The sequence below is a fragment of the Gastrolobium bilobum genome, unplaced genomic scaffold (assembly GCF_033153095.1).
Source record: "Gastrolobium bilobum isolate Gb01-03AN ecotype WA unplaced genomic scaffold, APGP_CSIRO_Gbil_v1 utg3993, whole genome shotgun sequence".
Taxonomy (NCBI): domain Eukaryota; kingdom Viridiplantae; phylum Streptophyta; class Magnoliopsida; order Fabales; family Fabaceae; genus Gastrolobium; species Gastrolobium bilobum.
This window is the reverse complement of record NW_026896196.1, coordinates 1-72,089: the sequence shown is the minus strand read 5'-3', so window position 1 is coordinate 72,089 and position 72,089 is coordinate 1. Positions and strand designations below refer to the sequence as shown.

The window sequence follows — 72,089 nt, the reverse complement described above, 5'->3', positions numbered from 1 at the left end:
CGTGGGTGGATCTATAAGGGTATAGCTCGCACTAAACAGACCCACAAAAGAGACTCTATGAGGAAATCACACAGAGAGTATCATTAGAGTAGTCTCTTTATATTTGGGTATGTATTTTCTTAGACAATAAGTTATTACCTAGACTGTGTTCTAGAAGACATGCTTTGACTGTATACCTCGTCTTCCTGAAACATGGAGACTCATAGGTATACTGTTGGGCTTCCCTGAAAGAGCACAGGGCTAGAGTGATAAGCTGAAGGAATTCGTCCAATCTCTATGAGAGATTAGGTTATCTGTAAATCGGAGAAATCGGGATGACATTTACAGGGACTCGGAAATCTATGCATAGTAAAAGAGATCATGAGATGATCTGCCTTTAGAGTCAGTAAATTGAACCCTATTTCGAATAAAGCTTACCCTAAACCGCAAGGGTTGATACGTTTCCTTACCCTAGGTTTTATGGGAAGGTAACCGAGGCGAAAGGAAATACATACGGCAACCAAATATGTGTAATAGGATGATTATATCATTAACCTAACTAGCTCTGGGGCAACAAAGCATTGCTAGTGCTCTGTGTTGTCATTAGATGGGTTGTGGACTTATTGGGCCCAAGCCCATTTATGTCAGTGGCTATGTTGGGCCTATTAGGTCATACACTAACACCTTATTGTCATGACAATATAGCATTAAGGGTATTGGGCCTAATAATGGTTATTAGCCCAAGAAGAAGTTTGGAAGCCCACCAAAAGGGAAAAAGGGCGCATGGTTAGTTAATGGGCTTGGATGGTCCAAGACATTACTAATTAATTTAATTAATTAAATTAATTATCAAATGTTTAAATTTTGAATTTTGAATTTGAAATTTGAAATTTGAATTTTGAATTTTGAATTTTGAATTTGAATTTTGAATTTTGAATTTTGAAATTTGAAATTTGAAATTTTGAATTTTGAATTTTGAATTTGAATTTTGAATTTGAATTTGGAATTTGAATTTGAATTTAAAATTTAAATATTTGAACGTTTGAATTCAAATATTTGAATTCGAATTTGAATTGGCTATGAAAAGTTGTTTCATAACAAAAGGATAAGATAAGATCTTGTTGGAACAAATCCCAAATATCAAGAGGAGATCTTTGAGAATCTTCTAGTGAGGATATGGGGCGCTGATTTTGGCATCTAATGATGGTCATAGGATCAACCAAATGAGCTCCAGTCAGATTTGGTTTGTTAAGAGAATAAGTGAGACAGTTGGTTCAAGTTTGAATGCATCTGCTCAACGTATCTGGACTGTTATGAGGCCAAGTGGGGCGCACCATATGGCTGGCCATATGATGGTTGTTGAGTCAGATTCTTTTTGAGATATTCACTTGATATCATGAGGATTTGAGAGGAGGTTGTTGACAAGATTTGAATTTTGCAACAACTCCACTCATCCCCCTAGTGTGCGCTACATAGGGCTTTATTTAAGGGAAGAAAATCTGATTTTAATTAATCAATTCTCTCATCTCCTTGTGGGTTCCTTTTGTCAGGTTTTTCTTAAGAGAGTTTTGAAATAACCTAACCTTTTTCAAAGTAAAACCTTGCGCCACTTTTGTGTCTATTCTTGCTGAATATTCACTCTTCTAAACACCTTGACCTAGCCTCCTCCTTCACACATTGGGCGCATAGCTTGCCTCCATTGGTGTTTTCGTTGGTGGCCTTGAAGAAGAGTTCTTTCGTCTTGACAAAGGGTGGTGTGGATCAACATTAGAGGGCTTGCATCTTCAAGTCTCATCTTGATCATCCTCAAGTTTTGGAAAGCAAACAAGGTAACATCCATGCCCTAAAGCATGTTTCTTGATATGCTATGTGTTATTCCGCTCGAAAAATTTTGTTTTTCCCTCTCACATGCCTCGACCTTCAAGGTGAGTTTCTTTCAAGTGGTATCAGAGCCCGGTTGCTTTACCATCGGCGGGTGATGGTACCTTGTTTGTAAAAATTTGTTCTTTACGGTCAAAATTCTTTAAAGAATTAAAACTTGAATTATAGCATATGGATTTCGAAATATTATGCTTTAAATCGTTAAAGTTTTTATTTTATGAACATGTTAACGTGATTGCTTTGTTCATATGTCTGTATGTGATCATGGTTTTGTTTCTTTTCTTTGTGAAAGTTTTAAAAGAAACACCTTTTTGAAAGGGATAAAATCGGCCATGAGGGATACTATGAGTACCTTGATTGTTTTCTTAATTTTCGCTGTGAATTGTTCCATGAGAAAGACATGAAATTTTGTTAAAAATTTAATCATATATATGATATGTGATTCGGCCATACCATGTGTGGTGTCTGCATGTGTGGTTTAATTTTGTGTTCTTTGAGAAAGAGTCATCAAAATTTAAATTATATTAATTGTATATAATTCGGCCATTAAGAAAATTTGAATCATGATTCTTGTGTTGATATTTTAAATGTTAAAATGATCTGACGTATGGATGAACATGTTATATAATATGTGATATTATGTGCTTGCAAGTTACTTGTATTTTCAGGTACAAATTGGAAGGGGATGGTCATGGTGCCCGAGTTTAAATTTCAAATTTTATATTTTAAATTAAAGGTGTAATTTTGTTCGATTTGAATTAAAATGTAATTTTGAATTTCAAAATTTTGTATTTGTCCCTCCAAAGATGTTTTGGAGTTTCTTCAATTATATGTAATTAGAGAAATAGGCTAGTGGCGTTAGACGACAAGGAGCCATGGCTTGAGAAGCGGAAGGACGAATGCACGAGCACCATGACCGTCTCAAATAAAATTGTTTTTTTTTCGCATGTATGCTTTTATGTTTTAAACGACTAGTACGCATCAATTGGACAAAGCGCGCTTGTATGTATTATTATGCACGTCCAATCTCGACTAGTGTAAACCGATAGATGTTTGACATAGGATACGACTAGCATGATAATAATATAAATGCGTTTGATGAGACCTAATAAATCCCTAAATAAAAGGAACCCTTAAAGGAATAAATTATTAAGCATATGATTACCTCCCACCACCAATATTACCCGAACCTCCTCTACATAGTGGTGCTCCACAACTCAGTTGGGACTCACTGTTTCGTTAAGTAAGAGTAATATTAGAAGTGTTAGACACATAGGGTGCTGGTTAATGCTTAACTAAGGCATAAGTTGCAGTCTCAGTCGGGCTTATGTGCTTAGGGTAATAATGCTAGGTTGGATGCATGAGATGCACCACTAAGTGACAAAGAGTTGTCAACTTAATGTTAAGAGAGGGTATGAGATACTGTTGATGAGGATCAACCCATTATTTAAATTAATCTTGCGGTCTCAGACGGGGGTTAAAATAGATAATCGCACTTTTAATCTCACTAAGGTAACATCTAAAAGTAGATTAACCTTAAGTCAAATGGTAAGGCTCATTGACTTAGATAAAATAGTGGGAGGGGCAAATTATTTAAAGTCTTTAATGATTTGTTTATACAACATGTCTAAATATATTAATTAAATCATCTTTACATCTTTTTTCAGTTTTTATTATGACTAATCCATTGTCACTGCGCTCAATACTCGATACGAACAAACTGACCGGTTCAAACTTTATGGACTGGTATCGGAACTTAAGAATTGTTCTTAGGGCCGAAAAAATAGCTTATGTCCTGGATGCTGCATTACCCGTAGCTCCTAGGGAAGGGGAAGATGGGTTCGCGGAATTTGATTTCGAGGCCCACAAACAGCACATGGATGACAATGTGTTGGCTGTCTGCATCATGTTGGCATCCATGTCGCCTGAACTGCAAAAGCAGCATGAGCATATGGATGTTCCCTCTGTTGTCTTACATCTCAAGGAGTTGTATGACATTAAAGGCAGGCATGAGAGGTATGAGGCCTCTAGAGAATTGTTCTCATGCAGGATGTCTGAGAACATGTCTGTGAGCAGTCATGTTCTTAAGATGATCGGGCTCATTGAGAAGCTAGGAAATCTAGGCTTCGTGATGGATACCGAGCTAAGTAATGACTTAGTCCTGACCTCGCTTCCACCTTCCTTCAGTCAGTTCATTATGAATTACAACATGCATGGGATGCTTGTGAGCTTGCCTGAATTGTTAAGCATGTTAACAACTGCTGAAGTGTCTATCAAGAAGGATAAGACATATGCTTTTCTGATTGGTGGGCCTAGCAAGGCCAAGGAACCTGCGAAAGGCGACTCCCTTAAACCCAAATGCAAACCCAAGAAGAAGAAAGGAAAAAGGAAGGGTAAGAATGCATCTAAGGACAAAAGTGATGATGAGTGCTTCCATTGTGGCAAGAAAAGCCATTGGAAGAGGAACTTTCCAGACTACCTGAAGAGTGTGAAGGACAAGAAGAAGCATGGTGATGCTTCTGCCTCAGGTATTTTCATGATTGAGATAAACTATTCTTGTGCTAATTCGACCTCATGGGTATTGGATACCGGCTGCGGTTCTCATATCTGCAATATGTTGCAGGTGCTTAGGAGCCCAAGGAGATTGGAGAAAAACGAGGTGGACCTCCGCGTTGGCAATGGAGCAAGGGTTGTTGCTCATTCTGTTGAAGATGCCGACCTTATTTTGCCTACGGGCCTTTTATTGCATTTGAATAATTGTCTTTATGTTCCAAACATTTCTAGAAACATTATTTCTATTTTTTGTTTAGAACAAGATGGTTTTACTTTTAGTATTAAGAATGTTACATTTTCTATCATTTCAAATGATATTGTTTATGGTACTGCTTCTTTAATAAATGGATTGTATGTTCTGGAAATGGGAATTGAAGTGCTCAATATAGCCGTGAAACAACCTATGATAGATAATCAATCTTATCTTTGGCATTGTAGACTAGGGCACATAGACGAAACAAGATTGTCTAGGATGCATGCAAATGGATACCTATATTCCATGGATTTGGAATCCTATGGACAATGTGAATCTTGTCTAGCTGGGAAAATGACTTGTCACAAGCCCAAAGGGCTTGAGAGTCATAGGGCTAGTGAGTTATTAGAACTCATTCACACTGATGTTTGTGGGCCAATGTCTATAGAGGCTAGAGGAGGATACTCTTATTTCATCACCTTTACTGATGACAAATCAAGATATGGGTACGTGTACCTAATGAGATATAAATCCGAAACCTTTGAAAAGTTCAAGGAGTTTAGGAATGAAGTAGAGAAACAACGTGGCAAGATGATTAAGACATTACGGTCAGATCGTGGTGGTGAATATCTGAGCCATGAGTTTCAGGATTATCTGAGAGAAAATGGAGTTCTCTCGCAGTTTACTGCACCTTACACACCACACCGAAATGGTGTCTCTGAAAGGAGAAACAGGACCTGGCTAGACATGGTCAGGTCTATGATGAGTGAGACTCAACTTCCAAAATCGTTTTGGGGATATGCCTTAGACACAGCGGTATACCTTCTAAATAGGGTACCGTCTAAATCTGTTCAGACCACACCATATGAGATATGGAATGGTAAGAGACCCAACCTGAGTTACCTCAGGGTATGGGGATCGCCAGCTTATGTCAAAGCGTTGGCATCAGACAAACTTAGTGCTAAGAGTACTAAATGTCTATATGTGGGGTATCCCAAAGGTACTAAGGGATACTACTTTTACTCCATGGATGAACACAAGGTGTTTGTGTCAAAGAATGCTGAGTTCCTTGAGAAGGATTTGATCTCTCATGGAGCCAGTGGGAGTAAGATTGATCTTGAAGAAGTTCAAGAACCACATGAATAGATTGAGGAACCTGAGTCTGCTCTGCAGACGACTTTCTCCAATGGAGAAGTAAACACACAACTCCGTAGGTTAACGAGGGTCATCCATCCACCTGAGAGGTATGGGTTTGTGATTGAGAATCAGCAAACCGTCGAGGATGATGAACCAAGTAACTACGAAGAGGCAGTCAAGGATGTTGACTCTTCTAGATGGCTTGAAGCCATGGAATATGAAATGGATTCAATGTATCAAAACAAGGTATGGACCTTGGTTCTTAAACCGCAAGGAACAGTTCCTATCAGTAACAAATGGGTCTTTAAAACAAAGACTGATGTAGATGGCAACGTTCAGACCTACAAAGCTAGGTTGGTTGCGAAAGGATATCGTCAAAGACAAGGAGTTGACTATGATGAGACTTTCTCACCGGTTTCCATGATCAAATCTATTAGGATCATGCTTGCGATAGAGGCATATCACGACTATGAAATTTGGCAAATGGATGTCAAGACCGCCTTCTTGAATGGGTTCTTGAAGGAGGAAGTGTACATGACACAACCTGAAGGCTTTGACATCAAAGATCAGGAGCATATGGTATGCAAACTACAAAGGTCGATATATGGGCTAAAGCAAGCATCAAGGAGTTGAAATATTCGTTTTGATGAAGTCGTTAAGAGTAACGGTTTTATCAAGAACGAGGATGAACCTTGTGTTTACAAGAAGGTTAGTGGGAGTAATGTCGTCTTCCTAGTACTTTATGTAGATGACATATTGTTGATAGGGAATGACATCCCCACATTACAAATAACGAAAGAATGGCTTTCAAAAAGCTTCACCATGAAGGATTTGGGAGAAGCGGCCTTTATACTTGGTATAAAGATCTATAGAGATAGATCCAAGAGGCTGCTGGGTTTATCTGAAGATGCTAAAGAGGTTTAGCATGGAAGGGTCGAAAAGAGGTTTTCTTCCTGTCAGTCATGGGGTAAATCTTTCAAAGGCTATGTGTCCTAAGTCACAGCCTGAGAAGGATCGCATGGGTAGAATTCCATACGCTTCGACTATTGGATCCATCATGTATGCCATGATATGTACGAGACCAGATGTCTCATATGCTTTGAGCATTACGAGCAGATATCAGTCTGACCCTGGAGAGGGTCACTGGACAGCAGTCAAGACCATCCTTAAGTACTTAAGAAGAACTAAGGATGTGTTTCTGGTCTATGGTGGGGTTGATGAGCTTTCAGTGAAAGGGTTCACTGATGCCAGCTTTCAGAGTGACAAAGATGACTACAAGTCACAGTCAGGGTTCGTATTCACCTTAAATGGTGGGGCAGTATCTTGGAAGAGTTCCAAGCAGGAGACAACAGCAGATTCAACGACAGAAGCTGAATACATAGCTGCTTCAGAAGCTGCTAAGGAGGCCGTGTGGATCAAGAAATTCATATCTGAACTAAGGGTGGTTCCAAGCGTGGATGAGCCCATATAGTTGCTTTGCGACAACACTGGATCCATTGCATAGTCAAAGGAACCTTGGTCTCATCAAAGATCTAAGCACGTGCCCCGCAGATATCACCTGATTAGAGAAATCATTGATAGAATGGATGTAAAGATGGATTATGTTCCCACAGATGATAACCTAGCTGATTCTCTGACAAAGGCTATTTCTCAGAGAAAACATGATAGTCATTATGAGGCTTTGGGTATACGACTTAGGTCTGATTGGCTCTAGGCCAAGTGGGAGCTTGTTAGTATATGGATGTCCTAGAGACAATCTTTTAATAAGATTAGGACATATGTGGACCTTTGTATTGTCGCAAATAAATAAAAGCACTATTTATCCTGTTTCATATTTTGTCTCAATATTACTGTTAATATTTTATATGAGTAACTGGATAAACCCCTTGGGATAAAATAGGTATCTCTTGAGTATCTGTGATGAGATCACGATCATGAGGATTCAAGGATACTGGATATTTATTCCTAATTTTATGTTCCTAGTCTAAAGACACTGAGAATGGGGATCAGCGATCTCGGGTAAGACTAGCACGACTTATCTACTTGTATTAGGATACAAGGTAAAGACCTCATGAGCTACAGATATGGAGATGTCTTAGCTAAAGTCGTGGGTTGATATATAAGGGTATAGCTCGCACTGAACAGACCCACAAAAGAGACTCTTTGAGGAAATCTCACAGAGAGTATCATTAGAGTAGTCTCTTTATATTTGGGTATGTCTTTCCTTAGACAAGAAGTTATTACCTAGACTGTGTTCTAGAAGGCATGCTTTGACTGTATACCTCGTCTGCCTGAAACATGGAGACTCATAGGTATACTGTTTGGCTTGTCTTGGAAGAGCACAGGGCTAGGGTGATAAGCTGAAGGAATTCGTCAAATCTCTGTGAGAGATTAGGTTATCTGTAAACCGGAGAAATCGGGATGACATTTACAGGGACTCGGAAATCTATGCATAGTAAAAGAGATCATGAGATGATCTTCCTTTAGAGTCAGTAAATTGAAGATTCCCTATTTCGAATAAAGCTTACCCTAAACCGCAAGGGTTGATAAGTTTCCTTACCCTAGGTTTTATGGGAAGGTAACCGAGACGAATGGAAATACATACGCAACCAAATATGTGTAAAAGGATGATTATGTCATTAACCTAACTAGCTCTGGGGCAACAAAGCATTGCTAGTGCTCTGTATTGTCATTAGATGGGTTGTGGGCTTATTGGGCCCAAGCCCATTTATGTCAGTGGCTATGTTGGGTCTAATGGGTCACACACTAACACCTTATTGTCATGACAATATAGCATTAAGGGTATTGGGCATAATAATGGTTATTAGCCTAAGAAGAAGTTTGGAAGCCCACCAAAAGGGAAAAAGGGCACATGGTTAGTTAATGGGCTTGGATGGTCCAAGACATTACTAATTAATTTAATTAGTTAAATTAATTATCAAATGTTTCAATTTTGAATTTTGAATTTGAAATTTGAAATTTGAATTTTGAATTTTGAATTTTGAATTTGAATTTTGAAATTCGAATTTGAAATTTGAAATTTGAAATTTGAAATTTGAAATTTGAAATTTGAAATCTGAAATTTTGAATTTTGAATTTGAAATTTGAATTTGAATTTGGAATTTGAAATTGAATTTAAAATTTAAATATTTGAACGTTTGAATTCAAATGTTTGAATTTGAATTTGAATTGGCTATGAAAAGTTGTTTCATAACAAAAGGATAAGATAAGATCTTGTTGGAACAAATCCCAAATATCAAGAGGAGATCTTTGAGAATCTTCTAGTGAGGATATGGGGCGCTGATTTTGGCATCTGATGATGGTCATAGGATCAACCAAATGAGCTCCAGTCAGATTTGGTTTGTTGAGAGAATAAGTGAGACAGTTGGTTCAAGTTTGAATGCATCTGCTCAACGTATCTAGACTGCTATAAGGCCAAGTGGGGCGCACCATATGGCTGGCCATATGATGGTTGTTGAGTCAGATTCTTGTTGAGATATTTACTTGATATCATGAGGATGTGAGAGGAGGTTGTTGACAAGATTTGAATTTTGCAACAACTCCACTCATCCCCCCTAGTGTGCGCTACATAGGGCTTTATTTAAGTGAAGAAAATCTGATTTTAATTAATCATTTCTCTCATCTCCTTGTGGGTTCCTTTTGTCAGGTTTTTCTTAAGAGAGTTTTGAAATAACCTAGCCTTTTTCAAAGTAAAACCTTGCGCCACTTTTGTTCTATTCTTGCTGAATATTCACTCTTCTAAACACCTTGACCTAGCCTCCTCCTTCACACATTGGGCGCATAGCTTGCCTCCATTGGTGTTTTCGTTGGTGGCCTTGAAGAAGAGTTCTTCCGTCTTGACAAAGGGTGGTGTGGATCAACATTAGAGGGCTTACATCTTCAAGCCTCATCTTGATCATCCTCAAGTTTTGGAAAGCAAACAAGGTAACATCCATGCCCTAAAGCATGTTTCTTGTTATGCTATGTGTTATTTCGCTCGAAAAATTTTGTTTTTCCCTCTCACATGCCTCGACCTTCAAGGTCAGTTTCTTTCACTCACAATGTCTGGAAACTCAGAATATACACTCACACTCCCTCTCCAAGCAAGCTCTCAAGTGTATGCAAGCTCAAGGATGAAGAAACCAATAGATGGCAACTTGGCTCACAAGAGGTGGAGGAAGGCAATGAAGCAATGTTTTCTGGTCAGCCACCAAGAAGACCCACGTAGCAACAGAATTCTAGGGTTGTGTGCCCAAAGAATGAGTATTTATAGTCATATAACCAATAAACACGCAGTATTAACCTTAATTGCTACGCTTAGCACTTTAATCCAAAACTCAGGATTCTTAACCTACTCAATTTTACAAGAATTATCATATTTTTATTATATTTTTCGGAGAACCTTTCCGGTACCCGCTTTTCATAGCCAGTATCAGTTTCTGGCACTCGTTCTCATTATATTAACTTGAAACTCATTTTACAAGTCCTATATATTATTCTAGTAATTATCATGCACTTATTATAATTTTCTGGGATACTTTTTCAGTACGCATTTATACCGACTAGCAGAACCGGTATCTGCACTTTTCTTCCGAAAAGTGACTTTTAGCATTCTTAATCACTTATCATACTTATTTAAGCCTCATAATAATTATTAGGGTCAATTATGGAATTATTTCCTAATTCTCATATATAATTAATTAATTTCCTTAATTAAGGGTGCAGGTTCTTACATGAATTAATGTTCAAGGTTATGAATGACATATAGGGATGATGAATGTCTCAATTGGTTGTAAGATAAGTGGAAACAGTCTTAACCTAAGAGAGTTTATTGATGGCCTAAGAGTCTAATGAGTTGTTGTTGACTTAGGTAACAAATGAACACCTTGTTTTCCTTGAGTAATGTAACGCTCGGCCACTTCAAGAATCAATGACTATCCCCACATCCTAACATGAGACTTTTCTGTGTGCTTTTTTTCTCACTCGCACACTTCCTGAGAAAACTTCCCAAGAGGTCACCCATCGCAGAATTGCCCCAAGTCAAGCATGCTTAACTATGGAGTTCTTCCGCTCCAGACTACCAAAAAGTAGATGCATCTTGTTAGTATAGATAGTAGCAATTAATTCTTATAAGCTATCCCAAATTGTGTAGTCTCATACCTGCATAGTCTTTGAAATTCCTCTCTTTCGGGCGTCGATTCGATTCATTAATGTAACCCCCGCTGCTGCAAGCCTGCCAGGTGCCGCTCCTTGTCCATGCCCTTTCACACCGGCAATCTCTCCCCGCCCTCGTCAACGCTCGGGATGTTACAAGTAATGCCACAACCATAGTGCCTTTATATAGCTTGTAAAATGCTTAAATGATGTTGGATTGATGGATGGATACAAGGGTACTTAGAAGACACGTTAAAAGATGAATTGCACTTGATTGAGTGAGTTGTTTGAAATTCCAAGCTAGGGTTTACCTAAGGTATGTTTCGGCCATTAAGGATGTGTATGACTAGGATGAGTTGAAAATAATCCAAGTTATCTTAGTTACCTTAGAGTTTGGTTCTAAGATGATTGATGTGCTTAAATCATATAGTTGATTGTGTTGTAAGATAACACTTCTATATGAGCTAAAACATGTAATTATGTAATTAATGGTCTAGACTTGTGTTAGGCATATTATTAGCATATGAGTATGAAAAAATGGAAATGAGACAAGCATAAAGACTATAAAACCTAAGGGTGTGTCTTAAAGAAAAAGGAATCAATAAATGGCTAAGTCTTGTATATTTACCTGACTGATTAATATGTAATTAATGTATATATATGACTTTTACTCATGGTTTAAGATGTTCCTCTTCTCTTGTGGCTCCACCATGATGGTGGGTATTATGGTTGAATTGTATGAAAGTATGAGATATGTTGTATATGTGCATTCATTCACATTCGTATAGATATAATATGATTCTTGATGTTATGATGCACTGGTGATGTATGTTATGATGATCCTGGCCAGTGATTTGGTATGTAGGCTTCTTGGGTCATTCCCTTGAAATTATTTCATACTTTACAGATAGTCGAGTGTAGACTGCCTTGGGTTGGACCCTTGGAGTTATTGCACACTAGGCATATTGGACATGTCAGGATGTTGGCTATTCTTGGAAGAGTCCTTGAATAGTTGTTTATGATGAGATATGATGCTATATATATGTTGTATGATGTTATGTATACTTTATATCTGGCTTGTTATGCAGGAAGTGGGTTCAAGGGAATAGTTCCTCTATAAACCTTGAGCACGGAGATTGTTGTTATCTCACCCCTTCTTGGGGACATCATTTCAGGTACCTATCATAGGGGTGAGCCCTCCATGGGCAAGGACTAAGCACGTGGCTAGTGGAGTGCTAGTTTTGGATGTTCTATTTGATAGCATGTATAGTGTTTTAACATGCTAGAGTTATGTTATTTTGATACCATGTTTAATTATGTAATAATGCTCATAACTTGTATTTGATGAGCTTATAGGAGAATGATGTATTTAATATGGATTTATTTAGATGTATGTGATGACGACATAAATATGATGTACTTGATGTTTTGAGTTTTGGGCATGGATCCCTTTATGTATGTATTGACCCATTGAAGGGATCACAGTCCGCGTGGGACTTGTCAGATGACTGATTATACAAACTGTGTCTATTAGGTTTATGATATTGAGTGAGATTCTTATCTCCCAGATATCCGTTAAACAATCGTTATGCTGTCAATGAGACTCTTTCAAGAATGACACTTTTTGTCATATCCGGTTAGTCAATGACCACTGATAATGGCTAATGGAATTAGTTAGTAGATGTATGGTTTAGAATTACGCTAATGAAATATCTCATGTGAACGTTTATGGAAATAGTTTTAGAAAACTTTTTGGAAAAAGTTAACTCACATTTTTATAAGACGATTTCATATTTAATAAAATCAAGTCTTCCGCTGTGTATGCTATAATACCATGTATGTTAACAACTGGAGTACTACGGGTGTTACATTTATGGTATCAGAGTAGTTTCACCTAGAAGTTCAATTATATATTGCTTAAGTGTTAACTACTTATTGAGTGTTTCTTTGTGTACTATGATAATGCATATATCATCACTTGAATGAGTGTAGCTAACTCATCCCCTGTGTAATTGTGTGCAATTATCATGGCTCCTCAAAAGAGGACCCGTCAAGTGTGGGTGTGGGTGTGCACCACAAAGAGTGGTGTGGGTGTGGCTTCTATGGGAGGAAAAAGTCTTACATTTCCCTAGAAAATTTGTTAGGGAGATAATAGAGCAGTTTGGTTATGGATAACTAATTATTTTTATGGTTTGGTTAATAATCAGTTTATAAAATAAAATGCAATTTTGTATGAAATCAGTTTAAAAAAAATATTTTTAAATGTGGAGCAATTTAGTTATGGATTAATTTGATTTTTTTAGACATCACCCTAATCCCAATACAATCATCAAACAGTACAGTTGTCACTCCAAAAGATAAATGTTCACGTGAAGTGTGTAATTAGCCAATAAATCAGCAGTTTCTGGTTTCTCACTGGATCTCAGCAATCATTCATCAAAAGAATAAGACATTACTATTTTGTTCTGTGTTATCTGTAATCTTTAACAACATAAATTAACAATACCATTTTAAATTCTAACAATTAACACTTTTTGTCTTTAACTTTATTTTTTTATCTTGACAAAAAGACATGTTTTATTTTGGTTCGACAATATAATCTATTTAATCCCCAATTTTAGAGAATAATAATTATAAATAAAAAAGCTTACCTAAAATGAATTCTTTTCTTTATGAGCTTTTCCTTTCCCCAAACCTAAGTATGTGTTAATCTTACTACACACATTCACAGCTTTTACTTCTTTTATATATTTTTTATTTTGGCTTCTTACTAACTCTTTGGACTTACTCTGCACTCTTCTCAACAACGGATTAATCTCAAAAATGCTTTATGCATATCTTTCAAGTGATATATTTTTCTTATGTTGTCGGAAAAAAATTATCTCATGTTATAGAAATAAAAATATAAATAGGACCACGGTAAGAAGAGAGAGAAAAAAAGTGGTGAGACCCAACCTTTTTTTATGTGTGTAAAAAAATTATTTATCTCATAAAATATGAGATAAACATAATCCATCTTTCAATCTAATTGGTTACAACAGCAACAAAAATTTTTCGGAACAAGCGAAGTACGCTATATGGATCAAACGACATCATTACATTTTATCAAAACTCAATTTTATTTTTTTTACAAAGAAAAAAAAAACTCAATTTTTTTGAAATGTCATTTATATTTAATCCTTTTTTAATGCTTTCTTTTAGCTAGATTTTTATTAAACTTCCTTGACTTTTTTTATTATTATTTGATCAATTCTTCTTATACCGCAATTATAAATATTATTGATGACACAGATAACTAAACCATTTTACGTTATTTTTTGTCATCTATTCCTAATAGATGATACTAAAACTTTCTCATACATATTTCTTATCTTATCTTTTCTTGTATAGTTTGTTTATAAATAATCAATAATATATCGCATTTCATTACCATAAACACTTTGAGTGTTTCTTTATTTTATCTACTCAAGTGGGTGAAGTTTATACCATATTGATTGCATCATTAGCAATTATACTGTCCTTTTAATTTCATTTTAAATATATTTTTTTTTTTGAGATTTTCTCACTGTTCATCAATTAATCGACTAAATTGATTAAGACAAGTAATATCACAATGAAGACAAAATCCTAACTACCAAGTTTTTAATACAGTCGAACATGAAATTATTGATTAAGCTAGAACAACTTCTAGCAGTTGATCCATGACGCATGAATTTTAATAAGAGGGGGGAAAATAAAAAAGTTCTATATCATAAATACAAGTACTTGAAATACAACACAAACTTAATATACAAAAAATTGAAAGAAATCTATTACAAAAATTAATATCACTTACTTACTCTTACTCTACGTATTTTCATATTATTAAACTCAAATATAATTGAATCCGTGCTAAAACTCAATAATATTTTTTTTCAAAATATGTAATCAAAGATAGTCTATGACTATACATACATGCAAATCTTAGAAAGGTGGAAGTTGATTCTGCCTGGCTCTAGAATTTACACAGCCAAAATTGAAAGGCTGAAGAAGGAGGTTGGTGATGGACGGAACACAAAAAGGAGAGAGAGGATGGTATGATGTTCTCAAGGAAAAATATGGGTAAGAGTGTGGGCAAAAGCATGGTGAACTTAAGGAAAAAATATGTACAACACGGTAATTTCATCATCACATTTTTCTACATATATTATAAAAAAAATTCCAAATTTTAGAGGGGGGCGGGAGCCCACCCTAGCCCCCTTACTGGGTCCGCCCCTGTCCATATGTTTGGTCTATTTTTTTTATTTTTTATTTTTGGACATACAAGGAATTTAAATTAAATAAGAACCTAAAACAGGGGTGCAAACTAAGTAGAACACATTCATGGGAGTGCAACCCCAACCATATCTTTGTAAACAAGAGAACTGCACCCCATAGGCGGATGGTTATGTTGGACTTTTTCCTTCAATGCTAAGCCCAAGCCCATTGAGGGGTTTCCTAAAAACCCTAAACCCTAGATCTCACCTCCTTTATACATTCATTAGTTGTGGGAGGAGGTTAGGTTAGAGATTAAGAAAGAGATTAGAAATTTGAGAGAAAATTGTTTGAGATTTGAGAGCAAAGCTTTATGCTTTGCATTTGAGAGATCTCTAAAAAGAGTTTGAGTGAAACATCTCTAGGGTAGTTTGATTATCACCATTGTTGGAGAGGTTGAGTTAACCACCACATTGGTGTATTTGATTCTTTGTAACCATTATTTTCATAATAAACTTTTGATCTGGACTAGGTCCCGTGGGTTTTTACTTCTTCATTGAAGAAGGTTTTCCCACGTTAAAACTGCTTGTGTTCTCTCTCTCCTTCTCTCTCTTTCCTATTTGTGTTTTTCATTTTTCCGCTGTGCTGCCCGACCTGGTGAAGTTCAGGCCAAGGTATTGCTGAGATCCGAGATCATGATCTTGTTGATTGACTTTCGCAAAAAGGCTGCTTAGCCGAGCTTGAGGGAACCGAGTTCCCAAAAATGGTAACAGAGCCCGAGTTCGATGGGTTCTGAGGGAGACGAGATGGAGACCAGTGGCATAACCCATGATGGAGATATGTCAAGCTGACCACAGACAATTTCACCTATTGGAGATCGATGATGGAAGATCATCTCTATTGCAAAGATTTACATGAACCCATTATCCTTGATGAGAGACCGGCAGGTAAAACTGATAAGGAGTGGGATATTTAGAGTTGTAAGGCGGTAGCTACGATTAGAAAATATATTGACAAAAGCCTCTTTGAGCACGTGTCCAAGTTTACAAACGCGTACGAGTTGTGGACGAAGTTGGAGTCCATGATTCAGAAGAAGACTCCCAGGAACAAAGCACACCTGGTTTGCCGACTTGTGAAGCTTGAATACAATGATGGCATTAAACACCTCAACACCTACAAAGGTATTGTGAATCAGTTGTCAAAGGCTAAGATGAAAATTGATGACGAGATGCAGGCCTTGCTGCTGTTGAGCTCGCTGCCAGAAAGCTGGGATACTATGGTGGTGACCTTGAATAATTCGACTCCAGATGGAAAATTGAAGATGGATGTCGTGACAGACAGCCTTCTGGGCGAAGAAGCCAGGTGAAGAGAACGAGGTATTTCGAGCACGTCTGAGGCCAACGTTGCTGAGAACAGAGGGAAATCCAACTCCTGGGGTAGAAGCAAGAGCCGGGATCGATATTGTGGCAGAAGAGGAAAGTCCAGAGGTCAGTCAAAGCCGAGATATGAGTTGAAGTGCTTTTACTGTAGAAAGACAGGTCATTAGAAGCCATAATGCTGGACTTTGCAGAATGATGAGAAGAACGGCTCTGTGAAGCCGGATCAGATTATTCCCAAGAAGAGGGAAGACAAGAGCACCACTGCGGTGGCTGCCAACCCGGATGCCGAGATATTCCTCCTTGGCGAGGATAATTATTTGAATATTTCATATGATGACTGCACCTGGATTGTTAACTCTGGTGCCTCCTTCCACGTTACTCCACACCAAGGTTTTTTCTCCTCTTACCGAGGTGGTGATTTTGGAGTCGTGAAGATGAGAAATCAAGTGACCAGCAAGATTGTTGGTGTCGGTGATGTAACCCTGACCACGGATGTCGGGTGCCGACTTGTGTTGAAATATGTAAGGCATGTTCCTGACATGCGACTGAACCTAATCTCGGTAGGCAAGCTTGACAATGTCGGGTTAGTGAACTACTTTGGTAGTGTTAGATGGAAACTGGCCAAAGGAAAATTGGTCGTGGCCCGAGGTAAGAAGGAAGGCTCCTTGTATGTGATGCAAGGAAAGATTAATGACGGAGAAGCCAATTCTGTCCGAGATGATCCTAGCTTGGAGCTATAGCACAAGAAAGGATTGCTGACTGGGTTGAAAGGCCAAGCGTTGTAGAGTTGCACGCACTACCTAGCTAGAAAGCAGCACCAGATTTCTTTTGTGAGATCGGATCAACCCAGACGACGCAGGTATATTCGTGACCTCGTCGATACTGATGTTTGCTCTATGTCGAAAAGATCCCTTGGAGGAGCTCAGTATTTCTTTCATTTATAGATGACCACTCCCGTAAAGTGTGGGTTTATTTGTTGAAGTCTAAAGACCAGGTAATCCAATCCTTTAAAGAATTCCATGCAATGGTTGAAAGGGAGACTGGCAAGAAATTAAAGGTGGTCCGATCTAATAATGGTGGTGAGTATTGCGGCCCATTTGATGCATACTGGTGAGATTCGATTAGAGAAGACGCCCCCCAAGACTCCACAGTTGAATGGACTTGCCGAGAGGATGAACAAGACTATTGAAGAGAAGGTCTGAAGTATGTTATCAAATGCCAGATTGCCAAAATCATTCTGGGGAGAAGCCGTTAGAACTATTGTTGACTTAATCAACCTTTCACCATCATGGCCACTTGAAGGAGAAATTCCAGAAGAAGTATGGACAGATCAAAAAACGGCCTATAATCAACTGAAGGTGTTTGGATGCCGAGATTTCGTGCATATCCCTAAAGAAGAAAGGGAAAAACTTGATGCAAACACAAAAGAATGCATCTATCCTGGTTCGCCGAGATGTGAGTACGGGTTCTGACTTTGGGATCCAATCAATAAGAAGATAGTGAGAAGCTAAGATGTGATCTTTCATGAAGATGAGAACATTCATGACATCTCGAAGCCCAAAGTCCGGGTTACAGTCAGACGTGAAGAACTCAATCCTCCTGTCCGAGCTGAAACAGGGGGATAAAATCAAGAGAATGAAGAAAATGATGACCAACAACAAGCTGATGATGACCAAGACACTGAGGTTCGAGTTGATGATGAGATCCGGGATGAGAATGATGAACCGGGTGTTAGTATATGGATGTCCTAGAGACAATCTTTTAATTAGATTAGGACATATGTGGACCTTTGTATTGTCGCAAATAAATAAAAGCACTATTTATCCTGTTTCATATTTTGTCTCAATATTACTGTTAATATTTTATATGAGTAACTGGGTAAACCCCTTGGAATAAAATAGGTATCTCTTGAGTATCTGTGATGAGATCACGATCATGAGGATTCAAGGATACTGGATATTTATTCCTAATTTTATGTTCCTAGTCTAGAGACACTGAGAATGGGGATCAGTGATCTCGGGTAAGACTAGCACGACTTATCTACTTGTATTCGGATGCAACGTAAAGACCTCATGAGCTACAGATATGGAGATGTCTTAGCTAAAGTCGTGGGTGGATCTATAAGGGTATAACTCGCACTGAACAAACCCACAAAAGAGACTCTATGAGGAAATCTCACAGAGAGTATCATTAGAGTAGTCTCTTTATATTAGGGTATGTCTTTCCTTAGACCAGAAGTTATTACCTAGACTGTGTTCTAGAAGGCATGCTTTGACTGTATACCTCGTCTACCTGAAACATAGAGACTCATAGGTATACTGTTGGGCTTGTCCTGAAAGAGCACAGAGCTAGGGTGATAAGCTGAAGGAATTCGTCAAATCTCTGTGAGAGATTAGGTTATCTGTAAACCGGAGAAATCGGGATGACATTTACAGGGACTCGGGAATCTATGCATAGTAAAAGAGATCATGAGATGATCTGCCTTTAGAGTCAGTAAATTGAAGTTTCCCTTTTTCGAATAAAGCTTACCCTAAACCGTAAGGGTTGATACGCTTCCTTACCCTAGGTTTTATGGGAAGGTAACCAAGATGAAAAAAAATACATACGGCAACCAAATATGTGTAATAGGATGATCAAGTCATTAATCTAACTAGCTCTGGGGCAACAAAGCATTGTTAGTGCTCTGTGTTGTCATTAAATGGGTTGTGGACTTGTTGGGCCCGAGCTCATTTATGTCAGTGGCTATGTTGGACCTAATGGGTCACACACTAACACCTTAATGTCATGATGATATAGCATTAAAGGTATTGGGCCTAATAATGGTTGTTAGCCCAAGATGAAGTTTGGAAGCCCACCTAAGAGGGAGAGGGCGCATGGTATTGTTAATGGGCTTGGATGGTCCAAGACATTACTAATGAATTTAATTGGTTAAATTAATTATCAAATATTTAAATTTTGAATTTTGAAATTCGAATTTTGGATTTGAAATTTGAATTTTGAATTTTGAATTTTGAATTTTGAATTTGAATTTTGAATCTGAATTTAGAATTTAAATGTTTGAACGTTTGAATTTAAATATTTGAATTTGAATTTGAATTGGCTATGAAAAGTTGTTTCACAACAAAAGGATAAGATGAGATTTTGTTGGAACAAATCCCTTGTATCAAGAGAAGATCTGTGAAGATCTCCAAGGGCTGATTTGGGGCGCCATTTTGGTGGTAGATGATTGTCATCTTGTCAAACCAACAAGCTCCAATCAGATTTTGTTGTTAAGAGAATTAGTGAGCTAGTTGGTTCAAACTTGAATGCAACAGCTCAAATGTATCTGGACCCTTTTTGGGCTGAATAGGGGCGCATGAATTGGTGGTCATATGATGACCATTGGTTCAGAAATTTTGACTAGATAAAGACCTAGTCTTGTGAGGATTCAAAGGGGAGGTTGTTGGGATTTTTGAATTGCAACAACTCCACCTTTGTCTCACTCACTTGTGCGCCACTTTCATTATAAGTAAAGTAAAAATTCTGATTTGATATACTAATTCTCTCCCTCTCTTGTGCGCCTAGTTGGTGAGTTCCTCCTTAAGGTTTTTCAAAAGAACCTAGCCAATTCTTCGATATACCATTCCCACTCTTGTGAAGTTTTCATGCTAGAGATTTCACTCTTCTAAACACATATACATAGCCTCTTTCTTCACCTATTGAGCGCATAGCAAGCCTCCTTGTGGTGGTCAATTGGTGGCTTTCAAGAAAGCGTTCTTGCTTCTTGACGTAGGTGGTGTGGATCAACGTTAGAGGGTTTGAACCCTTCAAACCTAACATTGATCGTCTTGGAGTTTTGAACTCACAAACAAAGGTAACATCACATGCCATAAAGCATGATTCTTGATTGCATGTGTAATTCCGCATATGAAAATTTTTGTTTTTCCCTCTCATATGCTACGGCCTTCAAGGCCATTTTACTTTCAAGTGGTATCAGAGCCCGGTCGCTTTACCATCGGCTGGTGATGGTACTTTGTTTGTGAAATTATTTTTTTCACGGTCAAAAGGTCTTTTTGTTAAAGATTAATTCTTTGCATGTGGATTTTTTTTATGAACATGTTTAATATGATTATGGTGTTTATATATCTACATGATCTCATGGTTTTGTTTGTTTTGATTCTTTGTGAAAGTTTTCAAAAGAAACATTATTTTGAAAAGGGAATATGATTCTGCCATGATGTGAATATTCAAATGCATTATTTTCTCCATGATTTTATTTAATAAAAATTTTGTATATGATGATGTATGGTTCAGCCATATGAGTTATGGTTGAATAAATGGTTTAATTTTTGTGATCTTTGAGAAAGATTTGATAAAGATTTGAATTATGCATAAAGATGCAAAATTTGACCATTGGGAGAAAATTGGAAAAATTTTGAATTTTGATTCTTGTTTTGATATTTTAATTGTTAAATTATCAAAATATATGTGAGGAAATATTTATATAATATTTGATATTATGTGCTTGCAAGCTGTTTAAATTTTCAGGTGCAATTTGGAAGGGGATGGTCATGGTGCCCGAAATTCGAATTTCAAATTTTAAATTAATGTGTAATTTTGCTCTATTTTAATTAGAGTTGTAATTTGAATTTTGTATTTTTATTATTTGTCCCTCCAAAGATGTTTTGGAGTTTCTTTAATTATATGTAATTAGAGAATTGGGCTAGTGGCGTATAGACGACGAGGAGCCGATGCTTGAGAAGCAAGATGGACAAATGCACGAGCACCATTGATGAACCCTTAGTTCATCAGGTTTTTGAGCATGAATTAGTATAAATTTGTATGATCAAATGATGGAAAAAGAGGTTAATATCTTAGAATTTCCTCAACTACAAGTTCAAGAAGCTATATTGAGAATTTGTATTTTTCTTGTAGGAAAAGCAAGCTAAAAAGGAAACTGGAGAAGGAAGGAGATTTTGAAGAGAAGAAAAATTCTAAGTGTTGGGCGCTAAGACGCCCAAAACTGAGCGTTTTAGCGCCTTGCTGCACAAAAGATGCTGGTGCTGAACATTAAAACGCCCAAAACTGAGCGTTTTAGCGCCCTGCTGCACAAAAGATGCTGGTGCTGAACATTAAAACGCCCAAAACTGAGCGTTTTAGCGCCCAAGACAGTAAAAGCAGTTGGGCATCCGTCAAGGTTTAGCGCTAAAACGTCTAGAAATGAGAGTTTTAGCGCCCATGTCAGTTTTCAGTTGTAATTTGTAAATTATAAAAGGACAAGGGGCCTTCACATTCTGACATTATTCCAGACAGAATCCAATCCTATCATATATCATTCTGACTTTTCCCATCACACTAGGAGAAGGGAGATCAGATCAGGTCTTTCATAGATCTGATCTGACTCCTCATTTTCTCTGAATCTCTAAAATTCTTAGGATTAATTCTTGTAATAGTTAGTATTTCCTATGTAATTGCACTTGGAGATTGAAGACTCAACTATCATGTCAATGGAGTTTGATCTTTCTTCTCTTGTTTGTATTTCAATTATGTCTTAGTAGAGTTTTTGTAGTCTGATTCAATGGAACTCAAGTTTGAATTTATGAATGGTTAATTAGATGTTTTGTTTATCTATTATGTGATTGTATGAAGTTGTCTTGATTAATTCTTCATGTTGAGGAATAGTGTAGAACAGACATGTTTACATTGTTTCTCTATTTTTGACAACTTCATCATCAGTGTTCTAGTAGTCAAGGGATTGATGCTAGGATTCTGATGTGATCTTAAGACCTTAGTAATTAATGCATGTATTAAGAAAGGAATCACCAAGGGATTGGGGTTTCTGATTAATGTGTCTATCAGGGTAGTAAGGGATTACATCTTGAGATGATAAGAAAAAGGTTGATTAACATCACATAGTAGATAATTCATAATGGAAATTGGTTCATCTATAAATTCATGTTTGAGGGAAAATGACATCTGACTACTTGTTTACATTATAATTTACATTTTATTTATTTATCAAGTTTCAATTCAATTCAGTGTAGTTTCTGGTGACAAGAAATCTATGCAATCTATGAACTTTTGTTTGATTCAACTCAAGTACATATGGTTAGTCAGTGCTTGACACAAATCCTCGTGGGAACGATCTTTACTCATCATTTTATTACTTGTACAACTAGTACACACCCTAAACATCCAACAAGTTTTTGGCGCCCTTGCCGGGGATTTGTTCTTCAACATTGACAGACACCATTAATATTTGAGATTGAATCTTTTATTTTTGAACCTTTTATTTTTCAGCAATTTAAATTTATGTGTGAATTTTTGTTCTTTCTGGTCCAGAGCGCTAAAACGTTCAGACGTGACCGTTTTAGCGCGATGCAACGCACATCAATGTGCACATGTCTCTGGAGACCAGCGCTAAAACGCTTGATTTCAACATTTTAGCGCTGGTCCACTCATATGATTTACATGTTTCTGGGTAGTTTTCTCTTAGTTTTATTTTGCTGTTAGTTTAGTTTTGTAATTCAGTTTAGTACATTGAGATAATTACTGTTTTGACTGATTTACATTGCGATAGTACTGATGCTATTGGATTATATGTATAATGTGTTTCAGTGATCAATTGATGTTTTAGATTTCAATTAGTTTCTGGGGACAGCAACATTTAAATCTGGGAATTGGGTGTGATTGAATGGCATGCAAATTTCATGGAGATGTCACACAAATTGATGAGCCAAAATAGGGAAACATCTCAATCTCTTTTCTTTTCTATGTTTTTAGTGTAATTTAGATGTTAGTTATGATTCAGAATTTGGATTTCAGTTTTAATATGAATTTCATGAGGATTTGACTGATCAAAGTTTTATATGATTGATCAAATTAAGGATACAATCTTATACCTTGCATGTTGAGCTTAAATGAAATGATTGCATGACTCATTCAATGTGTAAGAGTAGAAAGATTATTTTTGATGCATATAGAGAAAGTCAAGCATGCACTCTGAACTGTGAGGAAATTGAGCCTATACAGAAAATTTTGTTCAGAGAGAACTTCACTGCATGAATAGCTCTAGAACTTGCCCTGTTTCTTGCTTGAAATGGTTGATGATGTGTAGGGTAGAGGCATTTCCTTCTTGACCCAGAAAGTCAAATGGCCAACCTTTAAGTTCCAATTGCATGAAACACTTGAGCCTAGCCTGTTGTCTGTCAAGCCAAGAACCACATTTATTCCAATCCTTCAGATTAAAAGTTTCAGATAAATGATAAGGGATGGAGTGTTCTGTGGGGAGGAAAGTGTTTTTGCAATAAGTGAATGCAAGGTGTTGGAAACATAAGAAAGAAAGAAGGAAAAGAAAGAAAAGGTTGTGAAACACAAAGTGTTTGGAAGAGACAGAGGGAAGTATTAAAGACACAAAGTGTCTGAAAGAAAAAGAAAAAAAAAGAAAAAAAAAATTGTTAAAGACACAAAGTGTCAGGAAGAAAAGGAGGAAGAAAGGTTCAAAGAAAAGAACAAAGAATGAAAAGGAAGAAAGTTTAGGGAATTAAGAAGAAATTGATTAATTACTGTGAATTCCCTCTTATCTGAATCTGATTCATTTGATCTGAACTTCCCCTTTCACAGAAATCCTTACCTCTAGTCAAGCCACACACCGAGCCTCACTGTTAATCATACCAAAACCTTTTTGATCTACCTTATAGATCATTGTTACTATGAATAGTGAGAAGATGGGCAAGCTTATGGCAGTTTGAGTGCAGTGAAGAGTGAGTGATAAGTACATCCTTAAACACTAATATGCAAGAGTGTTAAAATTCTCATAATTTTTGAGAAGTTCCTAGTGAGGGGGTGTTGTTGTTTGGAAGTCTCTGTATATCATCTTTACTGATCTGTTGAAAAGTCACAAATGATGTTGGGAAAATCATAGGAAATAAGAGATTGCATGGTTATAATTTTGTATCATGAAATGTTGATCTTTTGTTAATTGAAGTCCATCCTCATGAATTTCATCTGTAAAGAATCTTAAGTCCTTCTCTGTTTTAATTCATTGCTGAGGACAGCAATGTTCAAATCTGGGAATTGTGATGAACCCTTAGTTCATCAGGTTTTTGAGCATGAATTAGTATAAATTTGTGTGATCAAATGATGGAAAAAGAGGTTAATATCTTAGAATTTCCTCAACTACAAGTTCAAGAAGCTTTATTGAGAATTTGTATTGTTCTTGTAGGAAAAGCAAGCTAAAAAGGAAACTGGAGAAAGAAGGAGATTTTGAAAGGAAGAAAAATTCTAAGTGTTGGGCGCTAAAACGCCCAAAACTGAGCGTTTTAGCGCCCTGCTGCACAAAAGATGCTGGTGCTGAACATTAAAACGCCCAAAACTGAGCGTTTTAGCGCCCAAGACAGTAAAAGCAGTTGGGCATCCGTCAAGGTTGAGCGCTAAAACGTCTAGAAATGAGAGTTTTAGCGCCCATGTCAGTTTTCAGTTGTAATTTGTAAATTATAAAAGGACAAGGGGCCTTCACATTCATACATTATTCCAGACAGAATCCAATCCTATCATATCTCATTCTGACTTTTCCCATCACACTAGGAGAAGGGAGATAAGATCAGGTCTTTCATAGATCTGATCTGACTCCTCATTTTCTCTGAATTTCTAAAATTCTTAGGATTAGTTCTTGTAATAGTTAGTATTTCCTATGTAATTGCACTTGGAGATTGAAGACTCAACTATCATGTCAATGGAGTTTGATCTTTCTTCTCTTGTTTGTATTTCAATTATGTCTTAGTAGAGTTTTTGTAGTCTGATTCAATGGAACTCAAGTTTGAATTTATGAATGGTTAATTAGATGTTTTGTTTATTTATTATGTGATTGTATGAAGTTGTCTTGATTAATTCTTCATGTTGAGGAATAGTGTAGAACATACATGTTTACATTGTTTCTCTATTTTTGACAACTTCATCATCAGTGTTCTAGTAGTCAAGGGATTGATGCTAGGATTCTGATGTGATCTTAAGACCTTAGTAATTAGTGCATGTATTAAGAAAGGAATCACCAAGGGATTGGGATATCTGATTAATGTGTCTATCAGGGTAGTAAGGGATTACATCTTGAGATGATAAGAAAAAGGTTGATTAACATCACATAGTAGATAATTCATAATGGGAATTGGTTCATCTATAAATTCATGTTTGAGGGAAAATGACATCTGACTACTTGTTTACATTATAATTTACATTTTATTTATTTATCAAGTTTCAATTCAATTCAGTGTAGTTTCTGGTGACAAGAAATCTATGCAATCTATGAACTCTTGTTTGATTCAACTCAAGTACATATGGTTAGTCAGTGCTTGACACAAATCCTCGTGGGAACGATCTTTACTCATCATTTTATTACTTGTACAACTAGTACACTTGCTAAACATCCAACAACCATGACCATCTCAACTAAAACTGTTTTATATGCATGTATGCTTTTATGTTTTGAACGACTAGTATGCATGAATTGGACAAATCGCGTTTGAATGTATTATTATGCATGTCCAATTACGACTAGTGTAATCCGATAGATGTTTGACATAGGATAACGACTAGCATGATAATAGTATAAATGCGTTTGATGAGACCTAATAAACCCCAAATAAAAAAAACCCTTAAAGGAATAAATTATTAAGCATATGATTACCTCCCACCACCAATATTACTCGAACCTCCTCTACATAGTGGTGCTCCACAACTCAGTTGGGACCCACTGTTTCGTTGAGTAAGAGTAGTATTAGAAGTTTTAGACACTTAGGGTACTGGTTAATACTTAACTGAGACATAAGTTGCAGGCTCAGTCGGGCTTATGTGCTTAGGGTAATAATGCTAGGTTGGTTGCATGAGATGCACCACTAAGTGACAATGAGTTGTCAACCTAATGTTAAGAGAGGGTATGAGATACTGTTAATGAGGATCAACCCATTATTTAAATTAATCTTGCGGTCGCAGACGGGGGTTAAAATAGATAATCGCACTCTTAATCTCACTAAGGTAAAAATCTAAAAGTAGATTAACCCTAAGTCAAATGGGAAGGGTCATTGACTTAGATAAAATAGTGGGAGGGGCAAATTATTTAAAGTCTTTAATAATTTGTTTATACAACATGTCTAAATATATTAATTAAATCATCTTTACATCTTTTTCAGTTTTTAGCATGACTAATCCACTGTCACTGCGCTCAATACTCGATACGAACAAACTGACCGGTTCAAACTTTATGGACTCGTATCGGAACTTAAGAATTGTTCTTAGGGCCGAAAAATAGCTTATGTCCTGGATGCTGCATTACCCGTAGCACCTAGGGAAGGGGAAGATGGGTTCGCGAAATTTAATTTCGAGGCACACAAACAACACATGGATGACAATGTGTTGACTGTTTGCATCATGTTGGCATCCATGTCGTCTGAACTGCAAAAGCAGCATGAGCATATGGATGCTCCCTCTATTGTCTTACATCTCAAGGAGTTGTACGACATTAAAGGCAGGCATGAGCGGTATGAGGCCTCTAGAGAATTGTTCTCATGCAGGATGTCTGAGAACAAGTCTGTGAGCAGTCATGTTCTTAAGATGATCGGGCTCATTGAGAAGCTAGGAAATCTAGGCTTCGTGATGGATGCCGAGCTAAGTAATGACTTAGTCCTGACCTCGCTTCCACCTTCCTTCAGTCAATTCATTATGAATTACAACATGCATGGGATGCTTGTGAGCTTGCCTGAATTGTTAAGCATGTTAACAACTGCTGAAGTGTCTATCAAGAAGGATAGGACACATGCTCTTCTGATTGGTGGGCCTAGCAAGGCAAAGAGTGAGGGCAAGGAGCCTGCGAAAGGAGACTCCCTTAAACCCAAAGAAAAATCGAAGAAGAAGAAAGGCAAAAAGATGGGTAAGAGTGCATCCAAGGACAAAAGCGATGTTGAGTGCTTCCATTGTGGCAAGAAAGGCCATTGGAAGAGGAATTGTCCAGACTACCTGAAGAGTGTGAAGGACAAGAAGCATGGTGATGCTTTTACCTCAGGTACTTTCATGATTGAGATAAATTATTCTTGTGCTAATCCTACCACATGGGTATTGGATACCGGTTGTGGTTCTCATATCTGTCATATGTTGTAGGTGCTTAGGAGCGCAAGGAGATTGGAGAGAAACGAGGTGGACCTCCGCGTTGGCAATGGAGCAAGGGTTGCTGCTCATTCTGTTGGAGATGCCGACCTTATTTTGCCTACGGGCCTTTTATTGCATTTGAATAATTGTCTTTATGTTCCAAACATTTCTAGGATCATTATTTCTATTTCTTGTTTAGAACAAGAGGTTTTACTTTTAGTATTAAGAATGGTACATTTTCTATCAATTTGAATGATATTGTTTATGGTACTGCTTCTTTAATAAATGGATTGTATGTTCTGGAAATGGGAACTGAAGTGCTCAATATAGCCGTGAAACGACCTAGGATAGATAATCAATCTTATCTTTGGCATTGTAGACTAGGGCACATAAACGAAACAAGATTGTCTAGGATGCATGCAAATGGATACCTAGATTCCATGGATTTGAAATCCTATGGACAATGTGAATCTTGTCTAGCTGGGAAAATGACTTGTCACAAGCCCAAAGGGCTTGAGAGTCATAGGGCTAGTGAGTTATTAGAACTCATTCACACTGATGTTTGTGGGCTAATGTCTATAGAGGCTAGAGTAGGATACTCCTATTTCATCACCTTTACTGATGACAAATCAAGATTTGGGTACGTTTACCTAATGAGATATAAATCCGAAGCCTTTGAAAAGTTCAAGGTGTGTAGGAATGAAGTAGAGAAACAGCGTGGCAAGATGATTAAGACATTACGATCAGATCGTGGTGGTGAATATCTGAGCCATGATTTTCAGGATTATCTGAGAGAAAATGGAATTCTCTCGCAGTTTACTGCACCTTACACACCACACCAAAATGGTGTCTCCAAAAGGAGAAACAGGACCATGTTAGACATGGTCAGGTCTATGATGAGTGAAACTCAACTTCCAAAATCATTTTGGGGATATGCCTTAGACACAGCGGCATTCCTTCTAAATAGGGTATCGTCTAAATCTGTTCAGACAACACCATATGAGATATGGAATGGTAAGAGACCCAACCTGAGTAACCTCAGGGTATGGGGATCGCTAGCTTATGTCAAAGCGTTGGCATCAGACAAGCTTAGTGCTAAGAGTACTAAATGTCTATTTGTGGGGTATCCCAAAGGTACTAAGTTTTACTCCATAGATGAACACAAGGCGTTTGTGTCAAAGAATGCTGAGTTCCTTGAGAAGGATTTGATCTCTCAAGGAGCCAGTGGGAGTAAGATTGATCTTGATGAAGTTCAAGAACCACATGATCAGATTGAGGAACCCGAGTCTGCTCCGCAGGCGACGTTCTCCAGTGGAGAAGTAAACACACAACTCCGTAGGTCAACGAGGGTCATCCATCCACCTGAGAGGTATGGGTTTGTGATTGAGAATCAGCAAACCATCAAGGATGATGAACCAAGTAACTACGAAGAGGCAGTCAAGGATGTTGACTCTTCTAGATGGCTTGAAGCCATAGAATCTGAAATGGATTCGATGTATCAAAACAAGGTATGGACCTTGGTTCCTAAACCGCAAGGAATAGTTCCTATCAGTAACAAATGGGTCTTTAAAAGAAAGACTGATGCAGATGGAAACGTTCAGACCTACAAAGCTAGGTTGGTTGCTAAAGGGTATCGTCAAAGACAAGGAGTTGACTATGATGAGACTTTCTCGCCTGTTGCCATGATCAAATCTATTAGGATCATGCTTGCAATAGCGGCATATCACAACTATGAAATTTGGCAAATGGATGTCAAGACCGCCTTCTTGAATGGGTTCTTGAAGGAGGAAGTGTACATGACACAACCTGAGGGCTTTGAAATCAAAGATCAGGAACATATGGTATGCAAACTTCAAAGGTCGATATATGGGCTAAAGCAAGCATCAAGGAGTTGGAATATTCGTTTTGATGAAGTCGTTAATAGTAACGGTTTTATCAAGAACGAGGATGAACCTTGTGTTTACAAGAATGTTAGTGGGAGTAATGTCGTCTTCCTGGTACTTTATGTAGATGATATATTGTTAATAGGAAATGACATCCCCACATTACAAATAATGAAAGAGTGGCTTTCAAAGAGCTTCACCATGAAGGATTTGGGAGACGCGGCCTTTATACTTGGTATAAAGATCTATAGAGATAGATCCAAGAGGCTGCTGGGTTTATCTCAATCCACGTATATTGACAAGATGCTAAAAAGGTTTAGCATGGAAGGGTCGAAAAGGGGTTTTCTTCCCGTCACTCATGGGGTACATCTTTCAAAGGCTATGTGCCCGAAGTCAAAGCCTGAGAAGGATCGCATGAGTGGAATTTCATATGCTTCGGCTATTGGATGCATCATGTATGCCATGATATGTACGAGACCAGATGTCTCATATGCTTTGAGCATTACGAGAAGATACCAGTCGGACCCTGGAGATGGTCACTGGACAGCAGTCAAGACCATCCTTAAATACTTAAGAAGAACTAAGGATGCGTTTCTGGTCTATGGTGGGGTTGATGAGCTAACATTGAAAGGGTTCACTGATGCCAGCTTTCAGAGTGACAAAGATGACTGCAAGTCACAGTCAGGGTTCATATTCACCTTAAATGGTGGGGCAGTATCTTGGAAGAGTTCAAGCAGGAGACAACAGCAGATTCAACGACAGAAGCTGAATATATAGCTGCTTCAGAAGCAGCTAAGGAGGCCGTGTGGATCAAGAAGTTCATATCTGAACTTAGGGTGGTTCCAAGCGTGGATGAGCCCATACAGTTGCTTTGCGACTTCACTGGAGCCATTGCGCAGTCAAAGGAACCTAGGTCTCATCAAAGATCTAAGCACGTTCTCCGCAAATATCACCTGATTAGAGAAATCATTGATAGGATGGATTTAAAGATGGATTATGTTCCCACAGATGATAACCTAGCCGATTCTCTGACAAAGGCTGTTTTTCAGAGAAAACATGATAGTCATTATGAGGCTTTGGGTATACGACTTAGGTCTGATTGGCTCTAGGCCAAGCGAGAGCTTGTTAGTATATGGATGTCCTAGAGACAATCTTTTAATTAGATTAGGACATATGTGGACCTTTGTATTGTCGCAAATAAATAAAAGCACTATTTATCCTGTTTCATATTTTGTCTCAATATTACTGTTAATATTTTATATGAGTAACTGGATAAACCCCTTGGAATAAAATAGGTATCTCTTGAGTATCTGTGATGAGATCACGATCATGAGGATTCAAGGATACTGTATATTTATTCCTAATTTTATGTTCCTAGTCTAGAGACACTGAGAATGGGGATCAGTGATCTCGGGTAAGACTAGCACGACTTATCTACTTGTATTCGGATGCAAGGTAAAGACCTCATGAGCTACAGATATGGAGATGTCTTAGCTAAATTCGTGGGTGGATCTATAAGGGTATAGCTCGCACTGAACAGACCCATAAAAGAGACTCTATGAGGAAATCTCACAGAGAGTATCATTAGAGTAGTCTCTTTATATTTGGGTATGTCTTTCCTTAGACCAGAAGTTATTACCTAGACTGTGTTCTAGAAGGCATGCTTTGACTGTATACCTCATCTGCCTGAAACATAGAGACTCATAGGTATACTGTTGGGCTTGTCCTGAAAGAGCACAGGGCTAGGGTGATAAGCTGAAGGAATTCGTCAAATCTCTGTGAGAGATTAGGTTATCTGTAAACCGGAGAAATCGGGATGACATTTACAGGGACTCGGGAATCTATGCATAGTAAAAGAGATCGTGAGATGATCTGCCTTTAGAGTCAGTAAATTGAAGATTCCCTATTTCGAATAAAGCTTACCCTAAACCGCAAGGGTTGATACGCTTCCTTACCCTAGGTTTTACGGGAAGGTAACCGAGACGAAAAGAAATAGATACGGCAACCAAATATGTGTAATAGGATGATCAAGTCATTAATCTAACTAGCTCTGGGGCAACAAAGCATTGCTAGTGCTCTGTGTCGTCATTAAATGGGTTATGGGCTTGTTGGGCCCGAGCTCATTTATGTCAGTGGCTATGTTGGACCTAATGGGTCACACACTAACACCTTAATGTCATGATGATATAGCATTAAAGGTATTGGGCCTAATAATGGTTGTTAGCCCAAGATGAAGTTTGGAAGCCCACCTAAGAGGGAGAGGGCGCATGGTATTGTTAATGGGCTTGTATGGTCCAAGACATTACTAATGAATTTAATTGGTTAAATTAATTATCAAATATTTAAATTTTGAATTTTGAATTTGAATTTTGAATTTTGAAATTTGAATTTTGAATTTGAATTTTGAAATTCGAATTTTGAATTTGAAATTTGAAATTTGAAATTTGAATTTTGAAATTGGAATTTTGAATTTGAATTTTGAAATTTGAATTTGAAATTTGAATTTGAATTTAGAATTTAAATGTTTGAACGTTTGAATTTAAATGTTTGAATTCGAATTTGAATTGACTATGAAAAGTTGTTTCACAACAAAAGGATAAGATGAGATTTTGTTGGAACAAATCCCTTGTATCAAGAGAAGATCTATGGAGATCTCCAAGGGCTGGTTTGGGGCTCCATTTTGGTGGAAGATGATTGTCATCTTGTCAAACCAACAAGCTCCAATCAGATTTGGTTGTTGAGAGAATCAGTGAGCTAGTTGGTTCAAACTTGAATGCAACAGCTCAAATGTATCTGGACCCTTTTTGGGCTGAATAGGGGCGCATAAATTGGTGGTCTTATGATGACCATTGGTTCAGAATTTTGACTAGATAAAGACCTAGTCTTATGAGGATTCAAAGGGGAGGTTGTTGGGATTTTTGAATTGCAACAACTCCACCTTTGTCTCACTCACTTTTGCGCCACTTTCATTATAAGTAAAGTAAAAATTCTGATTTGATATACTAATTCTCTCCCTCTCTTGTGCGCCTAGTTGGTGAGTTCCTCCTTAAGGTTTTTCAAAAGAACCTAGCCAATTCTTCGATATACCATTCCCACTCTTGTGAAGTTTTCATGCTAGAGATTTCACTCTTCTAAACACATATACATAGCCTCTTTCTTCACCTATTGAGCGCATAGCAAGCCTCTCTGTGGTGGTCAATTGGTGGCTTTCAAGAAAGCGTTCTTGCATCTTGACGTGGGTGGTGTGGATCAACGTTAGAGGGTTTGAACCCTTCAAACCTAACATTGATCGTCTTGGAGTTTTGAACTCACAAACAAAGGTACCATCACATGCCATAAAGCACGATTCTTGATTGCATGTGTAATTCCGCATATGAAAAATTTTGTTTTTCCCTCTCACATGCTACGGCCTTTAGTGTCTCTAGACTAGGAACATAAAATTAGGAATAAATATCTGGTATCCTTGAATTCTCATGATCGTGATCTCATCACAGATACTCAAGAGATACCTATTCTATTCCATGGGGTTTATCTAGTTACTCATATAATATATTAACAATTATATCGAGACAAAATATGAAACATGATAAAGAGTGCTTATGCTTTATTTGCGACAATATAAAAGGTACACATATGTCCTAATCTAATCAAAAGATTGTCTCTAGGACATCCATATACTAACAGAGATTTGTTGGGCTTCCTCCTTCAATGTTAAGCCCAAGCCCATTGAGGGGTTTCCTAAAAACCCTAAACCCTAGATCTCACCTCCTCTATATATTCATTAGTTGTGGGTATCGGTTAGGTTAGAGATTAAGAGAGAGATTAGAAATTTGAGAGAAAATTGTTTGAGATTTGAGAGCAAAGCTTTATGCTTTGCATTTGAGAGATCTCTAGAGAGAGTTTAAGTGAAACATCTATAGGGTAGTTTGATTATCACCATTGTTGGAGAGGTTGAGTTAACCACCACATTGGTGTATTTGATTCTTTGTAACCATTATTTTCATAGTGGATTTTTTATTTGGACTAGGTCCCGTGGGTTTTTACTTCTTCATTGAAGAAGGTTTTCCCACGTTAAAACTGCTTGTGTTCTCTCTCTTTCCTTCTCTCTCTCTCTCTCCTATTTGTGTTTTTTATTTTTCCGCTGCGCTGCCAGACATGGTGAAGTTCAGGCCGAGGTATTGCCGAGATTCGAGATCAGGATCTTGTTGATTGACTTCCGCAAAAAGGCTGCTTAGCCGAGCTTGAAGGAACCGAGTTCCCAACAGGTTATGCATTTGCGCATTCCAGTCTTGGTTGAAAGAATGAGTAGCAAGCTAATCTGCTACTCCATTCCCCTCTCTAAAAATATGCTATTTTCGAACCAACCATGGTCTACAAAGAACTTCTCAAATTGCCTTTACCAGCAGAAATGATGGGTGATTATCCTAACAGATATATGTTTGGTGATTTGAATATTATAATAAATCAATAATTTATGTATAAATATGCATAAGACATTGTTGAGAAAAAGATGGTTTTTCCCTAATGATATTGTTGTTGCTATATCTGCTCCAATAATGAATAATTGATTTAACTGAATAACTAAATTTTGAATATAGTTTATATTCACATGGCATTATTAATTTCAAAATTACTTATAAGTCTGTTATAGGAATGAATGCCAAATAAATTCAGAAATAAATGTGAAACCAGTTTTGTTGCTGTTGTAACCAGTTTAGGAGATACGTTTTACAAAAAATATGAGATACTTTTATAGTGAGCCTATAACAGTACGAATTAATTTGTTAATTTTAAACTTATGTGATGAGAGCGTAACACCACAACCTCATTAGTGAACACGTGATAAATTAATATAAGTTATGTGTTCTTGTGCATGCAGCTTACGTTATAAGTATGGAATGAAGGCCCACTTTTCATTATATCCATTGCTTGTTGCAATCTTATAAATATATTCCCCTAATTCCTTTAACCTTTATATAGGATTATTCCTTCCTTGGAAATTTTGATAACGGACATGGCATCTTTATCAAAAGCAAAAGCTGCATGAAATCATTATTACAAAATGCCGATTTTACCCCTACTTTTATCACATGAATCAAGAACATGCAAGGTTATATTGTAAAATCCAGCGTAGATGTCACAATAAAAAAGTTAGCAGACAAATCTTCTTTGAATCACTCTCTGCTAAAGCTACTATGGTAGGTGCAAAATCTAGCCCACACTTAATCTTATAAATTGGAACAATAACCAACAGAACAAGGCATCATCATTTGCATCAAAACTTGAGAGATCGAAAGAGATATCCATTAAAATGTCGACAAAGGCAGTTGCGAGTGTTTCCAATATGCTGCGAGCGAACGCTTCGAACCCATTAACTTGGCCTGATGATAAGATTCTGGAGACAGTTTACATAACCCACGTCCACACCGCTGAAAGGTACGATGTGGAATCGCTTTTCAACGTTACTTCAAACATTATCAAGCGTTCCACCGCAGCTGCTGACAGTGTCGTAGTTAAGGTAACCTTCAATAAATCCGTCGCTGCCACAATTATTCATGAGTTTATTTTATGGGTTTGTCACTTCTACTATTGCTCCATATCAGAAATTTTACAACAAACATATTTATATTATGCATTTTTAAAAAAAAAAAAAAAAACCAATATGTGCTTGCGTACAATGCAATAAATTTTCTTCCGGCAACATAAGTACATTTATCTTATTATATATATATATATATATATATATATATATATATATATATATATATATATATTGAGAGTATAACTTACACTAGTGTAAAATGATCCAGACCCCACACACACATATATATATATATATATATATATATATCGTTTCTGCTATCGCTGCAGATGGAAAAAATTGCAGCAGACTTATTAACACTAGGACACAGAGCCATATCCTGCAATAACAAAATGAATAAAAAAATTTCAAGACACAGAATCATATCCTGGTGAAAATAAGTATTGTTGCAAATTTCTGATATGCAGCAACATAATAGCTATAAAAGCCATATATATATATATATATCAAAATTATTTTATGTTTGTAGGAGAAACATCAATTCTAAAAGTGTAGAGTGAGCTCACCTTCGAATTATGTGTGTAGGAAAAAAATATCAACCCAATATTTATATACGTATAAGGGAAAAAAGTTCATGCTTCTGAATGACACAATTTATATCATTTCACTCTCACAAAGAGGTGGGACCCACACCTTTATTTTTTTTGTAACTCTCCCTCTTTCTTTATCTATCTCTTTCTCTCTCTTAATGACACAACTTTATATCCTTTAAAATGACATACACTCTTTCCTATGTATAATTACAAAATGAAAACCATTAATTCTACCATTTGTTTTGCAGAGTGGTACACCCGCTGGTCTTATAGAAGACAAGGCTCCCTTATCCAGTTTCGACCCACCGTTCCGTAAACTGAAGCACATTGTTTCTCAGGTTATTCTGTAGCATATTGATTAGTAATCCTTATGTTAAAGTTATAATAAAAACCATACATGTCCTATACTGTTCATGACATGGCATAGAACCTATGATCAGATGGACTATATTTTGATCCTTATTTCTTATCACCCAATTTTCTAATAAAAAAAGTTAAAATTTCAGCTTTTTGTTCATTATAATTCAATTTTTGAAAAACAAGAAACAAAATATAGGGTGGAAACGCGTTCCAATTACGCAGAGCCTGTGCACATTTGGGCATTGATCCACCAAATGTCGCAAGCTAAATTAGCTTATTTTGTTTACAAAAAAAAAAAAAAAAAAAAAAAAAATAGCTTATTTTACGACAGTTAGCTGTGGCTAATTTGCTATGCTGAACGAGTTACAATTAACCATGGTTAATTTAGCTTATGCTACTTGGCAGTCGCTATTTCGACCAATACCTAAACGTGTTCCAGGCCCTGGGCAATTAACTTGAATACACACCCATGCGCGTTTATTCTTTTTAGTTTTGAATTATTTTTTATATTTCTTTTCAAAAGTGACATTCAAATGATTAAAATACCTTAAATTTCTGTATAAGATAGATGAAACAGTGCAATATCTAATCTTCAAGCTTAAAGAGCTATGGACACCTTGGTATGGGATGCATTATTTTGGGCAAATAAATGTGTAACAACTTATGTGGTAGTTGTTAATATGGAAGTTAAATCAAGAAATATGTAACTTCACCTAAATTGAAGTTCTAAGGAATCAAGTAAATCCTCCATGATTACAAATTAAATTAGACACATGCTATAATGGCACATCACATTTGCTAGTAATGTTTTTAAATAGGCGAAGGATATTGTAACAACCAAGTTGTGTTACTACCATATTACTACCAATCAATCTCACCGTTAGATTGATTATGTTGATCTAACGGTTATATTTATTTCTATTTTTGTATGGTCATGATTTTTCAAATTTAATACTTTATATTTATTTTCATCTTTGTATGGTTATGATTTCTCATATTTAATGCTTTTACTTTTAAATATGAGGAATCATAACCATACAAAGATGGAAATAAATATAACCGTTGGATCAACATAATCGATCTAACGGTGAGATTGATTGATAATAATATGGTAGTAACACAACTTGATTGTTACAATATCCTTCCTATTTTAACTATATGAAATTTATACACCATCTTTTATGTATCTTTATCTTTAATATATTATTTATTTCGAGGTTGTAGATGATGAACACACCTCATGGTGAGCATAACGCACACCTGACAACAATGTCGATACTTGATCAGCTGAAAACCTATTCGTGGGATGGAAAAGCAGTATTAGCTCTAGCTGCTTTTTCTTTGGAATATGGGAATTTCTGGCACCTTGTTCAGGTTCCAAGCGGGGATCAACTTGGAAGATCATTAGCCGTAATGAATCGAATTCATAGCATTGACAGGAATAGGCAAGCCATTGCTGAGTATAACAGTTTGGTCAAGAATGTATTGATAGCCGTTGAGTGTATCACTGAGTTGGAGAGGCTTTCTACCAAAGGTTATGACCCAAAGGATGTGCCAGCATTGTCAGAAGCCTTACAAGAGATCCCTATTGCTGTCTACTGGGCAATCATCACTATTGTAGTTTGTACTAATCATATTGATTTTCTCATGGGTGATTCGTAAGTTATCCCTCATTTCCAAATTACTTGTTTGATTCTTGAAATATATCTTGCATGGTAATTTTCTGTTCTAGACCCATGTAATATGCCCATTCGATCCACCCAGGTAAAATTCCCCTAAAGGGTAAAATCTCACGGTTACACCTCTAAAAACCTTAATCCTTATAAATATCACTTTACCCCCCGCGGAAATATGTAATATACTATTGTCGCACCCATTTGTTTAGTGTTACCATCTAATAGAGATTCATGAATGACTGTGATATTTGTACATATAGAAGAGAGAAATATTTTTTTTATCCAAATATCAGTTGTTCAATGAAAGAGCTACATACTACATTTGTATGGAAGATGTCCTCCCCCCTTCGCCTTTGACTCCTAGATCCTTGTTTGTGCACAGTGATATATATGCCACCTTGCACAACTATTTCCTCCACAAACACCACTTGCTCACACATCCAACAAAAACCTTGGTCCACTAGGACAAACACTTTCATTTAATTCACTACATCTATTATTTTGGCACACATTCAATGAGAGGACGAACTCATCATTTATATAAATTGTTTTAGAATGTTATAACCTTAATAGTAACTTTGACTTTGTTTGATTAATTCATAATTTTTTTTGATATGTTGTCGTATTATTTTTGCAATATTTCGCAACCAGGCTCACCTCAAAGTTTTAACAAATTTGTTTTCTAGTTTGATTATTCTTTGTTTATATATATATATATATATATATATATATATATATATATATAAAATTATATTTACAAACTTTTTGTTTACAAGTATGACCGGTCATACTTAATGTAATTTGTAAAAAAAATTTGTAAACGGATCATATATATATATATATATACACACACGCGTTTCACAATCACACTTTCACAATGGCAGTGTTATAAAATAATTATCAACATACGTGCATACAATATATGATTAATGACATCCTACTGTAACCAGTTATTTTCTTTTTGTTTTCTGTAGTAGAAGACTTTATATAACTTCAATTGCTTTCGTTCAGGGAGGACAGATATGAATTATCGAATTTTGATGACAAGCTTTCATACATTATCAGCAAATTAAGGGCGCATCTGACAAGGAGCAGAAAGAAAATAGGTTATGTACTTAGTGATTTATTTTTTTATTTTTTATTTTATTTTGTACATTATGACACATGCATTGAACTATAGATGACGAAGGATAAATCTGATGCTCATAAGGGATTACCTCTGTTTATTGCAGTTGAGCTAGAAGATTACTATAGGCGTAAGAGGGTCCTTCAAACTCCTACAGAAATTGTAGAGGTTTTGAAGGTTCTGATCTTCCACAACGAAATTCAGGATCCCCAAGTGTACGATGGCTTCATGAGACAAATGGTTAGTATTGAAGTGTTTATGCTACCATGACTATTATTGTCTTTACCATGAATCTTTTACAAAATGATAGTTTGCCTTGGAACAGTTATTCACTGTGACCAAAAAGTTATAGGTTTGAGTCTAGAAAATAGTTTTTTTATAAAAATAAGGATAAGTTTGTATATAATTGAACCTCATCTTTACTCTCGTAAATAGGGGGGTCTTGTGTGGTTTTTCTCATTTAATGAGCTTTTTGACACTTCTAATGAGCTTTTAATGAACATTTCACTCGCATTAAACTGGTAATTAGTTTGTCAAAAGAATTAAATCAGTTAAATGCTTGTGTTTTTGCATCGAAGGGTCAAAAGGCCATTTTAATGTGAATCTTTTAAGAAATGAATAAAGCTCAGTTTTTCTCTTGTGAGTTTAGAGATCTGGAAATTACAGTACTCTGTATTCTATTCAATCATTAGTACAATGTCTGATTTTGAAACATAAAAAAGTTCTCATTTACTTTTAAATTTTTTAATCCAACAGGTTAGCATTGAAGTGTTTAGGCAGAAGCATGTGTTATTGTTCATTACAGGCCTCGACAGCATCAGAGATGAGATTCGGCTTCTACAATCTATATATGAAGGATTGCAAGAAGATCCTAAAGAAGTGAAAGGATACAGAAAACAGGATTTCAAGATTTTGTGGATCCCCATTGTGGATGATTGGAACCTTCTTCACAGGGCAGAGTTTGATAATTTGAAGCTTGAAATGCCATGGTATGTGGTTGAGTACTTCTATCCCTTAGCAGGAATCAAACTTATAAGAGAGGACTTGAACTACAAGAATAAGCCTATAGTCCCAGTGTTGAACCCTCAAGGTAGGGTGGTAAACTATAACGCAATGCACATGATTTTCGTTTGGGGGATCGATGCCTTCCCTTTCCGACCCTCTGATGATGAGCTACTTACTCAGAAATGGAATTGGTTTTGGGCTGAAATAAGGAAAGTGCATCCAAGGTTACAAGACATTGTAAGTACAAATATTGTCTTTTTTATTCATAATTCATTGATTATTCGACTAGTCTGGTTTAAGTATTGTTAAATCTATATTAGGAGTGCACAAGCGACACTTTCAAAACCTTTTTTTTTCCATTCCAGGTCTCAAATTTGAGACCCTAGTTAAGGGAAACAAGATTTTTACTACTAAACTGATGGTTGTTGGTAAATATATTTCAATTATGAATAACAGATAAGGTTGCTAATTGTGACCGGTAGATCACGGATTCGAGTTCAAAAACACATTTTTTGCAAATATGCAAAGGTAGGGTTATAGACAATCGACCCTTATCTCTACCTTCACACGTCGAGAAGTCTATCCAAGTTAGATTTATCCTTTTTTCCTTACGAATGCGAAAAAAACACAATGTTAAATTAATAACAAATTATGTATAAATTCTATGTGAATCAGATGAAAGCGGACACTTTCATCTTCATCTATGGAGGCACAGACAATCAGTGGATGCAAGACTTCTCAGTGGCTGTGGATAAAATCAAAAGGCATGAGATTATCAAGAAAGCTGATGCAATAATAGAGCACTATGCATTTGGAAGGGAAGAGCCAAGGATTGTTCCTCGTTTCTGGATTGGAATAGAGAGCTTGTTTGCAAACATGATTCAAAAGAAGAACAAAGATCCAACAATTGAGGAGATAAAGAGCTTGCTTTGCCTTAAACAAGAACAACCAGGATGGGTTCTTCTTAGTAAAGGGTCTAATGTGAAGCTACTAGGTCGTGGAGAACCAATGTTGTTAACTGCAGCTGAGTTTGAGTTATGGAAAGATAAAGTGCTTGAGAAAGCAGGTTTTGATGTTGCTTTCAAAGAATACTATGAGAACAAGCAACGAGATATTCCTCCTGTTTGTGCACATATGCAATTGGCTAATTATCCTGCAGATATTCTTGACCCTATAAATTGTCCAGATCCAATGTGTAGGAGAGCAATGGAAATAGCTTCTGTGAGTTACAGGTGCTGCCATGGTCACCCTCATAAAGCTGAAGTTCCAGAGAGTGGTGCTGTTATGATTGAGAAAAAGTTTTCTTCTTAGGTTTGGTATTAATATGTGTGTACTTTTTATGTTTTTGTCTTTTTTACGTTTCAGAAGCTGTGCTCTTGCCTCTTCTGTGCCCTTGTTGAATGGGTTGAAAATAATGGATACAAGTTCATCTGTTCTGTTTTATTTATTTTATTTAAATTAATAAAAAACGAGTTATGCTTGCACAATATCAAACATTCTGGTTCATAATGTTTTCTTTGAGATTTGAACTCACATTGTTCGTTTTGTATTTTAATATTTTTTAAATATTATTTATCGATTCATAGATTAATAGATGGAACGCCTTAAAGACAGAATGGAGAAAAATTATTAGTACGGTGGAATGTTAGATCCGTTATTATTTTAATGCTCTATTAAATGATTCTTTTGTTCCTCTTTATTCCCCCTCCTTCTTTTCCCCGTTCCCTATCTTTTTATATATTTTTTTATTTTTTACTTATTTATTTTTTTGACACCCGTTTTATTTTTATTTTTATATTTTATTTATTTATTTTTATTTTTATCCCTTCGTACGTACCTTTCATTTAGGTTCCTTTACTATCCATCCTAATTAGTTTGGGATAAGAGTATTGATGTTGATGTTGATTTATTTATTCATAAATTACTCGACTAGTCTAATTCAAACCGGATATCATTATATACTATTAAGTTTTAACATAATTACATTAGAAGAAAGTCAAACTCAAGACTATGGATTAAGTTGGAACACCTTACATTTAATATGATTAGGGTTGACAAAACGGAAAAACTCAGCTCGACCCTGCCCAACCTGCATGCAATCCGAAAAAATCGAGCCAGGTTAGGGTTGGCTCGAAAAAACAAACGAGCCCGAAAATCCAACCCAACCCGACCCGAGTCGAGTTAGGGATGGCTCGCGGGTTGGCTCGTTTTCAGCCTATTTAAATAAACATGTAGTATTAATGCACCAGCTATGTGACTTCCATCAGCTTAAACAAAGGGTTACAAAATGAGAAATAAAAGCAAAATATTCTAGTTTCGAATTTTCTTCACAACAAATTTGCACCAACATCAAAAAACAATCAAAACCACTTGCTACCAAGTAGGTAAGATATTTGAACCAAACAGAGCCAGCACAAATGGCAGGGATGTGAGAAGATTATGGACTTAGGTTTAGAGAAAGAAGAAAGATGATGACAACATGTGTGGGTTTTGTCTATTTTTTATATATTATATTTTGTATTTTTTTATAAAAAAAAAAATCAACCTGCAAGCTGGCCCGTTTGATCCGCGGGTTGACTCATTTTTTTTCGAGCTGGCTCGGGTCGAGTTGCTCAGGTTGGCAGCTCATTTTTGCCAACACAATCCGACTCATTTTTGGCGAGTTATGAACCAACCCGACGAGTTGACTCGTTTTTGCCGACCCTGATCATGGTAGCCAACACTAGTAACCTCAATCTTTGAATATACAAAAGATAAGAAATATGAAAAGACCAAAATATATAAACTGAGAAAGAATTACAAAAATAATAAAACAATAATAAAAATAGAGCTATTATCGTAAGTGAGTGGTGGAGCACCCGTACACCCATTAGAAAAATATATATAAAAAAAATGAAACATATGCCACAAGTCTTAAAAGTTGAAATATGAGTTAATTATTAATATTTAGGGAAGCCCTGCTCTTATCAATAATTACAGCTGTCACCTTTAATTATATATCGTTGCCCTTCTTAATTGTTTTTAAAATAAAAAATAAAAAAATCGCGCCCATATTATGCATAACTCATAGCATAAAGACGGTCCCCGAAATGGGGAAAATTAAGTAGTTCCTCAAAGATGGGTGATGGGTCCATCGTTTTGTGGATAAGGGATCAGCTAAAGGGACAAGGGTAATAACCTCAGTCTACCCCTAGAAGATAAGGGATAAGCCATTTATCTCATTTCATCAATAATCACATGCTCACGATGACTTTACATCTACAGGTATTCCACCTATAAAAAGGGATTAAGCCTACCAAATATACACCTTTGGCTCATTTAATCTTTGGCTACATCATTATTATTCGTGCATAGTGATTAGTGACCTCTTGCAATGTCTCCTCCATAAACATCCACGAGCCTATTGATCCAAGATACAATTATCAATCTCCGGTTAAATATTCCTGATCCTCTTGGATAGTTAAAATCTTGAAGCTATTGAGAGCAACCAGGATGCGATAAGCAAATTTCAATATTTAAGGGTGCCATATCCTACATCTAGAATTGATTCTATTGTTGAGATCCTCAAATGCTTAAAAGGCCATGAAGTGGATTTGTTTCCATTATTAGAGCTAGAAACTAATGTTTGTTTGTGTTAACTAGATAAGGGCATATATTGGATTAAGATTTCTTAATGCTAATAATGTCTTGGTATTGTTAAAACTTGATAGATTGCATATGCTGAGGTGGAAAGGGCTAGGCAAAGAAATTAAACTTAATGAACTTGGATGGAAGTTTCATTCGCAAGTCCGCGAAGGATCTAAAAGGAAATGATTAGAATATGACTAGTAAGATCAACTTTAGAGTTTTATCTTGGCCAAAAGGAAAAGAGTATCTTTTACTTGTAAATAGACGCACTCGGAAGAAAACATATGGGTGGGTCAATTGACTTGTCTTTGTATACATTTTAAATCATATTATCTGAGACTCAATTAATAACCTTCTCTATTTTAGCAAATATACATAGACTCTAAATATACATAGACTAACTTGAAATACTTTTCTTTTTACGAGAAAGTTTTTTTTTTATATAGGAAAAGTTTAAGTAGTGTTAGACATCGGTATTTTATCAGGGTTAGAAAAGACCCTCAACTTCTTTGAGAGTTTTCAGGAGGGATTACATCTCACTTAATGGGCTTGGCCCAATACAACAAAGGACTTGGCCCAATACAACAATAAATGACTAAATAAAAACTAAATAATCAATATTATTTACAACACTCCCCCTCAAGCTGAGGAATAGATATTTATCATTCCCAGCTTGCTAGTAAGTTCTTGAAATCTGTCTGAAGGAAGCCCCTTTGTTAATAGATCAGCTAATTGACGCCTAGTGGGAATGTATGGAGTGGTAATCAACCCGCTATCAAGTTTATCTTTGATGAAATGGCGGTCGACCTCAATATGTTTAGTCCGATCATGTTGAACTGGATTATGAGCTATACAAATAGCAGACTTATTATCACATAGCAGCTTCATAGGTCCCTCACATTTTATTTTGAGATCATCAAGTACAATTTTCAGCCACAGTAACTCACAAATGCCTTGAGCTATAGCTCGAAATTCAGCTTCTGCACTTGATCTGGCAACCACATCTTGTTTCTTACTTCTCCATGTCACCAAGTTACCGCAAAGAAACATGCAATAACCAGCGGTAGAACGACGGTCAGTCACGGATCCAGCATAATCAGCATCTGTGTAGACTTCTAAAGATAGATTGCCATCACGTCGGAATAACAATCCTTTACCAGGAGTACCTTTAAGATACTGAAGAATTCTCTCTACTGCCTGCATGTGTTTTTCCTTTGGATCGTGCATAAACTGACTGACAACACTAACAGCATAAGCTAGGTCTGGTCTAGTATGGGCCAGATATATCAATTTCCCAACTAGCCGTTCATATTGTCCTTTATCAACTGGAGGACTTTCTTCTTCATAGCCCATCTTGTGATTCTGCTCAATAGGAGTATTAGAGGGTTTACACCCGAGCTTTCCTGCTTCTTTGAGAAGATCAAGAACATATTTTCTCTGGCTGATAAAAATTCATTTGCTTGAATGAGCTACTTCTATCCCTAGGAAATATCTCAGTTTCCCAAGGTCTTTGATTTCAAACTCAGAGGCAAGCCGTGTTTGCAGAATCTGTCTCTCCACAAAATTATCACCTGTGATAATAATATCATCAACATATACAAGGAGCACAGTAAGCTTCCCATTTTGGGAGTGCTTGAAGAAAAGAGTGTGATCTCCTTGGCTCTGTCTGTATCCTAAGGTCATCATAACCTTAGTAAATCTTCCAAACCAAGCACGAGGTGACTGCTTCAATCCATACAAGGCCTTTTTTAATCTACAAACTTTATTTTCCCCCTTCACAGAATCAAAACCAGGCGGGATTTCCATGTAGACTTCTTCTTCTAACTCACCATTGAGGAAAGCATTTTTCACATCAAATTGATTTATATCCCAATTGTAATGGGCAGCAAGGGATAACAAGATTCTCACTGTATTCATCTTTGCAACTGGAGCAAAGGTTTCTTCATAATCAATGCCATAGGTTTGAGTGTAACCTTTGGCCACTAATCGAGCCTTATATCTCTCAAGAGTGCCATCAGAATTATATTTCAGGGCATAAACCCATCTGTACCCTACTGCTTTCTTTCCGTTGGGTCTATCAATAACCTCCCATGTTTTATTTTTCTCCAAAGCATTCATCTCCTCTTGCATGGCTTAAGCCCAATTCCTATCTTTCAAGGCTTCATGTACTGATTTTGGGATTGCAATAGAATCTAGTGCTGAAACAAAGCTTTTGTGCTGCACAGAAAGATTAGCAGAGGAAACAAAGTGGGAGATAGGGTATTGAGTACAAGAGGGACATGAGGAACAAGTTTTCTTGTGACAAGATCTTTTTCCTTTTCTCAGAGCAATAGGTAAGTCATCAGAAGTAGAAGCAATGGGTAAGTCATTAGAGATATCAGAAGGAATAGACAAATCATGAGAGGAAATAATATTAGAATCAGAAACAAGAGATTCAGGAGACTCAGAAGAAATAGGAGATTCAGGACTTACCAGTGGTTCAGACGATTGAGGTTGCTGGTGAGACAGTATGGGTTGTATCTCAGGTGTATTTGAAGGTTCTGACACACCAGGAGCAGACACACTAGGAAGAGAGAAGATTGATCCAGACTCAAAGAAGGAAGGGGACGAGTCTTCTGAAGAACTATTCTCCCCCTGACGATGAGGACCCGGGAAATAAGATTCAGATTCTTGAAAGGTGACATCCATAGAAACAAAAAATTTCCGACTTGGTGGATGATAACACTTGTACCCTTTTTTATAAGGGTTATAACCAAGGAAGACACACTTAAGAGCCCTAGGATCCAACTTACTCTGATGTTGTTTATGAACATGGACAAAGGCAACACATCCAAACACTCTTGGTGGAAGGCTCTGCAATATGGGAACAGAAGGAAAGAAGGAAGTCATGGAATGAATAGGACTGATATTGTTAAGGACCCGTGAAGGTAAACGGTTGATCAAAAAAGTTGCAGCTAATACTGCTTCTCCCTAATAAGAACTAGGAACAGATGTCTGAAAAAGTAGTGCTCTAGCAACTTCAAGAAGGTGACGATTTTTCCTTTCAGCAACCCCGTTTTGTTGAGGGGTATCAACACATGTGAGCTCATGAATCATACCTCTGTCTGAAATGAATTGTGACAAGCGTTGATTGACATACTCAGTACCATTATCAGATCTGAGTCTTTTAATACCCTTACCAAACTAAGTCTCAACCATGTGATGAAACCGAATAAATATCTCTGGTACTTCAGACTTGTCTTTCATCAAGTATATCCATGTTATCCGAGTACAATCGTCAATAAAAGAAACAAACCACCTTGCACCTGAAACACTGTGCACTTTAGAAGGGCCTCAAACATCAGAATGGATAAGAGAAAAAGGTTCCCTACTTTTAATAGTGCTAGAAGGAAATGACACTCGATGGTGTTTTGCAAATTCACAAACATCACAATGAAAGGTCTCAACCGACTTATTGAGAAACAGAGAGGGGAACATAGACTTCAAAAGACTAAATGGTGGATGCCCGAGACGCTTGTGATGGAGCCAAATCATAGACTCTGCAGTAGAAGGATGACGTGCTATTAATAACTGATTTTTGCTAGCATGGTCTGGAAGGAGATGATACAACCCATCATGTTCATTAGCAACTCCAATTGTCTTCTTCGTGGTAAGATCCTGAATAAGACAATGAGAAGGAAAAAATGTTATAGAACAATTCAAATCAGTTGTAAGTTTTTGAGTGGAGATAAGATTAGTAGAAAGCTGAGGAACATAAAGAACATTTTTAAGAAACAAGGAAGGTTGAATTTGAATGTTACCAGAACCAATAACTGATTTATGGGATCCATCAGCTACGGATATAGTATGACTACCAACAGTAGGATGATAAGAACAAAAAAACTCAGTACGACAAGCCATATAATCAGTTGCACCAAAATCCAAAATCCATGAGGTTTTATAATCAGTGCAAGAAGCAAGAAGAGATATAGAACGTGTGCTCTTACCAGATAAGATCGAAGAACTATCATGCTCGGCCATTCTTTAACAAAAAAAGTTAACAACCAGCGATAAAATCAACCAAACAGAATATCAAATGACCTCTGATCAGAAAAATAATTACAGATCCAGACAGAAGACAAGAAGACGAGAAGAATGGTGGTGGTCCGGTCCAAAACCACGGCCGCACGCGCCTCCACGCGCCGGAGAAAGGAGCTGCGCGTGGGATTCACTCGCCGGGAAAGGGGCGGCGCGTGAGAGCGCGTGGATGGGCTTCGCCGGCTGAGATTTTTCTGGTGTGGTCGTTCGGTGAGCGCGCACCTGTCTGTGGGTGGTCGCGGTTGAAAATTCGCCGGAAAGTGGTCCAAACGGTGAAGACAGATCTGATTGGAGGCGGTCGGAGGTGTTTCGGTCGTTTGTGGCGGAGGAACAGTGCGTAGAATGATAGATCGGAGGAAAAATAAGGTCAACAATGGCCCCCTAGGTCCAAAAGGTCCCCGGAAAAATTTTCCGGTGGCGGCTGATGGCGGTAAAAGGCAAAGAAATTAGGGTTTTGTTAAAAGAGAAAATAATATGTGCGGAAGCAAAGCCCTCAGATCGAGAGCTCTGATACCAACTTAAAAAAGGGTATTCTAATATATTATAGAATTGTAAATAATGTGTACAAAGGGTTCTCTCTATTTATAGAGAATATTTAACCTACTTTTAACCTAATGGGCTTGGCCCAATACAACAATTAATGACTAAATAAAAACTAAATAATCAATATTATTTACAACAACTCACAAACAAAATTCTCATATCAGCCTGTGGGGTTTGAACCCACACTCTTATAGGATATGAACCAAACGCTTAACCAACTTTGCCCACCTTTATTGGCTTTCACGAGAAAAATTTTAATTCTTCTCCAGTAGATACAAATACAACCCACTAAATTATACTTAATGTTTTTTTTTTGTCTCGGTTAGTATTCATTTTGTGTGCATGTTCTCTCTTATATATATTTGAATTGCTAACATAAACATGGTTAATTCTTTGTTTCGAGTCATAAATTGGTTTATGTGGGTCAAAGCCAAACTATTGTTTGGTGCTAATTATCTTGTTTTACATGACATAAAGTCCTCCCCTTCATTGAATATTATTATTATCATTGTTTGTAAGAACATGCATCGTTAAATGGAGATTTTAGAATTTAAATAATAATTAAATAAGGATTATTAGATGAAAAATCTAATTAGTTGAATTAAATCACTTTTTTGAGAAAAAGGGTAAATTATAAGTTTTTCGCGGCAAAAATGCAATGGATAAAATTACCCAAAACATAAAGATAATTAGTGATTTTTATTCCATAAATTTTATGGAGTTAAAATGACTACAAAATATTCATGTTAATATTAGTAGAAAATTCTAATTATTTAAAAAAAAGTCATTTTTATTATAAAAGTTAAAATATTGTTATATCGCGGTAATAGATGATATGAGCAAAATTACTGGAAATCTAGTGTTTAATTAATAATTATTATTCAATAACATTTTAATAGTTTAAAAGTATCTTTGATAAGAAAATTAATGAGCAGGATGGAAATAAGTGAATTAATGAGAGTTAATGATGTGGCATTCTTACTTGGAGCCCAAGTTAAGTCAAATAACCTAAAGACACAATCTTTTGCCCTAATTCGTTCTTCATTCTTCACTGCTCTATACCTAGGGCAGCCACCAAAGTCTCTCCATCTCACCCTCGATAGTTTCACTTTTTCTCTTGAAACACCAAGCAAAAACACCCACCAATCTATCACATTTCATCACCATACCATAATCATTCTTCTTGCTTGGGTGAAGCTTCTTGGTAAGAAAGACATGAACTTTCTTTAGATTTTCATAATAAATGGCATGATTTAGGTTAAAATTTAAGTCTTAAAGTGGTTTATATGGTTATGACATGAGGAAACATTGATTAAGTGTTGAAATGATCTAGGGAGATGATTGTACAACCTTTTTTGCAAAGGAAAAATGGAGTTCTTCATTTTTGTTAAAAGAAGGAAAAACAGAATTGTATCAATGATTTTTCTGTTTAAACAGTATCTGTATTTTGTCCATATCTTGAGTTGTAGACCTTAGATTTGAACATATATAGTGTTTTGAAAAGCTTAAAAGTACACCTACAACTTTCATGCAAGGGTCGAGATATGATTCAGTGGTTAATGGGTTGTAAATCATGCCCAAGGTCCTTGGGGCAGTGCTGTTACGAATTTCGAACGTGTTTCAGTAATTCGACCATATCTGAAGTTACAAATATCGTTTTGGCCCACTCTCAACTGTTTTGAAAAGATAAGACTCTAAGATAAAATGTTTATGAAGAAGTAGAAGTCCAATTTTAATGTTTGAATAGTTTAAATTGGTCATGAAGTTAAGATAGAGGTGGTGTCATATTCATTAGGTAGGAACATGTTGTAGTAAAATGGGCATAAGTTGAGCTAGAAGCTCCAAATTGAGTGAATCTTGAACATATGCAAAGCTAACTCAAAGGTATTTAATTTTGGAAAGTTTTGAATTTTTTTTACATAAGTGGATCAATCCCATTTGAGTTTAAAGTCGCTGCCCCGTTGCTGAAAGTTTGGTTTGTAGTAATTGATTTACGAAAGACATAACCTGAGTTATATAAATTCAATTGAGACATATAATATATCATTAGAAAGCTTGGGATGTCTAGTTTAATATAGTAAAATATTAGAATAATGGTAAATACGGTTTAGTACCAAATACACCAATAGAGTTAGTTTCCTTGGATTGTTCTTCAAGGAAATGACTTGTAAACACTATTGTGCTAGTGAGTGATGTTGTAAGGGTATGGGACCTTAAGGGAGTTGACCTAGTCCTCCTACCGTGATTTGGTGTCCCTATATAAATATTTACTACGTAAAAGACAAGTGACAGTAACTTGTCTTACTTAAAAGTGAAAGTCAACGATATAACAACCCTAATTACCAAGCTAGGTTAAATAAGAAAAATTAAGCAAGAGTTCAGCAGAACAAGAGGTGTTCATAGAGATTGTGATCAGTTATGTCAAGTAATGATCCATTGATCAGGAAATTTAGAAAATGAGATACAGAGGGATATATTTCTTGCCAAGCAAGTTATAACAGCTCACAATTTTAAATTAAGTGTTTAAACTATTAAGTGAGTAATTAAGTGAAGATTCAGTGAAAATCCTAAAGATTAGGCCAAAATACAAAGAAAGGGCAAAACGGTAATTAGCCAACACGCAACCCTAGGAAGATAAAAATTGAGTTGAAGGTCTCAGATGTTAAAAACAATCATGGAAATGGATTCAGAATGAAAAATTGAGTGGATAGGCAAGTTTTAGAAAAATAGTGAATAGTGTTTTTCGCGAGTAAAAATACCGCGGTACGATTGCACCGTAAAATGTGCCAGTAGAATTTTGAGCTCTAGGTTTCAAATATGAGTTATAAATGGTCTATAAAACTAGGAAATATGATTTCTGATAATATTTGATGGAATTAAGATAGTTTGGGGAAGCGTGCCAGCAGCGCGCGCAATAGCTTAAAACAGTGTTTTCTCCGATCGACCGGAGAACTCCGGATTCATCTGATCAAGTATAATTAAAGGAGAATAGTTAATGTTAAAAATTAGAGTTTCTAAATAGGTTTTGAATTTACGGACGTTTAGTGAGAGTTCAGACGCGTTGTGAATCGCGTGAGGTGGCGTGGGACCCACCCCACTTAAAATCCACTTATCCACCTCATCACCACTATTCATCATCACTCTCTTTCTTCTCCTTCCAGCAACAACCCGCGCCCTCCCCCTCTCTTTCTCCAAGTTTTCTTCAAACTTTCTCCCTCCATTAATCACTCATCCAAGCACCAAATCCAACAAAGTTTGACTTGAATCTTGTTAGAAATTGCCTTCCAAAGCCATTGGTGCTATCCTTGAACCGTGAAAGTGACTAGATTTTGAGATCCTTCCCCTCAAAGGCCGCGGCTCACATTGGAGATAGGGTGTTCTTGGAGCTTCCAAGTGCTCCAATGGTAGAGTATGTGTAGGAGGAGCCCATTGCCAAGCTTTTGAGTAAGTTTCTACACCTATTGTTGTTTGATTCATGAGATTGGATTATTGAATCCTAAAGCTTGATTGTATGATGTGTGATGTTAGAGAGCACGATTGGGAAAAGTTTGTACATGAAGATGTCTTAGAATAATGTGTATTAGTGCTAAATGCAATGAAAATTTTAGGTGAAAAATTGATGATTTTAACTTAGAATAATTTTGATGGTCATGATGTGGAATTTTGGAAATGTGTTGAGATGTTAATAATGAGTTGTTGAATGATTGTATGATGAAATATGAGATTGTAGGTGGAGTGGAATGGTTGAAAATGGAAAGAAATCCTTTGGGATTCCCTAGGGCATAATTCGACCATTGTGGGAAAAATGAGGAATTGATGTTGAAAAATGATTTGGATGATGATTTGTGTATTTATATGGTACTTAGATGGTTTGTGTGGTGATTGGAAGGTGTTAGAATCAAAGGAAAAATAATAACTTGTGTTAGGGACCTAAATAAACCTAGAGTGAATTATTACGCAAAACGATGAGTAAAAGACGTAAAACGTAAAAACGGCACTTGAATTGGCCTTATGGTAACCTAAGGATGGGTAATAAAATGAGAAAGAAAATTTAGAAAAATAAATCTTCAAATAACACATGTATGGCTGAACCATCAAGGAGGATGGGGAGGATTTTGCAGTTTTTGCGTTCTGATGTAATTCGACGCGAAAATGGCGAAACAGCACTTGAATTGGCCTCTTGACAACCTAATGAGGCGTAATAAAATGAGAAAGAAAATTTAGAAAAATAAATCTCAAATTAACACTACTATGGCCGAACCTTCAAGGAGGAAGGGGAGCATTTTGTGATTTTTGCGTTTTGACGTTATTTGACGCGTACTGATGGTTGTACGTGATTGTATAGGTTGTCGTACGTCGACTTGAATCCCGAACCTTGAATCAGTGAGTTGCCCTTGGTCCCGGACCAAGTGGATTGAGGTAAGTAATTGGTTCAATGCATGTATAATTGTAAATTAGCATGTATTGGTTGAATTATGAGTGATTGGGAATGTCCTCTGTGTAGGCATTCTGCTGTGTACCAAGTTGAGGGATAAGCTGTTGCGGAGCTTGTGAGAAAACTATTTAAGGCAACGGTAGGAAGTGTATATGAGTAGTGTAGAACAACATGAGCATGCATGCATTATCACAGTGGGTACTTTTGTACCGAGTCTCTGGCCAGTAGACAGTTTTAGCCTTCGGGCAATTTCGGACTTCCACTGGATAGGTCTTCGAGATGGAGTTCCAGTTGACCTAGGGTCGTGGTGTGTGATCCGGATAGGAGCACACTAGGAATGTCTCGGGTGTTATGGTTGGTTTGGGCATCATGATTGTGGTTCTTGGAACACACCTTGGATGTTACCCGTAGGCTTATATATGCCCAGGGCGTGCGTGGTATTGGTAGCTACCATCCCACATCGTCGTATTTTGTATCCTGTTATTCCCCAGTTTCTCTAAATCCCATGCCATATCCCTTTTTGAAAGTGGTTGTTTATACTATTGATATGCATCGAAGTGAACCATTGGGCGGAGTTTTCTCCAGAACCTCTGGGTTACTGAGATATATTCGTATATCTCACCCCGTCTCGGGGCATTTATTTCAGGAGGTAGCAGTGGAGCTGGAGCAGCGGGCAAGAGGCCCACAGAGTGAGCAGTGGAGTGCTTAGCATTTTGCATTTTGTTGGCCGTGTGGCCTAGGCTAGACTTAGGGCATGAACATCTCATATGTATGTAGGATGAGCTTCATTAGCATATTTGTTCATGCCATTTTACCTAAGTCTAGTAGTCATGTCATGTAGTTTACTTTACCATTTGTATTTAAGTTGTAATATTGGATGATTGTAATCAAGTTTAATTTGTAAGTTGTAAGTTGTAAAGAAAATATTGTAATTGTATCTTGATGCATGACAAGTTATGATGGAAGGGCCTTAGGCCAATTTTAGATGATGATTGCAAGTATGATAAAAAAATGCATGAAAGTGATGTTAGTGATTACAACTATTTAAGAATGATTAATGTGAGCTATTTGTCTAATAACTATAAACTGGATTGGGTTGTAAGTGCCCCAAGGCGTTGTTGGTCCTTGTGTGTGCCACCCATTGGATAATTACTGTATTATTATGTGATTATTAGGTACATTTGAGGCATAAATGAACTTGTACAAATTGGGGATTTTAAGGAAAAACAAAGGAAACTCTGGCGAATTTTCTGTAGAATTGGCAGAATTTAGGCAAATTTCGAGAGAGCGTATCACCCTCCATAGAGGTCCAATAGGGACGTGCCATACGCCATTTTGAAGGTTGAGATGTCCTCTACCTTGTGTCAAAATTTGGGGAAAATATGGGTTGGTATTCGACCTGGAAATAATGGAGGAACGCAGACTGCTCATGTGCCCACTGCACATGTGGCAGTTCTGGACCAGTTTTGGGAAATTAATTTCCGCTTCGTTTCTTAGTCAAATTAAGCGTATGATATATCAAATCAAAGATTGAGGTGTATAGTTTATGGTGTAAAAATTTGAGGGCAATTGGATTAGTGGATTCAGTGAAGTAATTCGTGGAGTGAGAGAGGTTTTGAGCTGTTTTGGGGTTAGTTGGCTGTTTTGCTTATCCAACTTCAAACAGCGATAACCGGAGCAAATGAGCTCCGTATTGAGCGTGTGATAGCTTGTTGAAAAGGGAATTAAGTAAGACAAAAATATAATCTGAGAAGAAGGTCAGGTTGTGAGCGGTATGTTCGCAGAAAATTAATGAGTGAACCATGTTCGAAAGGGTAAAAACGTACAGTTTTGTAATTGGCTAAGTGGGTTTATGGGAACCCCTTAGTAACTTATAATAAGTAAAGTGTGATGTAAAAATAGTTAAAATAAATATTCCGCAAGAGTTAATAGTTGTAGTCACAGCTTTTAATTATTACGCGTTTTATTGTTTTAAATGCTCGCGTAATAATCGGAAAAAGTTTATTTGCTTTTTTATAAATGAATTGTTGTGATTGTAACTGCGCTTAATATCATATTAATGTTAACAATATCGGTGTACAACGGGCTGTTACACAAGTCATATAGTACATAAATATATGTATGAAAATAATTCAGGACGTATGTGTCATTATAGAGAAAGTTATGAATTTCTTGAAAAATAGACTATATGTGGTCAAAACTTGAATTGGATGTTATCATTAAATTCCTCAGAGAATTTGCTGGTTTCAATATGATCTTGGATTAATCTAATAATGATTAGATTAATAATTAAAAATAGGTCAAAGTTTAAAGAAAATCAACCAATAAGATTGGATATAAGTCAAAGGGAATTAAAAGTAAGCAAAACTAGTCTTAATCTTGAATTAGATGACATAATAAAATTATCTGGTAAATTTTATTGAGTCAAGGTATCCTTAGATTAATCTAATGATGTTTAGAGTAATTGTTAAAAATGTTACAAAGTATGAATTTAATTAGCCAATAGAATGAAAGATAACTAAGTTATTGTAAAAGCTAACTAGCTAATATGTTATATAGCTATTGGTTAATGAAAAATCTGATTTCTCCTTGTCTTAGAAGTCTTCAAATCAGCGCACATGTGGTAGGAAATAAGTGAAGAGAGTGTGTAAGAAAGTGGACCAATAGGAAGCCACCAAATCAAAAGAAAATAGCTTTGAAAATCAACAAAGAAGACTAGATTTTCCTACACACTTGCAAGTCGGTTCTTTGTCTTTTTAAAGAGCAAAATTTTTGCACTTTCTCATCCATAAAACCGAGACCACCATAGGTGTAACGCCCCATGTGCACCCGGTGTATTAAACATATAAATGGTAATAAGTGCAGCTCAATAAATGCGGAAGCTAAATTTTTCCAGTTATGAACCTTATCATATTAACCAAGTGGATTTACTTATTCTTTTACAAAAACTGCCTGTATGTAAATTGCAATAAATAACTAAATTGGATAACCTCGTAACATAGATAATGCATCAAGCCATGGAGCTACAACACGTAGACCAGACAAATCCTGATACAATAATACAACTCTAGTCTAAAATAAACACAGCTTATTCAAGTGTGGCATGGACAACCTCCACGCTCACCAAATAGACAACATAGTCAAATCATGTCTCAAATACAATAGCATATAGAAATAACAAGGCAGAAACATATCCAAATATGATAACACATAAGCATGCATAATGTCAGCTCAACTCCAGCCTCCTGCCTCCAGATGTCTCAACCTCAGAAATACCTGTACCTGAAAATGTGCCCCATAAGGGGTGAGATCTCTAACAAGAAATCTCAGTAAGGCAAGGGGTCCTCAAGAATCTCTCCACCCCAAGCTAGACTATGAATATCATTCATATTCATAGTCTAGAATTTCGTTGTATAAGGACAACATTTTCTTTTTCGTTTAATGACTACAAGCCCACACTGATTCATTAAGGTTCTATATTGTATTTAAGACCTCCCAACTTGTTATAATTGATTTTAGGCTCAAACTGCCTAGAGTATTTGAATAGTGCTTGTTCCCAGAAAAGTATCCCAATACTTTACTAGAGTATTCAAATACCACTAAGTATCCCAATACTCCACGATAAGTATTCGAACACTTCACTAAAGTATTCGAATACCACATCCAGTATCCCAATACTCCCCGACAAGTATTCGAATACTTCACTAAAGTATTTGAATACTGCCATTCCCAGGAAGTATCCCAATACTTCTCGATAAGTATTCGAATACCACACAAAGTATCTCAATACTTCACGAAAAGTATTCGAATACTTTTCAGACAGAATGCAAAAACTCGAGTTGTTTCTGCATAAACTCGATTTTAAGGGTTCCCCAACGGTTCTAAGTCCAATGTCTCCACAAACAAAAGTTTATGACCACTTATTATACATAGATTAACAACCCTTAACTTGAATAATCAAAGTTCCTCTTTTTAAGGACTCAAACAAGCTATGTTCATGAAATTTCAAGGAAATGGTCATCGGTTACCTTCCTGCTTGTGAAAACAGAAAAAGGAAGGGTCTTGAATCTGTCCTCACCACCCTACAGCTCTGTCTCAACAAGGCCACGAATTTGGTCAACAAACAAGGTTCTTTCCTCCACCAAATGGCTACTTGAAGCACCAAAGTGAGTGAAAATGGCCTTCACACTCTCAAACCAACCTTTAACTTGAATAATCAAAGTTCCTCTTTTTAAGGACTCAAAGAAGCTATGTTCATGAAATTTCAAGGAAATGGTCATAGGTTACCTTAAGGCTTGTGAAAATAGAAAAAGGAAGGGTCTTGAATCTGTCCTCACCACCCTACAGCTTTGTCTCAACAAGGCCATGAATTTGGTCAACAAACAAGGTTCTTTCCTCCACAAAATGGCTTATTGAAGCACCAAAGTGAGTGAAAATGGCCTTCACACTCTCAAACCAAGAAGTCAGCAACTTCATACCTCCAAGAAGAACTCACAACCTCACAAGAAATGATTTTTGTCCCTCACCATGTTTGCTCTCAAGTGTTTACAAGATTAGAGAGGAAGAATCAATAGGAAAGGTGGTGTCTCAAGTGGTTTCTTGCATAGAAGGCTATGGAGTTGGGTGGAAAAAGGTGGCAGCCATGAGACCAAGGAATGCACCTACGTATGAATATAAAATCTGACCTAGGTTTATATGCATTTCCTATTTATAGGTGCACTCACTAAAACTAACAGTATTAGTTTAATTAGTGTTATTCATCGTTTAACTCTAAAATTTCATATTCTTAACCTATACATATTTCTAAAAATTATCATATTTTCATATTATTTTTTCGAGGCACTCTGCCGGTACGCACTTTCTACTGCGAAATAGCCGGTATTAGTTCTGACATCACTGCTTATTATTTTCACCTCAAATTTGATACTTTTGACCTAGAAATTTTCCTAGGAATATTTTTATTTTTATTATAATTTTTCAGACCACTTCATCGGTACGCATTTATACCGCAAAGCAAAACCGGTATCTGCACTTTTCATCATAAAAGCAACTTTGAGTATTATTCGACTTTCTAAATGACATCTTACCATAATTATACATAATCTTTATTAAATTCATGCTCTGGCATCGATAATGTTATTTAATTAATTATTTAGCGGTGAATGTTCTTACAATAGAAGTCTTGGGAGCTTGAGAACTTGCTTTTCTAGTCATTAAAATTCATAGATACTTTGAGATAAAATCATCCTTGTAGTTAGTAGAACACAACCATGGCTTTTAATCTTTGAGAGGAGCTTCACATGTTCATCTTTCCTCCTCTTTTTCTTATGACTTCATGGCTGCCATCCATGGAAAGTGGGCTGTTTTCATGTTTTTTTGATGGAAATAGGCACAAAGGAGTGGTTTAAGGTAACTAACTACCTATCTTAAGCTTAATTTCATGGATTTTGATTTATGGTTTATGAATTGGGGCTGACTTTATATGATGTTAAATCATGTGTATCTGTTGTGTTTTGATATGTATTCATGGTATTTGATGAGTATGGACTTGATTGGATTAAGTTTGAATAATTGGAAGAGTTATTATTTTTGTGAGAACTAACCTTAAATCTTCCCTGTTTTCAAAAATTTATATCTGGAGTTGTAGAATTCCAAATTGAGTGGGGTTCATTGTCAATTAAAGGCACACATGTCTAGGTTAACATATAAAAAATTTAGAGCAATTGGATTTAAAATGGATTTTTCGTGGATTTTATAGTGTAGACTGTACATGCTGTGAAAATTCAGCTTTTGGGGCTGTTTTGTATAATTAAATGATGTTTGGTGTTATTGGTTTGTATTAAAGTTAAGTGGCACCTAAGTACAGGTATTAAGCTTTAAAAAAATATGAATTTATATGACATATAGGTTCGCCACTTAGTGGTTTAGTGGATTAAAAATCAAGTTGATTAATGACGGAACTTGGAAATAAATTTGAAGTATGTTTCAATTAAAAATAATATGATGATGAATCTTCAATTGGTACTATGAGGAAGTAAATTTCATACTATGTAAATACAGGTCAAGTTGTGGGTATTTAAATATGGCTTGTGGTATGGCATGAAATTATCAAAAGGAGACAGTAAACAAGTATTGTAATGTGTAGCAGGTAATACGGTGATTCCAAGTCAGGATACTGTGAATTTTGGGAAAATTATTTGTATACCAAGTAAGCGTGATATTAAAGCACAGACAGGTAAGCTCTTGGTTAGGAGTTTTCCTTCGTCTTTGTTGTTTCGCCAAAGTCCATTAAGGATGATGGTTATATTATATATATGATTGACAGTGAGATATTTGGTATATATGCATACATGTGCATTCATATAGATAGACATATTGTTGATGTGTTTAATTTATGTATATTGATATTGTGATGTGATATAATGAAAGTAGATAGGTAGAAAGAGAGACAGCATAAGTATATATCTTTCGTAGCAAAAATATAAAGACGGATAACGGAAGTATAAATCTTCCGTAGTACTAAGATTAACATAAAATCAAGACATAGAAAGGGGATTGAATAATTAAGACGTAGAAATAGGTTCCTAGTTATATAATATATTATTATTATTATATGTAAAAAAGATAGGGAAGAATAAATTCTTCCGTATGAAAAGATAGAGAAGAATAAATTCTTCCGTATGAAAAGGTAGGGAAGAATAAATCTTCCATATTACAAAAGCGGGGAAGTATAAACCTTTCGTAATATAAAGCAGTGGGATATAAGGGAGTCAAAGACAGTAAGATACAGACAGTGAGATAAAGACAGTAACATACAAATAGTGAGATAAAGTTAGTGAGAAATAGACGGTAGGATAAAGTCAGTAGATTATATTAATAAAATTGCATGTTGTATTATATGCTTTATATCTGACCTTTCATGCAGATAATGAACTCTTGGGTGGAGACTACTCCATAAATCCAGAGTCTTATTGAGATTCATTTCTCGCCCCGTCGTGGGACTGTAATTTAAATTACAGGTACATCAACAGCAGGAGAATTGGCAAAGGGCAAAGGACCAATTCAGTGAGGGTAGAAGACTCTAGAGGAGTTGGCACTAGTTGTTTTGAATGTCTGTGTAGACCCGTTTTGCAATGCATGAATTATATGATCATGCATTTATATAGTAAGGATTCTTAAATAATGAGAGTCGTTCTAAGATGTTCCAATGAATCTTAGGCTAATTTGTGATAAAGGAATTGAAAGTAATGGAGATCCATAATGAATATGGATTCACAACAAGTATAAATTGTAATTACTGATTTGATGCTTGTGGTGTGAATTATGTTGTTAATCATAATTTCACCATTGAAATAGGTGGTGACACTGTGAAGGGCTATGGTTTTAGCCTTTGGATACTAAGAGTATATTGGAGGACATCGTTTTGACAGATAAACTTTCGATCCTTAGAGTTAATTCTCTATTCATTCCACCAAACTTCGTGGGAGGATGGTTCTTTGGTATGGTATGTTATGAAATAGATAAGTTAAATGATGTATTCTTATATATGTATGTGATGGTATGTTTTTCATTCAAGATGGTAAACCCTGAGTATGGATGTGATCTCATACATGATGGTAACTCTTGAGTGTGGGGTATAAGACGGTTTCATTATACTTAGTATGTGGCAAGACGTTGTGTAATTTATACTTATTCTCTGACCAGTAGGATTATTGCACACATACATGATATATATGTGTGTGTGTGTGTGTGTGTGTGTGTGTGTGTGTGTGTGTGTATTGATGCATCATACTGTTTTATTCTGTTCATACCTGAAGTGAACTTGGTGGCGAAGGAATCCTTTGAGGACCCCTAGTTTACTGAGATTTGTTATCTCACCCAGTGTGGGGAACCATTTTTCAAGTACTATGACTGACAATGTAGGAGCATCTCGTGGCATGAGGCCAAGCTAGACATTCATTGCATGAAATTATATATATGTTACTAACATTTTAGGCATGATATATTATGTTTATATTTGATGTGAGTATAGTGGTTGTCTATGCCATATTGTAATAAGCTTTATTTATTGTTGTTGGAGAATATGTATTAGCTTATTTTGTTTGAGAACTTGATATTAGGTTTGGTATGTGTTGTAAAGGCATGAATAATATGTTACTTATTACTTGAGACCACGATTTGGGTGTAAAGGCCTACGCAATGGCTTGTTAGGCATTATGTTTTATGCATGTCAATTATATGATTCGTTGGGATGTTGTTATTGAAAAATGCCTTAAGGATAACCAGGACAAAGAAGATATAAATTTCGAAATAAATGGACGCATAAAGAGAATAACTATTGACGAATATAATAAAGGGTACAGATGTTATTTTTTCGCGTTTTGCAATACATAAGGAAAAATAAAAAGGAAAATGTTTATTTACGTCTTTATACGAGTTTTAATTGTGAATTAAAATGATTAGCTTCCGCGTTTATTTGACTAATTAGTTGCACTTAATACCATAACGTATGATAACAAACCGGCTCGACAGGGAGTGTTACCTTGTTGAACACTCATTTATTCACTATTTTTTGCACAAGTCTAGATTTTTCCTTCTACTTGGATAGGGATTTCAGAAATTTTCATATATGCGGGTAATATTAATTAATTAATCATCTGTGTCAACTATTCTACTTGCCAGAGAAATGCAGGATTTACATACATCTATTACCTACATTTAGTGCAAGTCACTACTTACACCCACCCACAGAGTCACCCTATGGCATGTCTCATACATACACAGGCTTACCGTCTAGGTGGAACAACACATGCATATTATAAGCAGTTGCACAATAATAGCTCAACAGCATCTCAAAATCAATACATGAAAACACATCATGCATATAAACCATCCCCCCATGGGGTATGTGGAACCAACAATGGCTAAACCGAGGACACGAAAGCTTACCTCGCAAGCTAACTATCCAAGCCAAGCTCACACTAGTTCAATGCACACAAACAGCACAATCGCAATTTGTTTATACAATAATTAATCATCAATAATCATTGCTCAAGATTTCATTAAGTGATTAAGGCTTTCTAACTCAATTTAAGTCATTTCATGCAAATTCTGCAGGAGGTATTCGAATACTCCTCGATGAGTATTCGAATACTCCCTGTCTCCAGAAAGTATTCGACTGCTTTCACTTAAGTATTCGAATACCACAAGGTATCCAAATACTTTCCCAACAGTATTCGAATACTACTCAGTATTCGAATACTACACTATGGTATTCAAATATTTTTTTTCCCAGAAAAGTATCCCAATACTCCTTCAAGGAGTATTCGACTACCAAGGGATAAGTATTCGAATACTACACGAAAAGTATTCGAATACTTATCAGACAGAATGCAGAATTTCGTGCATTCTCTGCATAGGTCCCATTTTAAATGTCCAAACTCGATTTGGAGTCCAATGACTCCATAAACAGATGTTCATTAACATGTTTAAGACTCAGAAACACAGTCCTTAACTCAAATGATCCAAGTTTTACTTTTTAATGGATTAAACAATCTTAAATCATGAAAATACCAAAGAAGTGATCATGGTATACCTCAAGTGGCTCAAACTCAGAAAAGACTCCTCCTTGGAGCTTCCAACAATGCTCAAAGGTTCTGACTTTGTAAGAACACGAAAATGTACTACAAGGTTGGACATTTCTCCACCAAAATGGCTTCTTAAAGCCTAAAATGACAAGAACAAGGCCCCCACAACCCCAAACAATGAAGTCAGCCTCAAACCTGCCCCAAACAGCAGCTTCTACTCAGCAAAAAGGTGTATTTCTCCCTCACAATGGATACTCTCAAGTGCTCACAAGATGGAAGAGGAAGAATCAAGTGAAAAAGCTATGACTTGGTTGGTTTCATGAGAGGAAGGCAATGGAATAGTGTAAGGAAGGGAGGCAGCAGCCAAATAGCACCAGCAACTCTACGTGGGAGTGTTAGAATCTGACCTAGGGCATTGTGCCATTAAGTATATATAGGTCCATTAAATTAATCACACAGTATTAGCACTAATAGCTAGACTTATCATTTTAATCTCAAACTTGAGATTCTGAACCTGGCCATTTTTCTAGGATTTTTCATATTTTTACTTTATTTTTCGCAGTACTTTTCTGGTACGCGCTTTTACTTAGCCAGTATCAGTTCTGACACCAGTTCTCATTATTTTGACTCCAAACTTGTTATACAAGTCCTATATATTAATCTAGTAATATATACACATTTTTCATAATTTTCTGGGATACTTCATCGGTACGCATTTATACCGTGGAGCTTTTCGTCAGAAAAGCGACTTTCAACATTATTAATTACTTACCATAATTATTTAAGCCTTCTCATAATTATTAGATTCAATTATGGAATTATCCCATTAATCTCATAATTAATTAATTAAATTCCTAATTTAACGGTGCGGGTTCTTACAGTCCTAGACTTGAGGATGTCATCGAACACTATGTCTTAGGGTTATACTTTGGTTGTATAACTCTATCCTCCTAAAAATGGGGAGAACAGTGTACTCTTGGGTATAACTCAAATACATGAGTATAGATGGACATGCCGAAAGGACTCACAATCCACTACAAGGATTACTCATTCACAAGAACGTTAGGGCTTGGATGACTTCTAATAAACTCGAGAATTTGTGCATAAGGTATAACACCTCGTATTTCGTAAATGTATTATTACACATGAAAATGTAGTTTAAAGGGTAGGATTAGTGAAAATCCTGAAATTAGGGTCAAATTGCATAAGAAGAGTAAAATGGTAATTTACCAAACACGTAACCCTAGCAAAAGAAATTTGAGTAGAAGGTCTCAAATGTGAAAAATAACACTGAAAATGGATTCAGAACAAAAAAATTAAGTTGATAGGCAAATTTCAGAAAATTTGATGAATAGCGATTTTACTGGTGAAAAATACTGCAGTATAATTGTACCGATAAGTGCGAAAATATGATCAGTATTTCTAGGAAGTAAAATTATGACGTGAACGAGAAAAATACGTAGGTTATGAATTTGTGGGTTAAAATGGATGATTTAAGAAAGTTAAGTGACATGTGGGACCCACTTTAAGTGACTTAAGTGGCATATAGTCTTGAAATCAGAATGGGATCACATTCTCTCTCCTATTTCTCTCCTCCACTGTCGACCTACACCATGGTTAAAGGGTTTTAAGCTTTCTTTGATTTCTAACTCTTTTTCTAGCCATTTTTAGGAGAAACTCCCAACTACAAAGTTGTTCCCCTTGAGATTATGAGTGACTTTCATGTAGAGAGCATCTTGTGGGGATCATTGAGTGAGGAGAAATCCTCCAACATCAGCCACGAAAATTGTGAAATTTTGGGAAATTTCTCTCCCTTGGACCCTACGAAGCTATTGGTAGTAAGTTTCTACACTCTCGTTGAGTTTTTATTGAGATCATAAATTGGATGAGGGTTTTGATTATATGTGTTGAGTTGGGGTAGTTAGGGGCTTTTAATGATGTTTCTCCTTTGGAATTAAATGCTTAAAATGATAAATGATGATGATTGATGCAATAAAAATTATGGTGATTTGTAAATTTGTAACTTAGTGAAAATTTGAGTGGAAATTGAATACTTTGTGAAATTGATAAGTTGGGCGATGGTGTGATTGAGTTGTGGAGCATTGGTATAAATTAATCGTAGGATTATATGATATGTATAAGTGTTGAATTGAATTAAAAACCTCGGGGTATGATTCCTTGAAGAATTCGACCTATAGGGTGTTTGGAGGAAAAATGATGAGAAAAAATGTTGTGTAATCAATGGTTCATGCCTTGGTGCATAAATGGCAGGATGGTGAGTTAGTTTGATGATTGAAATGGTTGAGGGATAGTTGAAATAATGAAAGATAACCTTTAGACTCAAGTGGGTAGGTTGTGTATTTTGTTGTGAAATTGATTGATTGTATGCAAGTGTTAATGATCATTATTGTTTGATCGTTATAGGTTCCCTCTCACAGACTCAATAGAGGTGGAATAAACTTGGAGCTTATGTCGAAGAGCAATATTTGCGGAGTTGAGGTAAACTCTTGGTACTTGGGTTTTATCCCTCGTGTATTCCATCGCACCTAGTGGAATGTAGTGGTTGGATTGTGTGCTCTTTTACGTGTATGAAATGTATGTTCATGCATTATTGCTTTGATTGTGTGACATGCTTGGAGCATGTTGTGTGACATGTCAGTGATCTCTGGCCAGTAGATGTATGTGGTTTGGACTTCCGCTGGAGATATCCCTTTGGGGGATTCCGGTCGGGTTTTGCCGTGGGGCCAACTCTGGGAGCGGTACCAAGATGATCCAAACGTGGGACTTCCGCTAGATAAGTCTCTTGAGGAGTTCCAGTTGGGTTTTTCCATGGGATTGTCTCATCCATGGGAGAGGCACCAGGAAGCTTTCCGGGAGTTATACGATGGGGCCCTTGAACAGAATCCTTGTGTGGATGTTCTTGGATGTGAGCCCAGTGTTATGTGATTTTGTATGTTATGCATTTTAGATGATGATCATTGTATGCACATTGAGTGAGCCATGGGGTGGAGTGATCCTCTAGTACCCTTGGTTTACTGAGATATATTTGTATATCTCACCCCTTATCTGGGGACACCATTTCAGGTTATAGCGAGCATGGAGGATTGATGGGACGTAAATTTGTTCCCATCGAAGCCCATTTTGATGGTAAAATATCATATGTTCCCTCATCTGATGAGCAACTTCAGCATAAAAATCACTTGTTTTACACATTTGTGACAAAAAAACACAGTGGGGGAACAGATGGTAACGTATTCCTTTAAAATATATTAAAAGGGGAACGAACTGAGACGTATTTAATGCACCTGCTCCATTCATTTAATACTTCAGTACACTTTGCAGGTAACGTAGAGCTAAAGACTTCTAAAAAGCAAGGCGGTGCACCAACTGAGCAGCTGGAAACGTGAAGAGCAGAGAATCAAGAGTTCTCATTGGCTGAAAACAGAAGCAAAGCATGGGAAGGTCTGCAAACAACGGCTAATCATCATCAAATCCTGTTCCATTCAGCAATTCACGCAAACTTCACACTCTGCTGCCACAGTCTCGTCCCGTCATTCAAGCAACTAGCTCCAAAGGAATTACAGTCTTGCCATTCCTCTTCCAGCTATAAATAGGACCACCCTCACACAAAAACATCATCGAATCCTGGAGGGTTTGCAGTCCGAAAGGAAGAGATCACTTAGTAGTAGTTAGTAACTTAGTTTAATTTTAAGTTGTAACTGCAGTTAAGTAACAACCCCTCTTCTCTTCTCTGTAAACAACCATCAAGACTCCTCACGAGCAAATACCCATCTTTCTCCATTTTCTGTTTCTTTTTGTAAACTGTCTTTTAAATTAATATGAGTGTTTTTCTCTTCGTTCCAATCGTTATCTCTTGACTGAATCTCGGGTCTATGTGATCTCAGTTGAGAATAATTATGTTTAAACTAGCAGCCATGAGCTGAACTATCTGTGGAACGGGTAAGCTGTGAAACTCTTAAAGAACTGTTTTCAAAACTCTTGACCGAAGCTTTTTGTATTTCTTTGGCTAAGTAAGCTATATTCATTGTGCGCCAATGGAAATTGGGTACATATTGAGAAAGGAACTTCCATAAGGAAGGGATTTCAGACAGCTTAGCCATTGGAGGAAGGTAGATGTCATGGAAAAAACGTTACTGGTCACCTTAGGAATAAGCGGCCAACTCGTCCATTTTAAGGTTCTGAACTAAGTACCTGTTGGAGTCAAGGGAGCCATAGGAATATGGAAACTTGTGAGCCATCTAGACCATGAGCTGAGGAATCAGAGTTGGCAGGAAAAACAAAGCCAAAAGGTGCTAAGTCTTGAGCACAGAAAACAACCCCTTTAAAAGTGAAGCAGTGAATCTGTTCCTTCTGTTAAACTGTTTTAACCACCACCCAGTTGTCTCTTGATTATAGTTATTTCTGTTTTAGTAGTTTTTATTTTATTTAGTACTTATAAAAACTCCAATGATTATTATCTCACCTTCTTCTAAACAGGAAGAATCACATACATAACGCAGCGAGCAACTGTTTGCCATCAGATTGAACCTACTGTTCCTGAGGAACGTTGTCAAGACAGTAGGGAACGTTTGACCAGACAGTTCATTTACTAACTTTTCATCTCATTTTCATTCTTTATAAACAGTGATAAAACAATAATTAGCACTCTATCCTCGTGGGAACGATAATTTGGGCATTAATACTCCCTTTATTACTTGATGCATGCTCTTGCGCACTTGTGTTGGAACTAAGGGACGAATCTGTGTTCTGCAAGAGCAGAGGAACGTCCCCTATCAGAACTTATATTTTTCCACCATCAGCAAACCACCCAACAAGTTTTTGGCACCGTTGCCGGGGATAGAAACACTAATTGTTGTTATTATTTTCTAACACATATACTGTATATCTGACTTTACATTTATATTTTTTATCACTGAATCTGTTGTGCATATATATACCCTGTGCTATTGGTTTATGAGTGAAGAGTTTGAAATAGACTCTGACCACTCCATTGAAGTACCTGAGTTTCTCTTTGATCCTGAGCCAGAACGTACACTCCATAGGAGAAGAAAGAACCTCAGGGAAGAATTTCCTGAAAACATGGCTGATCATAATAATAACAATGAAGAGGTTCCCCCTGAACAGAACTTCAGAACTTTGGCTGCTCCTTTCAGGAACAGACCAGATAGGGGAGTAATCATTCCCCCTGTAGCACCAAATTTTGAACTAAAACCTATCATGTTCCACATGATTAGGGAAGCAGGGGTCTTCAATGGACTCCTTGCAGAAGATACTTACACACACCTCACAACCTTCCAAGATATTTGTGATAATTTTAAAGATGAGGGTGTAATAGAGGAGAGCATGAGAATGAGGTTGTTCCCTCACTCCTTGGGCTTAAAAGCTAAAACATGGATGAAAACTCTCACCCCTGGATCAATCTACACATGGGAAGAACTCTCTAACAAGTTCATAGAGAGGTTTCTCCCAATGTCTCGACAAGATGATGTTAGAGCTGAAATCTCTAACTTCAGAATGTTTTATGGAGAAAATCTCTATGAAGCATGGGAGAGATATAAGGACATCATAAGAAAATGTCCAAACCATAGGGCAGAGAGTTGAGGAGTGTTACAATCTTTCTATAAGGGACTTGACCATACTTCTCAATCTCACTTAGATTTTGCTGCAGGAGGATATTTCTTTACAGGAACACTTGAATCAAGGTACGAAATCATAGACGGGACTGCTGAAAGATGTCTCCAATGGCCAATAGACAGAGTGAGCCCAATGAGGAAGACAGGCATGCTAGAACTGGATAAACAAACAGCCATTGAAGCCCAGCTGGCATCACTCATGAATGAAGTGAAGAACCTGAGAGCTGACCAAGCAGCACCAAGGATGGAAGTCTTACAACTCACAGCAACTGAAACAGAACCATGCTCAGCCTGTGCTGACCTTCATGACTCAACAGACTGCCCATCCACTGCATTGGTGTGTTATGCAGAAAATTTTGGCAATAGGAACTTCACCAGAGACAATCAACAAGCAGGACGAAATACACATTCAAGCCCTGGAGGAACTATCATTAAGGATCAGAACCACAACACCCAATGGAGGCCACCCATTAACCAGAGACCATTCAACAACAATCAGCAGTAGTATCAGCAAGGTAGCAGCAGTGGAACGTTTGAACAAAGAAGAAACAACTACGTTCCATTCCACAGAGATGACCAATGCATCAACACCCTAGAAAATTATGTCAAGGAATATGTCACCAGGAATGATGCAGTGGTCAGGAACATTGAGTCCCATTTGGGGCAGATTGCTGCCAACCTTCAAACTAGAACACAAGGATCACTAGCAGGGAATACTGACGTTCCTTCAACAACTTCGCCAAAAGTAGCACCTATCTCCCCTTCAGAGCAAATCAAAGTTGTCACCTTAAGAAGTGGGAAAGCCACAGCACAGCCCACAGTTCAACCAAAGGAAAAGGAACAGAATGAAGCATCTGAAGCAGCCCCAAAAGCACAGCAACAATCACCAGTCATAGATGAACAGAACCCAGAACCTGAAAAGGAAGCCAACAGCCAACCAATCAGTCCAACTCAAAGCAGGCAAATATTAACAAAAATTCCATTCCCTCAAAGAACAAAAAAACAACAGGAGGATAAGCACTTTGTAAAGTTCCTGGACATTTTAAAACAACTTCACATCAATATTCCTCTGGTGGACGCACTAGAACAGATGCCCAGGTACGTAAAATTCATGAAAGATGTCCTCTCAAAAAAAAGAGGAATAACGGAATATGAGACTGTAAAAATGACACAAGAGAGTTGCCAGTACTTAGGCAGACTCCCACCTAAGCTTCAAGACCCAGGAAGCTTCACCATTCCTTGCATTATAGGAGACACATACCAAGGGAAAGCCTTGTGTGATTTAGGGGCCAGCATCAATCTCATGCCCCTATCTGTCTTCAAACAATTATCCACTGGACCAGTTAAACCCACCACGGTGACTTTGCAAATGGCAGACAGATCCATCGTCAAGCCAGAAAGAAAGATTAAAGATCTGCTAGTCAAAGTAGACAAATTTATCTTACCTGTTGACTTCATCATTCTGGATTATGAAGCTGACGTTGACGTTCCCATCATTCTGGGTAGACCGTTCCTAGCAACTGGAGGAGCAGTTATCAATGTACAAAAAGGGGAACTAACCATGAGAGTTCATGACGATGAGATCAAGTTCAATATTGTCAAAGCAATAAAGTTCCAGGATGAAGGAGAAGACTTGGAAGAATGTTCTGCTCTCACTTTGTTAGACAATCTGCCTAGCAGAAAAACAGAGGAAGAAGAATACGAGGAAGAAGAAGAAGATCCACAATAGGAAGAGCAGAGTTGTTATCTGCAAGAAAGAAGGCCTGAACCTTTGATAAGAACTGAAAAGGAGAAGCATATTTGAAGTAAAACCCTTTTCCCAACATTTGAAGTATGCATATCTGGGGAACAACAACACCCTTCCTGTGATCATTTCTTCATTTCTTACCAAGGAACAAGAAGAACTGTTGCTTGACAAGCTCAAAAAGTATCAAGGAGCCATCGGTTGGACCATAGCTGATCTCAAAGGTATCAGTCCCTCATTCTGTATGCATAAAATATTATTGACTGATCCTAACAGTTTTTCAGTGGAACACCAAAGAAGATTGAACCCTATAATGAAAAAAGTGGTGAGGAAGGAAGTCATCAAATGGCTGGATGCAGGGATCATATACCCAATATCTAACAGCAGTTGGGTAAGTCATGTCCAATGCGTCCCCAAAAAGGGAGGCATAACAGTGGAGAAGAATGAAAAGAATGAGTTGATACTTGTAAGAAAGGTTACAGGATGGAGAATCTGCCAAGATTACAGGAAGTTCAACAATGCCACCAGGAAGGACCATTTCCCACTCCCTTTTACAGATCAGATGCTGGACCACCTAGCAAGAAAAGAATACTTCTGCTTCCTTGATGGATATTCGGGGTATAATCAAATTTCCTTGGCACCAAAAGATCAACATAAAACCACCTTCACCTACCCATATGGAATGTTCGCTTTCAGAAGGATGCCCTTCAGGTTATGTAATGCACCAGCAACGTTCCAGAGGTGTATGTTCTCAATCTTTTCTGATCTAATAGGTGAAGGAGTAGAAGTCTTTATGCATGATTTTTCAGTACTGGGAACGTCATATGATCACTGCTTGGAAAACTTAGAAGAAGTCCTTCAAAGGTGTCTATCCTCTAATCTAGTGCTTAATTGGGGAAAATGCCACTTCATGGTGAAAGAAGGAATAGTCCTGGGACACAGGATTTCCAGAGAAGGACCGGAAGTGGATCAAGCCAAAGTAGAAGCTATAGCAAAAATGCCGCCACCAGTAAGTGTAAAAACTTTGAGATCTATTTTAGGGCATGCAGGCTTTTACATAAGGTTTGTTTAAGATTTTTCCAAAATAGCTAGACCTTTGTGCCACTTATTAGAAAAAGATATAAAATTTGAGTTTAACTCTGATTGTGTGAAAGCTTTTGAATCTTTGAAAAATAAGCTCATCACCACGCCTGTCATCCAACCTCCAGACTGGAACTTACCCTTTGAACTAATTTGCGATGCAAGTGATCATGCTATTGGGGTAGTTCTGGGCCAGAGGAAGGACAGAATTTTTCGTAGCATATATTACGCCAGTAAAACTCTAAATGAAGCTCATGTGAACTACACAGTCACTGAAAAGGAGCTATTGGCTGTAGTATATGCTTGTGAAAAATTCAGGCCTTACATTTTAGGATCAAAAGTTACTGTCCATACTGCAGCTCTCAAGTACCTCTTCTCGAAAAAGGAAGCAAAACCAAGATTGATAAGATGGGTCCTACTGTTGTAAGAGTTCAATCTGGAGATCAAAGAAGGAAAAGGATGTGAAAATCAAATTGAAGATCATCTGTCCAGATTGGAACACATTGAAGTGGGACTACCAATCAAGGAAACGTTCTCTGACCAACAATTGCTTGTCATTAATCACAGAGACAAATGCTCCTTGGTTTTCTGATATAGCCAACTTCCTTGCAGCAGGGCTGGAACCTTATGAGGCGAATAAAATGCAGAAGAATAAATTTTTTCACGATTGCAGGAACTACCTCTGGGACGAACCACTACTGTTCAGAAGATGTGCAGACCAAATGATAAGAAGGTGCGTCCCCGAAGAAGAACAACCTCAAATCCTTCAACACTTCCATTCGTCCCCATATGGAGGACATCTAGGTGGAATCAGGACTGCCTCCAAGGTTCTTCAATCAGGTTTCTTCTGGCCTTCCCTTTTTAAAGATGCACTTCAATATGCAAAAAATTGTGATAAATGTCAAAGAGAAGGTAACTTGACTAAACAAAATGAAATGCCCCTCAATCCAATCCTAGAAGTTGAATTATTTGATGTTTGGGGCATTGATTTCATGGACCTTTTCCTCCTTCGTGTGGGAACAAATTCATATTAATGGCTGTAGATTATGTAAGCAAGTGGGTAGAAGCAGTTACTTTACCCACTAATGATGCTAAGGTGGTTATAAAATTTTTAAAGAGGAACATATTAACCAGATATGGAACCCCACGATGTCTCATCAGCGACGGAGGGAAACATTTCATCAACCGCCAACTTGAGAGGTTATTGGAGAAATATGGAGTCAAACACAAAGTTGCAACCCCATATAATCCACAAACCAGTGGTCTCATTGAAGTCTCTAACCGAGAGGTTAAGAGAATTTTAGAGAAGGTAGTTAATCCTTCTTGAAAAGACTGGTCTCTCAAATTAGACGAGGCATTATGGGCTTACAGAACAGCGTATAGAACACCCTTAGGGTGTTCCCCATACAGATTGATATTTGGCAAAGCTTGCCACCTCCTCCTCGAACTGGAGCACAAGGCTTACTGGGCAGTCCAAACCCTCAACATGGATGAGAAAACAGCTGGAGAGAAGAGATTGCTGCAGCTCGAAGA

At 36.9% G+C, this 72,089-nt stretch overlaps 2 protein-coding genes and 1 non-coding gene across 3 annotated transcripts; 2 read left to right on the top strand and 1 right to left on the bottom strand.

Moving 5' to 3' along the window:
• The first annotated feature begins 34,818 nt into the window (after positions 1–34,818).
• LOC133298187 (protein SIEVE ELEMENT OCCLUSION B-like) lies at positions 34,819–41,120 on the top strand. Its single transcript, XM_061497446.1, has 7 exons — positions 34,819–35,025; positions 35,891–35,980; positions 37,227–37,660; positions 38,690–38,789; positions 38,916–39,044; positions 39,561–40,046; positions 40,485–41,120. The coding sequence occupies exons 1-7, from the start codon at positions 34,819–34,821 to the stop codon at positions 41,118–41,120; spliced, it is 2,082 nt and encodes a 693-aa protein (XP_061353430.1).
• Positions 41,121–64,326: 23,206 nt separating this feature from the next.
• Positions 64,327–69,461, top strand: LOC133298186 (uncharacterized). Its single transcript, XM_061497445.1, has 3 exons — positions 64,327–64,353; positions 64,503–64,577; positions 68,400–69,461. Exons 1-3 carry the CDS (start codon positions 64,327–64,329, stop codon positions 69,459–69,461), a joined length of 1,164 nt encoding a protein of 387 aa, XP_061353429.1.
• Positions 67,584–67,690, bottom strand: LOC133298193 (small nucleolar RNA R71). Its single transcript, XR_009749753.1, has one exon. It is a non-coding gene; the product is annotated as a small nucleolar RNA R71 (small nucleolar RNA).
• Positions 69,462–72,089: the final 2,628 nt, after the last annotated feature.

Bases quoted from the DNA above. Each gene is read 5' to 3' on its own strand.
- LOC133298187 (XM_061497446.1), top strand. From the start codon at position 34,819: ATGTCGACAAAGGCAGTTGCGAGTGTTTCCAATATGCTGCGAGCGAAC. The intron at 35,981-37,226 runs GTTATTCTGTAG...TCGAGGTTGTAG, and splicing joins TGAAGCACATTGTTTCTCAG to ATGATGAACACACCTCATGG. The intron at 38,790-38,915 runs GTACTTAGTGAT...ATTGCAGTTGAG, and splicing joins GCAGAAAGAAAATAGGTTAT to CTAGAAGATTACTATAGGCG.
- LOC133298186 (XM_061497445.1), top strand. From the start codon at position 64,327: ATGCCTTGGTGCATAAATGGCAGGATG. The intron at 64,354-64,502 runs GTGAGTTAGTTT...TGATCGTTATAG, and splicing joins GGTGCATAAATGGCAGGATG to GTTCCCTCTCACAGACTCAA. The intron at 64,578-68,399 runs GTAAACTCTTGG...CATTTGGGGCAG, and splicing joins GCAATATTTGCGGAGTTGAG to ATTGCTGCCAACCTTCAAAC.